This window comes from Sarcophilus harrisii, chromosome 5 (genome assembly GCF_902635505.1).
Source record: "Sarcophilus harrisii chromosome 5, mSarHar1.11, whole genome shotgun sequence".
NCBI classification, from domain to species: domain Eukaryota; kingdom Metazoa; phylum Chordata; class Mammalia; order Dasyuromorphia; family Dasyuridae; genus Sarcophilus; species Sarcophilus harrisii.
This window is the reverse complement of record NC_045430.1, coordinates 89,625,562-89,680,054: the sequence shown is the minus strand read 5'-3', so window position 1 is coordinate 89,680,054 and position 54,493 is coordinate 89,625,562. Positions and strand designations below refer to the sequence as shown.

Below are 54,493 nucleotides of genomic sequence, written 5' to 3'. Positions count from 1 at the left end.
TAATCCAGCTTAAAAACTGTTTCTTCTTACATTATTACCTATGATCTTCCTATCATCTATGGCTATGGAAGCATTATCTCCCACTTTTATATATCAATAACTGCATTTATTTAGTACTTAAAGATTTGCAAAGCACTAAATAAATATTATCTTATTTGGTTCTTACAACAACCCCTGAAGGTAGTTACTATTATTATCCCCATTTTGCAAATGAAGAAACTGAAAGGTCAAGTGACTTGCCCAGAATAAAAAGTGTTTACTTTCCTAGTTTTAGGCAGCTAAACGTCAAAGTGGAATCAGGGAGACCTAAATTCAAATCTGGCCTCTGACACACTTAACTGTGTGACCTTGGGGAAGTCACTTAACCCTCAGTTTACTCATTTGTAAAATGAGTAGGAGAAGGAAATGGCAAACTACTCAAATGCCAAGAAAATTCCAAATTGGGTCCTGAAGACTCAGACAAGATTCAGAAATAATTCAACAACAACAAATTTCCTAGCTTGCTTAGTAAATAAATTTGCCTGAAGCTTCCTGACTCTAGGTCCATTACTCTATACTCTATATCAAGTATAGGAAATCAAGGACCCACCAAGTTAAATAGTTTGTTCAAGGCCACATAGCTAGTGAAGAAACAACCAAAGCTGACCTGTGTCTCCTAACTGCTAATTCAGGGTTCCTCCTACTGTATTCCAGCAGGAGGTTTTCCAAAAGGAGGATTCAAAGCTGAGCCATTATTTACATTATAAATAATGACTCATTTCTGTTCAAGAGTTTTTTTTTTTTATTTAATAGCCTTTTATTTACAGGATATATACATGGGTAACTTTACAGCATTAACAATTGCCAAACCTCTTGTTCCAATTTTTCACCTCTTACCCCCCCCACCCCTAGATGGCAGGATGACCAGTAGATGTTAAATATATTAAAATATAAATTAGATACACAATAAGTATACATGACCAAAACATTATTTTGCTGTACAAAAAGAATCAGACTCTGAAATATTGTACAATTAGCTTGTGAAGGAAATCAAAGATGCAGGTGTGCATAAATATAGGGATTGGGAATTCAATGTAATGGTTTTTAGTCATCTCCCCAGAGTTCTTTTTCTGGGCATAGCTAGTTCAGTTCATTACTGCTCCATTAGAAATGATTTGGTTGATCTCGTTGCTGAGGATGGCCTGATCCATCAGAACTGGTCATCATCTAGTATTGTTGTTGAAGTATATAATGATCTCCTGGTCCTGCTCATTTCACTCAGCATCAGTTCGTGTAAGTCTCTCCAGGCCTTTCTGAAATCATCCTGTTGGTCATTTCTTACAGAACAGTAATATTCCATAATATTCATATACCACAATTTATTCAGCCATTCTCCAACTGATGGACATCCATTCAGTTTCCAGTTTTTAGCCACTACAAAAAGGGCTGCCACAAACATTCGTGCACATATAGGTCCCTTTCCCTTCTTTATAATCTCTTTGGGATATAATCCCAGTAGTAACACTGCTGGATCAAAGGGTATGCACAGTTTGATAACTTTTTGAGCATAGTTCCAAACTACTCTCCAAAATGGTTGGATTCGTTCACAACTCCACCAACAATGCATCAATGTCCCCATTTTCCCGCATCCCCTCCAACAATCATCATTATTTTTTCCTGTCATCTTAGCCAATCTGACAGGTGTGTAGTGGTATCTTAGAGTTGTCTTAATTTGCATTTCTCTGATTAATAATGACTTGGAGCATCTTTTCATATGACTAGAAATAGTTTCAATTTCTTCATCTGAGAATTGTCTGTTCATATCCTTTGACCATTTTTCAATTGGAGAATGGCTTGATTTTTTATAAATTAGAGTTAATTCTCTATATATTTTGGAAATGAGGCCTTTATCAGAACCTTTGACTGTAAAAATATTTTCCCAGTTTATTGCTTCCTTTCTATGTTCAAGAGTTAACAAGAACATTCATAGCCAAGAATCTATTGTAAGCTAAATTTATACCAAGGATGTAAGAAGAGTTCATCATGAGGAAAACAATTAACATAATCATTTTCAAAACAAAAACATTGAAAAACCACGTGATTATATCAAAAGATAAAGAAATAGCCTTTGGCAAAATATGATGCTCATTTATGCTTTAAAAAAAGGTATAAAACCTAGATGGTTAATAACCAAATAATATTTAGCATTATATGCAAACTAAGTAGTTCCATGCAGAAAGTGCCAGGTCAGAGGCAGGAAGACTTCAGTTCAAATGCCACTTCTGACACTTACTAGGGTCTGAATATTTTTTATCTTCAATATTCTGCTCTCAAAAAATGGAGATAATAATATTACTTCACAGGATTATTGAAAGGATCAAATAAGATAATACATGTAAAGCCCCTTGCAAACCTGAAAGTTTTATGTAAATATTATGATTACTATTCAGTGAAAACTTTTTTATTAAATGTAGAAATAAACACCAATGCCTTTTCCCCCTGCTATTATTTGACATAGTTATAGAAATGTGAGCAATAACAATAACAAGATAAGAAAAATAAGAAAAAATTGAGGCATAAAAAGAGTCATAAAAGACTATCCCTGTTCAAAGGAAAATGACATAGATATAATAAACATAGATGACTTTGATATAAATAATATGTATATAGATTTAGATATAAGTATAGTATGAGAGAGAGACAGAAAGGGAGAGACAGTGAGATAGAAAAAGGGAGAGATAAAGAAAGAGAGAAGGACAAAGAAAGCAAGAGAGAGATAAAGAGAGAGAGGCAGAGATATGTGAGAGACAGAGAGAGAAACAAAGATAGAGACAAACAGAGACAGAGAGATAGAGAGAGACAGACAAAGACTGAGATAGAGAGAGAAATGGAGAGACTCCATGGAGAAAGAGTCAGATTTAGAGGCAAAAGAACTTGAACTCAAATCAGAAATTTACTAGTTGCATAATACTAGGCAAGTTTCTCAATTATAAAACGTGAATAATTATAGCACCTACTTTGCAGAATTCTTATGAGGATCAAATGAGATAAAAATTGAAAAGCACTTACTTAAACAGTGCCTGGCACATAATAAGCAATATAAATGTGTTAGTTATTACAATGATATCAGTGAAAATTGGGAACAGGGAGGATTTTATAGAACTCCACTTCCAATACCAGAGGAATTCATGGAGAATTCATTGAAGTAAAACAGCCTCAGTTCCCCCTCCTTCACCAAACTTTCCTGAAAGATCCCAAATCCTGATATAAGGTTGCACATTTATTCCTTTCTTTGCTTCAATATAGCTTACTCCAGTCAACAACCACCCACACCAGCAAAGAGGGTAAGAATGTGACTGTTGCCAAGGAGTCCCCTCCTCTGCCAGGCAGAGATGAGAATCTCCTGTTTTCTTCAGCTTTCAATACTATCTCTGCATAGCCTTGATGTCTATGACCACGTGACCATCTCAGCCAAGGTGAGGACATGTGAGATTTTTTTATTATTAAATTTTATTTTTATTTATAGAATAAAACAAGTATTTATATAACAGTACAATAAAATAAATGATTGCATGAAACTGAAAATCTACTTTGCACAATTTGCTATTTTTTCAAATATATAATAAAATTATCATGCAAATTTTCTTTTTTTTCTTCCCTCCTCTCCTTCCTAGAGATGGCTACAATTAGACACAAATAGGCGGAGGAGAGAGAGGTGTGAGTATATGTATAATTATTCTATACATACTTCTATTTATCTGTCCTTTCTCTGGATGCAAATAGCGTCTTTCTTCATATGTCTTTTATAGTTAATTTGGGCATTAATAATAGTCACATGTGGTTTTGAGTCTTGGCTCCTGAGCAATTCTTAGCTTGTATAACTGAGTTTCTCATAGCCAAATAATCAGAAATATCGAAAGGTTGGAGGAAAAAAACTTGGGGAGAGAGAGAACAAGGAAAAAGAAAAGTCAGAGAATTGCTTGGCTGGAATGGACCTCAGAAGTGGATTTGGTGTATCCCTACCTAAATCACAACTCTTGACCACAACCTCGATCAGACCTTTTCTAGTCCAACCTCCCATTCCATGCAATACTCTCCTCTATAGCACCCCATGAGATGCACAACCTCCCTCTACTTGAATACCTTCAATGCAGGGAATAAAGAATAAATAAATTTTCTTGTTGAAGAATACAGGATTCTTTTTATAACTTTAGAGAACTTCATCTTCTAGAATTCGGACTATGGTTCTATGGTTGGACAAAATCTTGGAAAGTTTCCAAGACTCTTTTTAATAAAAGTTACAGCTCAACTATAATCATTAATTATCAAAGGCCAAGGACCCCTAATCTTTTGCTGTGAGGATAGACCTCTGACTTTCATCCTTTGTACCATTTCCCACCAAACATCTTGTGACCTTCCATGTTAGATCAACAATTTCTATAGTAGTTACTTTCCTACATGTAACTACTATGCCATAGTATATGGCATAATAGCTAAAGGGATGATGGACTTAGGGTTAGGAAAGCCTAAATTCCAATCTTATCTGAGATAAATTATGTTACCATGTTCAAGTTGTTTAACATCTCATTGCCCTAGCTAAGATATAAGTTGTAAGTTACTTTTTATACCCTAAAAATTTGAGATCTTCAGTGCTATGTATAAGCAGGGAAGGTTGAAGTGTACATAGGTGGGGAAAGTTAAGAGGGAGAGGAGAGGGAGTGTAATGGTAATGAAAGATATGTTTATGAGTCTAGGATATAGATATATCTTTTATATGGAAGACCTAGGATTGGTCTCCCAAGTTTATGAGAATCTACCAATTATCATAATTATCCATTTGGGAAACTCTGGAAAATCGTTTAAACCAATTTGGGGTTGTGATAAATTTGACATTACAAGTACGTTATCCTGATTTATCATGTCACATTGAGAAGAAAGGATGTTGGTCACAGCATATTCAGGAAGATGATAATTTTCCACTTAATCCAATACAGGTTATTGGACCTCTTCCCTATTTCCAATCCCTATGCATATTGATCTAGTTTTAAGGTATCTTTCTTCTGGTCAGAAAACTACTTAGGATCCCTATTTTCTACAATTTACACAAAACCAAGATGCAGTGTATTGTGCAGCAGTTTATTGAAGAATAGAAAGACAGAGAAGAGGAAAGGCATTTCATTTTCAAACACTAGGACTGTGCTGGAATTGAAAGTGGAGACAGAATCGTAATGGAAGAACCCAAACTCACATCAGAGAAACCTTAAATTTGAAGAGAACCTAAAAGATCATATTGTCCATCAAAACATGAAACAGAAATCTCTTCTGCAACATCACTGACGTGAATATACAAATCAAAATCTTCCCCTTCTGCTTTAGCATAACAAGATGCTGAGAAGATGGTGATTCCAAGCCCAAAGAAGACTCATTTCTCAGACTCTGCTCCTGACCCAGAGGGCAAGGAGGGCATCAGGGAGCCAGGGCAGTAGCTAAGCCTTAATACTTGATCGTGGAGTGTTGGCTGCTAGTGGTGGTCTGGACAATCCTGGCTGAAGATGAGCTGCCTCTTCCTCCAGAACTCTGGCCAGTGGGGACTCTTCTGCTTCCAGACTGAGAGTTCTGACCAGCCATCACGGACTGGCTGCCACGATTGCTGGAGCCAGAGCCAGAGATGCTGCTCCCTCCAGTGCTCTGCCCACTTCTGTTGCCTCCACCAGAATGGCCTCCAGAACCAGTACTGGTACTAGTGTGGCTGACCACAGCTGCAGAAAGATTAATGATGCCCTCAGGTGACAGCTGGCCAGGGAGGCAGCCCCATAGTCATGGCTTGGTAGCAATGAGACAGAGGGATAGGAAGCAAGCAACAGATTTTTAGGTCTGAGAAAGGATCTAGGGACACACATACACACACACACACACACACACACACACACACACACACACATCCCTTCAGGATAAAAACAGAAATGGAATCACCTAGACATGTATCTAGACATCCGGATAGGGAGAGGAGGGGAAAGAGGAGAGAAAGAGCAGTAAGAGGAACTACAATTACAAGGGACTAATCATCAAAAACTTCCTAAAAATGGGAAGTGAGAAAAGCACTTTGAAATCTCTCCACAACAAGGATGGAAAATTCCAGGTGAATCTTAAAAGTACAATCTTATCTTAGATTCAGGAAGATCCAGGCTTGACCCCAAATAACACCTTGCTCAGCATGACTTGAGAAGTCAAGCAGAAAGTTGTAATTCCTTTTGGACACCCCAAAGACCCATATTCTTCCCTCCAAGGATGAAAGCTAAAAAAAAATTTAAAATTGAGGGAAGGATATGTGGATGAACTAACTGAATATAATAAAGTTGTGTAGCCTTGAAGAGAATATTATTTCAATCAAATGAAAGGAAGGGAAAGATACTTACAAATACACACGGTGTTTTGGCACTCCCCAGACATTCTATTTAGAAAAAACAAAGCAAATATCAGAAGAACAGAAGACTTAAATGAGAAAAAATTAAATATCAGCTAGACTTGGCTACTAAAATTTAACAGAAAGAGAAAAAGTATATGCCATAAAAATAACACATTCTAATATTGCATAAAACATATTATTATACATAATAAATTGTTGTATTATATGTAATAATACATTATTATATAAAGAGAATGGAAATAGAAGACCTGGGCCCAAATCCCAGTTTTTATATTTACTAATTTCATTCACTTTGGCAACTTCTCTGAGACTCGGTTTTTTCTTTTATACAATGGGGGGTTATAAAACTCCTACTGCCTACTTCTTAGGATTTCTGGGAGGAAACACTTTGTAAAATACTATATAAACCTAAGCTGTTATAATTGTAATCACAATCCAGGTAGAAGATAATAGAAATTTGACCAATTGCTTTCTAGAGATGAGTTTTGACCCAACATCCTTTGTTCAATATTTCTCACCTGCATTCCTCACTTTCTAGGAGCTTCCTGTAGGTGGCAATTTCAATGTCCAGACCCAGTTTGATGTTCATCAGCTCCTGGTACTCCTGGAGCAGGTGGGCCAGATCCTCCTTGGCTTGCTGCAAGGCTTCCCTGAGCTCAGCCAGCTTAGCCTGGGCATCCTTGAGAGCAAGCTCCCCACGCTGCTCAGCATCTGCGATGGCCGTCTGCAAGTTGGCATTCTTTGGAGAGGAAGAAAGGACTGTAAGGTTTTTGCAGCAGCCCCCAAGTTCCCTTGCCCATTGGAAGAAGCTATCCCCTATATAGCAGAACAATCTCCTTCCCCATCTTGGGACCAGCCTTTGTAGCCCTCTAAGAGTAGCCCATTCAACCTGACAGGTGTATATTTCAGGGACTATGTGAACAGCTATTCTTGTACATCTTCTCAGGGAGAAAAAAAAAGATATTCAAGGGCTCAAACCATAGAAACTCTGTCCTATTTAGGTAAAGCCATAGGTGAAGGCAGAAGAGAAGGAACAATAGTGACAAGGGACTCGTGCTTCTCTTCAACCCTACATCATACCCTATCGCTCATTGGCTATCGCATAGAATACCCCCCAAGCATGAGACTCCTCTCTCTCCCTCTCTGAAAGTTCTTCCCAGGGGTCCGGCAACTGTGTCCAACTTGTTGAACCCAGTCTGTGACTCCATAGTTGTTATAAAGGAAATTCTGCTTAAGCACCTGAATCTCAGACTTAAAAGGAGCTGCCCCCACCTGCTTCTTAACACTTTCTATCTGAGCCTGCAGCCTCTGGATCATCCTGTTGAGCTCAGCAATCTCACTCTTGGTATTCCTCAGGTCATCCCCATGCTTGCCAGCTGTGATCTCCAGCTCCCCAATCTGAAGAGGGAGAGGGAAGAGAAAAAAAGTTAGCTTCAGGTAGTCAGACACAAGAGGGAAAAGGAGCAGATGAGCAAAACAAGCAGAACCAGGAAACACTGTACATAGCAACAGCAAGATTGTACTAAGATCAACTATGACAGACTTGGTTCTCAGCAGTGATCCAAGGCAATCCAATAAATTTTGTATGTAAAATGCTATTCCTATCCATAGCCAGAATTATGGAAACTGAATGTAAATAAACACATGCTATATTCATTTTTTTCTTTTTCTTCTTTTTTTTCTCTCATGGTTTTTGTTCTGATTTTTCTCTCTCATCATGATTCATAAGGAAATATATTAAAAAATGAATGTACATATATAACCAAAAAATGATATTTTTACCTATAACTGAAGAAAATACAAAAATTGTAAGCAGGGAAGGAACTGATTCAATTAAGTCCAGGAATGTCTACACTGGGAATTTAAAGCAGGAAGGTCACAAACACAGGTACATACTTGCCCCCTTAAGATCTGAAAACATGGTCTTGAGAGGCCTAATGGGAGGCACTACCCTTTTTCTGTGAAGCTTACTGGCTAATTCCCCACTGAAATTCACCATCGGCGGGGAATTAGGGATAGATGATTGAGAACTATTCTGTTCCCCCCAAGCTGTTGTTATGAAATCATAAGCTTCTTGAAGATGGTTCTGTTGATTTTCACTTTGTATACAAAGGACATGCAGATCCAAAACAAGGGAGATGCTGTACTTGGCCACATGGGAAGCATTATGTCCAGTCCTGGGTGCCCCATTTTAGGAAGGATGTTGACAAGTAGGAGCTCACCCAGCAGAGAGTAAAAAGGACAATGAGGGAAAAGTCATGCCAGACTCAGAGCTGTGGAAGGAACGGGGCGGGAGATGGGAGTGGAACAGGAAGGTTATCCTAGACACAAGATCTACAGAGGGCATGCTAGTTACTCTCAAGGATTTGCAAGGCTATGGCGTAGAAGAGCCTTCTTCCATTTGGCCCCATAGACCTAAGAGCCCCAGGTACTTAGGGCCTGAACTCAAATACCAGCTCCCTTCCTTGAATATCTATATAATCTTAATTTCTCTGAACCTCGGTTTCCTTATCTGTAATAAAATGAAAGACTTGGACTCAACGTCCTTCAAGGTCACAATATGTTATAGAGGTAAATCTAAGGTTCCCTATAAGGAGAAAACTCCTACAAAAAGAGCTGTGTTATAGAAGAATTTGTGGCTTTGGAAGAGAGTGGATTTCCCTTCACAATATGTCTTCCAACAGAGGATAGATAGTGTTTTATTAGGGATTTTGTCGTGGTGGGATTCTTTCTTAGGGAGAGGTAACCCTTCTAAAGGTAGAACTCTGGATTCTCTTTCCACTTTGAGAATGCATGCTACAATGAATTATGGAATTGAATTGAATTATGTGTGTTCTTGTAAAAGAGGGGCAGGAGGAGGAACCACATAAATGATTACTGAAAAGGAAATAGGCTCTAGAAAAGAGAGGAATTGATGGGGCTTGAGTAAATTTGGTAGGCTTTGCTCATGCTCACCTTGGACTGGTATAGGGTCTCAGCATCAGCCTTGCTTTTTTGGGCCATCTCCTCAAATACAGCTTTAGCCTCTGCAATGATGCTGTCTGGATCCAGGGTTCGGTTGTTGTCCATGGAGACAATCACAGAGGTGTCACTTGTTTCTGAGAGCACTTGGGTATACTCCTGCGCACCCAAAGGAAAGAGTTGCTTATCATCCTTACCTTTTCAGGATGCTCTAAACCACTCCCTGGCAAGAAGATGTGATCTTAAAGAAAACAAGCAGCCTACAGGGATACTGACAATCAAGTTAAGAATTTGGGGTGTGACCTATGTTACATCCACTTTTCTACAGCCTCTTAGGATTTACAAAGGAAAGCACTCTTGCCTCAATCAAGGGACCCAGTGAGCAGTTCAGGAAATAGAAAATGGAAAGGGGTAAGATTGACTTTAAGAAGCAAGACAAAGAATGGGCCACAGAGATAATTTTAGCTTTCTAAAGCACCTTTGAGCTTAAAAATTACTTTCTCCACAACAATGGGAGGAGGAAAGGAATTGTTCACAGTCTTACTCCACTACACCACTTTATAAAAGGGGAGTTGGGGAAAATGGGAGGAGCTTTAACAATTCTTTTCATCCAGGGATCTTTATGGGGAAAAGTATTCCTCAACTACTCTCCCACCCAAACACCCAATGCCAGAGTGGGCAGAAAGGGCATAGAGTCTCACAGCTTCATAGAGAGCCTTCAGGAAGTTGATCTCATCTGACAGACTCTCTGCTTTTGCCTCCAGGTCCACTTTTGTCATATAGGCAGAATCCACATCCTGGGGGGAAATTATGTCATCTTAAGAGGATGTCATACAGGTTATTTAACTGGATCTCATATCAAGTCCATGCTAGTAGTAACCGTAACCCTAACATATATACACTATAAATAAACAGATAGATTATACCATATATCAGATCAGAGCAATCAATTGACTCCAGAAGCTTCCATGTCATCATGGGAATTTGGTTTGCCTCTTGAGTAAAAGTATTGGATTATGTCCAGATGGGGCCAATCCAGAAATAAAAACTAGTCACATTCCCACCTTCTCTCAGTTCACCACCACCACCTGCTACTCATACCCACAACAAAGCTAGACTTGCTCAACTTCATTGCTCAGTTTACCTTTTTCAGTATCACAAAATCATTCTCAGCTGTGGTTCGCTTATTAATCTCTTCTTCATACCTGTAGGAGAGAGGAAAAGGAGTGGAGAAATGAAGAGTGGATAGGAAAGGATAAAGGAAGAGAGAAGGAGAGGACAAAAATGGAGAAGAAAGAAAAGAAGAGAGGAGAACACAAAGAAAAAGGAGAAAGATCAGAAGAAAGGTCAAGTCAGGAGAGATCAGTACAAAATAGGTCAAAAGAAGAAAGAGTACAAAAGATATAACAAGACAAGAGAAGAGAGGGAAAAGAGTCATACATCAGTGAAGTTTTGTATGAGTTTTATCTATACTAACTTTAAAAATTTACATCCTAGCAGTGTCCTGGGGCTGGGTTTTCGTGTGTCTTTCAACCCCCTGACACATCAAAAAATTATATAGGATTATTATTGGGGTGATTCAGGAAAAAACAGCTTAGAAGCAGATTCTTTGAATCATTGGGCCCTTAAAAATTCATTTTACACACCCTCCAGTGCCTCTACTGGCTCAAATCTCTCCAAACATGCCCATTCCCTCATACCATGATTTCCTTTTCTACATGAGCCTGTGTCCTTGTCCAGGCTGGCTTTCTTTCTCTCTCTTAAGTGTTCCCAACTGCCTCCTTCATGTGCTCATGAGCTCTGGGAGTGAAATTTTATTTTAATAATCTCCTGAGCAAAATAGAATTAGAGACGAAGTGTCAATTTTGCTCCTCTCCTACTAATTCCCATTGTACCTGACTCAACATTTTCCCTTCCCACTATCCTCCACTGCAAACACAGTTAAACTCCTGGTACCAAATCGTCTTGCTCAAGCTTACTCTGTTGAACTTATCCAGCTTAATCTTTTTTAGAACTTTGCCCAAGTGCTCCAAGGTCAACATTTTCTTATCTGTGTGTCTGTCTCTGTCTGAGATGAGCTTTTCTCCTCTATCAGACTGAGACTTCTGTGACTGCAGGATTTTTGTTATATTTCTCTAATCCTGTTTCTTCCTGATGTAGCTTTCTTATTTTCATGGATAGAGGATTTTGGGGGGTTTTGTTTGAAATTTTTCCCTTTTGGAGGGGAGGATAGAACAAAGACCTGTGATTTCAAAGATCTGTTAACTTTTCTCTAACTTATTCTTAGAGAATTATCTAGAGCCATTTAGCAGTTAATGACTTACAAATGGTCATCACGCTCTATACACACACACTCATATGTGTCAGAGGTACAGTTTAAGCCCAGATCTTCTTGACAAAAAGTATGACTTTCTACCCACTTACTGTACCTTGTTGACTCCCAAGAACATCAATGTACAATGTCTGAGAGAAATTTGAAACTATGGCATTCTGGAGTTGGAAGGATGCTCAGAAGTCACTGAGAACTACTCCCAGAGCCTTCAGCAACACCCCCAACAAGTTATAATCCAGGCTATTCCTTAAAAACATGCCATTTCACCAGGGGTGAAGCTTTGAAATTAAAACTTCCTTTGCTCGTTAGCCTGCATCCTGTGGGCATTTTGGAAATAAGGATAGAAATGTCCCTCATTTCAGGATCTCATCCACCACTTGATGAGATCCTTGAACCCAGTCCATGAATTAAAGAAGCAGGTGACTTCCTTTGGCTTCCTCCATCACTCACTTTTTCTTGTATTCCTCCGCCAGGTTCTGTACTGTATTCAGTTCTCCTTCTAAGTTGTTCCTCTCCCTGAGCAGCCCATCCAAGTGGGACTGGAGGCAATTGATGTAAGACTCAAAAAATGGCTGCAAGTTGCTGGAGCTGGAGCTGGAGCTCTCTGTCTGCTGCTGTAGAAGGCACCACTTGGTCTCTAGAACCTTGTTCTGTTGCTCCAAGAATCGAACCTATAACCCCGTAAGAAAAAAGGAGGTTGGATAATCCCAACTCAAGTAGCTTCCTTCACAGATCACCAAATCTACAGTGTTGATTTTCGAAAACAGTCTTGAGCCCAAATCTAAGAGAAGTCTTGGTGGGCTCCATCATCCTTTACCTCCAAACCAATAAACAGGTACAAATACTACTTACCTTGTCAATGAATGTGGCAAATTTGTTGTTGAGGGTTTTAATCTGCTCCTTTTCTTGGGTCTTTACCACCCCAATCTGGGGATCGAGCTTCACATCAAGGGGCTGCAGGAGACTTTGGTTGATGGTTACTTGTTGAATGCCAAGGGGAAAATTCCCAGAACAACCAAGACCACTGGTTCCACCTCTGATGCTGCTGAATCCTCCTCCAAAGTTACCAGTTTTACCTCCAAAGTTGTAGGATCCTCCTCCAAAACCACTGCCCATTCCTTTTCCACCAAAGCCACCACTCTGGCCACCACAGAAGCTGGGCCCAGCCACACTACAGGAGATCTTCTTGCTTCCTCCCAGGTTGTACATGCTTCTGCTGCCAAAGCCCCCACCTATCATGGCACAGGTAGTAGCCATGCTCATCCCTCCTGATTGGGAGGCTGATTTGGATCTCCTAGAGCTGTTGTGGCTCTGACCAGAGATTATAGCAGAGCATCCACTGAAGCCTTTACTGGTCTGGGATGACCGGGTGGACTGAAGACTCAGCATTTTCTTAGGATGGAAAGGAGAACAATACCGTTGAGAAGGCAAAGAAAGAACAAGAACTACTAAGACACTGGACTGGAAAGACTCTTTTTATAGGGCCAAGGAGAGTCAGTGAATTAATCTGGAGTCTTCCTGGGCTTTGTTCTCCCGACAAAATAGGTCAATGGCTTAGATACTAAGCGCACCACTGCCCTAATCATCAGCTCCCCAGCTGAGTGCCTTTTCCCCCCAATTAGATTTGGTTTGTCTCCACCAAACTTGAAATTTGTAGGTTCTTCTTTGATGGGTAAACTTATTCCTTGCCAGGATCAGGCCCAACCCTAGAGCCTCAAGGCACCAGCTCCTTAGGAGGCAGATTCAATTAGGTGACTTGTGCCTTACTCCCTTCCTCAAGAACCTGGTTGATCTATTCCCATCACTCAGTCCTTGACCTGATAGAGCAGGTTCACAAGAGAACTTGAGGTACTCTGCGAATTAGGAGGATGAAAAAAGTGGAACTCTCTTTAAAGCTACTTCCCCAGGAAACATCATAATGCTCACATTACTATAGCATCTCAATGCTTGACAAAGCACTTCTCTATATGCAACACTGTGAAATAAATGATACAAGCTTTGGGATGGTTGCAGCATCCCAAAGGAATTAAGAAGCTTGAGCAATGGCACACAACTAATAAGGAGCAGAGTCAAGATTTGAACCTAGGTCCTCTGGTGCGAAAGCCAATACTGTGAGAAAGCCACTTAGCTAGGGTCATACAATTGGTAAACATCAGACCTGAGATGCAAATCTGTATCTCCTGTCTCCAAGTTTAGCTTTTATTCCACTCAACTACACAGCTTCCATGCCATCCTGCAAAGAAAACTAAACAACATGTTCAAAAGTATACCAAATAACCCTTTTTTATTTTTTCAAATGAGAGAGAATGACTATGGCATGTTAGATTATAGTGCTCCAGGTCCTCCCCAAGTACTCATTTTAATGGATTCACCATTGGATTCTGTTTATCTAAAAGTCATCAGTACTCATCACAGTTCAGGGAAGGAAGGAAGGAAGGAAGGAAGGAAGGAAGGAAGGAAGGAAGGAAGGAAGGGAGGAAGGGAGGAAGGGAGGAAGGGAGGAAGGGAGGAAGGGAGGAAGGGAGGAAGGGAGGAAGGGAGGAAGGGAGGAAGGGAAGAAGGGAGGGAGGGAGGGAGGAAGGGAGAGGGAGGGAGGGAGGGAGAAAAGAATACATAATAGGTACTAACAGTTTCATACATAACCATCTTCTAAGGTCTCATTCAATTCTAAATCTACAGTTCTAATCTATTTTTGTCTCTGTTTTCATCTCCACCTCAATCTCTATATCTTATCTTCTCCAATGGTCTGAGTGTTCTGGAAGAAGGGAGAAAGGAGAATTCCTGTTCCTGAATCCCTATCTCCATTCAAGATCAGGAAGGAATGGAGACAACTAAGAAATTGAAATTGCCCCAAAATCTTCTAGTTCAGACTTTCTGTCATGTCTAATGTACCATCTCGGATGGATGAGCAACACAGTCAGCTCTTGCTTATTCATGTTAATTGGAGGGAGAATCAGCATGAGTGATACTAAACAACCAGTCATCCGAAAACTATTTTGATTTGGCTGTGGGCTCTCAGACCCTCATACGGACATGTTCTAATCACCTGCTGACTTGACTCTTCTGTCCACAGCTGAAACTCATCAGGGTCATACAGAAAAGACCATAGTAGATAATGGAGAGCTGATCTCATTATGAATGGAATTTACACAAGAGATAAGAGAGGACTTTGAAATTTCCTTCTTTGGAAATTTGGAGAAAAGAGATTGATACGAGAGGACAGCTACATGGTATATGATACATCAATTAAAAAGCATTTTAGTACTTAACTACATTCCAGGCACTGTGCTAAGCACTGGGGTACAACAAAAAAAGCAAAAACAATCCCTCAAAGAGTGTGTATTCTAATAGGGGAGAGAATATGTAACTAACCGACAGGTAAAAGATATATACTATGTAATTAATGCCAGAGGGAGGGCACTAGCAGCTATAAGAGGCAGAAAAGACTTTCTGCTTTTGAACTGTCTTAAAAGAAGCCAGAGAAATTGAGGCAGAGATGGGAAAGGGGAAGCAGAACATTCATAAAGTATAGCAAGGGAAGAAAAATATTAAAAGACTGGAAAAAGGAGATAGTACCAAGTTATGAAGAACTTTAATGTCAAACACAACAGATTATATTTTATTTTAAAGGCAATAGGGAGTCACTGGACCTCATTAGGCAAGGAAGTAACATGATCCATGCTACATATTAGGGAGAGGAAAAAAAAACACTGTGACAGCTTAATAGAGGGCAGATTATTGTGGGGAGATATTCAAGGCAGGAAGAACAGTTAGAAAAAGGTTGTTGCAATTGTCCTAATATGAGATAACAACATCCTGGACTGGGGTTTGGGTTGTGTGAGTAGAGAGAAGGAATATATATGAAAGATGTTATGAAGGCATAAACAAGATTTTGCAAAGCATTGGATGTGCAGGATAAGTGAGACTGGGGAGTCAAAAATAAAACAAAGATTGGGAACCTGGATTACTGAGATGAAGAGAGTGTCTTGAACAGGTAACTCTTTAGGGGGAAAGATAATCAGTTCTCTTTTAAACATATTGGGTTTGAGATGATTAAGGAACATTCATTTAAAATGATGAAAAGTCAGGTGAAAGTGAGAAAAAACACTTCAACTCAAACTAAGAACAACAACATCTCATCACCTGGAGGTCTCCTTTCAATACACAACCAAGGGTTTTTATCAATCAATGAAAAAACATACATTAAGTACCTGCTAAAAGCCAGATTAAGGGCTGGAGATACAAAAAGAGGTAAAATACACTCCCTACCCTCAAGGATTTAAAATCTAATAGGGGAGACATCAAAGAAATATATACAAAGCAAGTATATACTGGTTAAATAGGAAATAACAGAGAGAAAGCATTGAAATTAGGAGGGGTTAAGGAAGATTTCCTGTGAATACGTGTTACAAAAAGACAGAAATACAGATTTTGCTCTCAAGGAATTCATACTCTATGAGGGTGTGATGAGATGGAAGTAGGGGAGGGAATGGAGGGAGGAAGCAGAGTGTTGCCCATATAAATGCAATGAAGGGAGGAGATTGGTGTAGGCAGCTTGCTCAGCTTATGCAGTCTCTCTGCATACAGGACATGGGAGAGATGACTCCAGGAGAAGCAGGATGATATATCAGGAAAGTGATATGGAGAGATTGTGGAACATGAGTAGAGCTGGTTAGAGCTGGTTCTGGTTGGCACACCATGTGGAAAGTGCATTCAAAAAGCTTCTAGTGCTTCCTCTACATTTCATTTGAATCTGGGAGAGCTCACTGACTGCTCTTCTTCCAGAGACAAGGAGAAGACCATGTCATAAAAGAAAGGACCTCAGGGACTTGAGCCCCTCGGTGCCACATGGCTGGCAAGAAACTGCCAGCCCTGGGTTTCTTCACTTAGTATTTCTCATTCTAAGTGAAAGGAGTGGTATTTCTGACCTTGCCAGGAAGAACCAACCACAGGAATCTGGAATTGGAATCCAGGTTGGAATTTACATCAAGCCTAGCATTATCAGTGCCCTGACAAGGAGTGATCTTTGAGAGACATCTTCAGGACCCCTAGACCAGCAGAAGCCCTCACCCAACAGTCATGTTGTATATGAACTTGGTGGGACAAGTACTATATAGGAACTAAGCTGTTATGATCTCTCCCCAGAGACCAACAGATATGAAAGAAAATATAACCCAGAGGTTTGAGGGGACATAATTATTTATTCTTAGAATATCTTTGAAGTAAATATTGCTTTGTAAAAGTTAACTAATGTTAAGTGACTAAATGAAACTGAAATTTTAGCAATGGGCCTATAACAGTGGGGGAAGAAGCAGAGGAAATAGGGTATACATACCCATTAGGGGCTTGAATTGATGGTTATGGAAAAGAAATGTTTCGAAAGCCCTCAGGGTGCTCCAGAACCCTGAAAGGCTGATGGAGTAGCTTGGCTCTGGGAAATAGAGCCAAAATAAAACATTATGTAAATATCTATGTACATATGTGATATTAAGAATAAAAGGAAAGTAATCTCAGAAAAATTGCTAACAGGAAAATCCAGAGAAAGGAGACTAACAGTCCCTTTTTTCAGAGAGCTCCCAGGTTATTGCACCAAGTATCACTGGTGTTCTTTGAGGGCATGTTGGGTATTCTGCTGGGTTCATTACCATTGGTTTTCTCCCTTCCTCTCCAAGAGAAATAAACTTTAAGCAACTTAGTACATCTTCTGGGTGTGCTTATGGTCAGAATGAAATCCCAGAGTGGAATTAGGAACAACCAAATATTTAGTTAATATTTACTTGGACTAGAGGGAAAAATAGGACCAAACACAGCTATGGAAGAAGGTTAGCTTCTAAAGGCAGAGAGATTTAAACAGGGTTTGATTAGGAAAGATAAGAAAGAATATTTTAGGTGAAAAGCAAAGACCTGTATAAAGGAAATCACCTTTTTTGGCATCATGGACCCCTTTAGGAATCTGGTGAATCATCTATACTCTATCTTAGAATCAAGTTTTTAAATACATAAAATAAAATAAACGGGATGACAAAGAAACCAATTATCTCAAAATATGGTTATCAAAATATTTTAAAAGAAAGTTCACAAACTCCAGATTAATAATCCCTTACTTCTAGAAAGGGACTTTTTTTGCAGTAAGAGTTCCAAGCTACTTCTGAGTTTCATCATCAGAGGCTACTGAAACCAATTTATAGGTCCCTATTCTGCAAGGGAAAGAGGTGTGTGCTGGTCCAGGCATTATGGGAATGACAGCCCAGCCCACTGTGATACACTGGGAAGGAATGATGCTGATTAGTAGCCTGAAACCTTGGGACAGGTTGTGAAGTTCTATGCGGTTCACTTACTCTGAAAGACTTACCAAAAAACCTCTCATCTCTCCACTCTTATCCCATTTTATATATCTGAGAACAGACACTAACTTCAACATGTTATGGTCCAGCTTGAAATTTCAGTATTTCCATATTGTATTAAAATCAGACTCCTCAACTTTCCCTTTCTTCTCCATATTCCTCACCATCTCACCATTCAATCCCTGTATTTCCTTGGACTCAGGACCCCAAATCAACTCAAGGCCACATGGTGTAGTAATAAATAGAAGACTTAACATGAAGTCAGGAAGACTTTGACTAAAATCCTTAACACATAATAGCTATCTGGTCATGAGCAAGTCCTTAAACCTCTCAGTAACTTCATATACTCTCTAAGATTAAGTTGCACAGGTGAAAGAGTTTCCACACTCTGAGAAACAAATATTCTCAAAAATTGAAATAGGTTTGTATTCTCATGAGTATGGAAGTAACCTCCAACAATGCAGATCAGAACTTATCCATTACTGTCCATCTAGTACACATCTATTCCCACAGGGAATCCACCCATCATGCCAGAAGATTCTTTCTGCTTCCCCTGACATCGCAGAGGTAGTAGAGAGGCTCTCTCTGTCTGCCTACCTGCCATTCCTCATTGTTGCTGTGTAACCAAACAGCCTTCTCTGTCCATCACACATCTCTTTGAAGATTTCATTTATGCCTGTTGTACTTCAAGATTTCTTATCTGTTAAATGTGGTAACCTTCTCATGCCCACCTATCATTCACCTTTTCCATTTTCCTCTGTGATATTTATACATAATTATTTATATTCTATGTTTCATTCCCACAGGACAACATCAGTAGCCTCTTAGAGAAAGGAGATAGGCTGAAATTTCTCTGGACGAAATGTGTCTTCAGTCAAATGTAACAAGCTTCTTTCCAAAAATCTCATTTGGATATCTGAGTATTTTGCAAAAACATTCACTTTATCCTTTCTATCGAATGACCCTGAATATAGGCTATACCCTAAAATGAAATCTCTTTGAAAGAAGGGTAGATAGATAAATATTAATATATGCATACTTACATACATAGGTATGTCATTTTTAAATGGAGCCAAGATACCATCTAAAAATGTACTATTGAATGAATGAGTGAAAGAAATGATTATGCTCTTACGAAACATTATGATAAAAATACAAAAGTTAAGTTAGTCCCTTCCTTCAAGAAGTTTATATTGTAATAGGAATGACAACACAGGATGTCAGTAAACAGGTAAGAATATTTTAATCTGGAAATTCCTTTCCAAGACTAGTGACAAAGTGGGTTTGATTATAGCTCAGAACCTGTAAAGGGGGAGGAGGGAAAGGACAGGGATTAAAAGCAGGTAGTAAGACTTTGTCCAGATGGTGAAATGAAGTATAGAACTAGAGAAACTGAAGCAAGTATCAATCAAAAGAGCCCAAGGACAGGAGCTCCTGGTAGCAAAGGGTTAAATCTTGAAGGCTTTGCTTCTGGTGGCTTACAAAGAGATGGCACAGAGTCATGAATCTTAAAAGATTTTATTTGCTTTTAAGCATTCCCTGGTTTGAATCCTACCTCAAGCACTTAATATAACCTGTAGGCAAGTCATTTTGTGTCTCTAAGATGCAGTTTCCTTATCTGTGATATGAATATAATAATAATTATACTATACTTGGTGAGTTTAGTATGAAAGGAGTTTGATAAATCTTGCAGAATATAGATGTCATGATTAGCTCTTTATATAATGGTCAACACACTATCTCTCTTCACCCAACCCCTAAAGCTACCCCACAAGTGGGAGTGTATAGATATAATTCTGTGAGGATGAAAATGTGGCCATGTATACATTCTGTCAGTATTCTGTGATAGGGCATATGGTGTAGAGTTAGAGTCAGAGAAGGAGGAGACAAGTGTGATTAACCATATGGGAAATGGTCCAACTCTTCAACATAAGAATTAAGTCATCTCTTTAGCTAGTCTTATGTTGTATGAGTGAGCATATGTCCACACTAGGGAAGAACAATTACTAAATTCATGAATCAAGGGTTCTGATTTAATGTCCTTTAAAAAGGATTATTGCAGTTTAGTTTAAGCCCCTGTGCCTAAATTGTGAACAATTCATTAAAATGTTGATTCAGCCTGCACTTTTATTCCAAAATACAAGATGCGTAAAAGTCAAGCCAATTTGTCAGCATCAAATGTGCAATAGTCTTACTGGTGAGTTTTAATAGCTTCAGTAATACAGAATATTTGCTTTAAAAGATTCAACTTAGGGGCAGCTAGGTGGCGCAGTAAGTCATGAGGACTTGAGTTCAAAAATGACCTCAGATATTTACTAGTTGTGTAAGTCTGGGCAAGTCACTTAATCTGAATTGCCTCAAAAAAGAAAAAAGTCAACATCAGACCCTAATGGTAAAATGAAAAATAGCAATTATATCCATTATCTACCCATACCCCCTCAATAGGGTTAACTGTAGATAATTGTAGAGTTGGGATGACTCCTTTTTGGATAGATATGTTACATCTTGGGGTAGGGGTTATACTAGATGGCTACAGAGGTCCCTGCCAATTCTATAATTCTATAAAAATGTCCAAGGCAGACAACTCAACAACCAGGTTGTGAAATTGTGTAATTTATTGAAGTAAGAAAGTACAGAATACTCTTCACCATGCAAGGGAGAAACCAAGGACATTGTGAACACAGGGAGATGGCTAAGAAGACTGGAAAAGAAGTGGGAGTACCCATGACATCCACAGCAATTGGTATTTAAAAGATCTTATCCATTCAATACTCTAGCCCATGCCCCAGAGTGACTATGAGAATATTATGCTTCTAGAAATCAGGTCAAGTCACCTCCCACCACAAAAGATGCTAAAAACTTCCTGACTTGGACCATTAACTCCCAAATATAAGGAAAATCCAAAAGGAGGCAGGACAGACTGTGAGGGCCCAGTATCAGTTCTGGGGTATAGCACTAGCACAGGCTAGAAGTAAAAGACTATCACTGCCTACAGTCCTTTAGAGATATCTTTATTCTTGGTTTTGGGTTGGCCACATTTTCCAGCTTTCAAGATGAATCGAGTAGTCTGGCTAAAACTGATTATAGGTGGAGGTTCTGAGAGCTGGAGTTCAGTGCTGCCTAAGGGACTTGGGCAGAGGGAAAATCCATTCCTTGGGGATGTGGATAGGAAGGTCAAGGATATTTAGTTGAAGTTAAAGATGATACTGGGTAGAGAAGTAGCGAAATAAAGGTAGGCAATAGGATCAGGCCAGTCGTGGTGCAAGGTTGTTGTTCCCAGTTGTGAGATTACTTGAAGCGCTGGCTGGAACTCTGGGACACATGTATGCTGGAACTGCCTCTGCTTCCAGAGTTGTAGCCTCCACTCACAGAGGTCTGGATGCCGCCTACATTGCTACCAGCACTGCTTCGGCTCCCAGAGTTGTATCCTCCACTTCCACAGCTCTGGATGCCACCTAAGTTGCTCCCAGCACCGCCTCGGCTCACAGAAACACTCCCTTGACTCCCAGAAGCACTTCCTCCACCACTGACATAGCTGCCACTGCTGGTACCACCAAAACTTCCACTTCCTCCTCCAAAGCTGCTTCGGCTTCCACTGAGACCCCCACCGATGTTACTGCTGGTAACGTTGCTAACCATAGCTGGAGGAACAAAAGCACACCCAAGTAAACCAAAGGATAAAATAGTTTGAAGCTCTGTATTCAGATTCTAACTCTACCTTTACTGTCAATGTTACAGGAACAGAATCAGAATTCTGCTTTTCTTCTTTTCTTTCTCCCAAAAGAGTTGTAAAGATAAAGGGAGATGGCACATGGGAAGGGGTTGCGAAAGGTTAACTGACAGAGATGTCCTAGGAAGCCATCTCTGAAATTCTTCAAGAAAAGCCAGGATGATGTCCTTATCAGAAAGATCTTAAAAATACTTCTCCCCCAGATATAAAGAATCTTAGATATAGAGTTGAAAGGGAACTCAGAAGCCAATTAGTCCAATTTTCTCATTTACATTTACAGTTAAAAATACTAATTCTGTATTTCCTGCCATCTTATTTTTTTCCTTTTCCCCTTTTCCTCTTTCCTTTTCCCTTTTCCCTCCTCCCCAGTATTTTATTATGAGCAGTATTTGTGGTCAAGATCACAATAAATATCAGAAGGGATATTTGAACCCTGGTCTTCTGATTCAAAACAGTGCCCTTCCCACTAACTATATTATATGATCTCTGAAGTTCTTTCCTATTCTTGGGGAGTCTCTGATTATATGATAAGATTCATTTCTGATAGGCTTTCCTAAGTTTCCTCGAGTACATAACTTGTCTCCTGTTCAGCATTTGACAAAAGGCATTAGTTCTTAGAACGCCAGGACATCATTAAGAATTGAAGAAACTAGTCACCAGTGAGAAATAATTCTTAGAACAAAACTGCCTCCAAAACAGTACAGAAATTACCAATAATATAAGTTGGATCCTCAACAAAGAAACTGAAGTAAATACAATTTCAGTGGCCTGAAGGAAATGGACCAGGGTAGGGGGACTGGTAAGATAACCTTAATTAGTAGGAATCATTTTTCTCTTTAATCTCCCACTTCCAATCAGAGAAAAGACTATAAGAAGTACTTACAGATGCTCACAGCACTCTGGCACTCTCCTGACATTCTAGGAAGGAAACAGAAGAAAGAAAAGATTATTCCCACAAAACCCCCAATACCAAGCATGCTAAGGGGAACAGAGGATTGAAAAGACACCCAATATTATCTCCTCACAACAATCACCTCAGGGAGCTAATATTATCCCTATTTAAAGGATGAAGAGACAGAGGCTCAGAGGTTAAGTAACTTGTTCAGGATCTCACAGGTGGCAACTATCTGGGATAGAATAATGACCCTGTGAGGTCAGTCATGCAAGTAATAAGATTCAGAGACAAGATTCCAACCAGATTTCTCCTCAACTCCAAGAACTTTGCTCTTGTTGCTTAACAGAGACAGCTAGAAAAGAGTACTGGGCTTGGAGTCAAGAAGACCTATATTTAAATTCTTTTTTTCCAGTCTCAAATAATAATGGAAATGATTATGAAGTTGAAGTCAGACAAAGTTTGTCCTTCCAGGTCCACACCTGCACTCCTCGCCCTCCAACAACTTCCTGTAAGTGGCAATCTCAACATCCAAGGCCAATTTCACATTCATCAGTTCCTGGTATTCTCGCAGGAGGTGGGTCAGGTCATCCTTGGCTTTCTGTAGGGCATTCTGCAGTCCCTGGAGCTTGGCCTGGGCATCCTTGAGGGCCATCTCCCCACGCTGCTCAGCTTCAGCTATGGCTGTCTGCAGGTTGGCATTCTGAGGGAGGGAGAGCAGTGGGAGAATGGTTAATGAAGTGAACAGGACGAGTTTCAGCATCTCCTAGAAGTGTATTTGCTGTCCTTCCCATATCCCTCTCTCCCTTAAGGGAAAAAACCCAATGCCACAAACTGTGGAGATATATAGGAGCCTTCAAAATTCATGTGTAGTCAGGAAATCAAGTTTCTTCCACAGGCTAGAAAACTCCAGGCTGATAAATGTTTGGCTTTATTTGCTGGTCTTTTATAAGTCCCTTTACTGAATTACATATCTGTGAAGTGTCATCCCTCATGAGAGCTAAACAAAAAGTTATAGATTTGAACTGTGCCCAAAACAAGTTCTCCTAAAGAATTGAGTATAATATCTTATGGAATGTTCTAAATTGTGGAAGCTTTAAATCTTTTAAATGGTGAATTGTTCTCTTGGCTATTTGCCATAAAAGGGAGATTAATCCCAGGGATTTTTCAGGATTCCTTAGGTCATTCCAGTGTCCTTGTAGCAGAAATGAGTCTACCTTCTCATTACACCAGAAAGAACATCTAGGTCAAAAGCTTCCCATCAATTGGGAAATGGCTGAACAGGCAATTGTATATGAATGTAATGGAATGCTATTATGCCGTAAGAAATGTTGAATGGTAACATGTATTGGTCAACCTGCCATCTGGGGGAGGGGGGAGGGGGAAGGAGGGAAAAAATTGGAACAAAAGGTTTTGCAATTGTCAACACTGAAAAAATTACCCATGCATATATCTCGTAAATAAAAAGCTATAACAAAAAAATTGCAAAAAAAGAAAAACAAAAACAAAAGAAATGTTGAATAGGAGAATTTCAGAAAAAAAATCGGAGAGACTCTCATAAACTGATGCAGAGTGAAGTGAGCAGAACCAGAAGAACATTGTGCAAAGTAGTGGCAACAAAGTGCAATAATCAACTATAATTGACTTAGTTCTTCTTAGCAATACAATGATCCAAGACAGTCTGAAGACTCATGATGCAAAATGCTATCGTCATCCAGAGAAATAACTATAAAGTCTGAATGCAGATCAAAGCATACTGTTTTCATTTGTTATTTTTTGTTTGTTTTTCATGGTCTTCCCCTTTTTTTGTCCTATTTGTTTGATTTTTTTTCTTTTACAACATACTTAATGTGGAAATATACATGATTGTACATGCATAAGCTATATCATCTTGAGAAGGGGAAAAGGAAGGGAAAAAATTGAAACTCAAAATCTTATAAAAATGAATGTTGAAAACTATCTTTACATGTAATTGGAAAAAATAAAATACTATTTACAAAAAAATAATAAAAAACCTTTAAAAGTCTATAGTATCTCATAATATATTACAAGGAGAAAAAGTTAAAATTGAGGCAGAAATAGGCCAATTTGCTTCTCACTTTCTCTCAAAAAGCTTGAATATTTTTCCTGTTAATCTGATCCCTATGTCTTCAGAAAAATGGAGAAGTCTCAAGTCCAGTTCCTGCTGTGCAGAGCTTGTATGTATCCTACCTGTTTCTTGACATTCTCAATCTCAGCCCGCAATCTCTGGATTGTCCTGTTGATTTCCATAATCATACTCTTGGTGGTCTTCAGGTCATCACCATACCTGCCAGCTGTGGTCTGCAGTTCTCCCAACTGGCATGTAAAGCAAGATGATTGCGTTAAGGCTGTCATTATGGGTGAATGCTAGACATAATTCTCCATGGGGGAAAGGAAGGGGAGAGATGGACTAAAGGAAAACTTACCTTCATCTGGTATGCAGAATCAGCCTCTGCTTTGCTCTTCTGGGTGATCTCCTCATATTGAGCCTTGACCTCAGCAATGATGCCATCCAGGTCAAGGCAGCGATTATTATCCATGGAGAGAATTACAGAGGTGTCACTGACATGACTTTCCATCTGGGACAACTCCTGCAGAATGGAAATGGTCACTCACTCACCTCCAGACAACAGGAATTTAGCAAATAGAAAGATCCAGTAATGAAACAGGAAGAAATACCACAAAAACCATGACAAGAAAGAGGAAGGCAGTTCAATGGTCTTGCGATGGAGAAAGCCATCTGCACCCAGAGAGACCTTTCTCATTTTTTTCTCCTTTTTGAGCTGATTTTTCTTGTGCAGCATGATAATTGTAGAAATGTGTATAGAAGAATTGCACATTTAACGTGCATTATATTACTTGCTATCTAGGGTAGAGGGTAGTGGGAAGAGAAAAAGAAAAAAATTTGGAACACAAGGTTTTGCAAGGATGAATGTTGAAAACTATCTATGCATATGTTTTTTTAAAATAAAAAGCTTTTTTAAAAAATGAGGCAGACCGGGGAAAGTGGGGATTTGATTTTAGTCTAAAGGAAACTAGCCTATAAACTAAAGAAATCTGGAAAACTGTCAAGGATGTCTTTACTTCAAATAAAGAAATCACTCATTGAATCTCAAGTAAAGACAGGGAATCAGACTTAGGACCCAATGGAAATCAGGCAGCAGGACCAGAGAAATGAAACTTTTTTTTCCTTCATCCCCAGAGTCCTCTGTGTGTGGATAGTGGATAGAAGGTTGAGAACTTTGGTAGGGTAGGCTGGGGAAGAATTTGGAGAGTAAATGCAGCAGGGGCCAGAGTGAAGATGAAAAGGAAGGAAAAGAGCATTTGAGAAAAGGGACCAATCAAATTTGGAAGATTGGAGAGAGCAGCTAAGCAGTCTTTTTGTGAGACTGCTACTATTTAAACATCATTGGTACTATATGATGTCCATAAACTAGGATGGTCCGAGTATCATTGCCCTCTCCATGGTACTGATGGGTAACAGACTTTAGGTGTTTGAGGGGAGGTATACAGAACAGTTGGGACAGATTCAGGAAGGATATTTACCATCTCATAAAAAGCTCTCAGGAAGTTGAGCTCATCTGTCAAGCTGTCTGCATGGGCCTGCAATTCAACCTTGCTCATGTAACCAGCGTCCACATCCTGAGGAAAGAACAGCAGCACAAAGATTTACCCGCCCCCCCCCCAGACTCAGAGCTCCTCCTCTTAGTGAGTCCTTTTTTTGTTCTAATGAATGACCTTTATCAAAATTAATTTCATATGGAGCCATATCCATATGGCAGTTATTATTATTTGGTGTATAACTCCATTAAATTATTCTATTCATAACAAAACCTTTCTTTAGCATTTAAAAATTACCTTTGCTCATGACATTGTGAAGTAAATGGTATAAATACCAATCCCATTAAATGATAAGGCATCTGAAACTCAAAGAAGGATCATGAATTTTCCATAGTATCAGCTTGTTAATAACAGATCTGGGACTAGAATCCAAGTCTCCTGATTCCAAATCTGGCTTTCTTTCTGCTTCCCCAAAGCCTGAACATCACTAATTTTTTTTTCTTTAAATGCCTCTGATTGATATAATCTTACACTTGACATGGGCTCTAATAGACAAGCAAAGATAATCTTCCATTTCTAAGGAAAAATAGTCCAGGTTAATTGACAAAAGTTCATTCAATAGTCACATTTACTGAATTTAAACCAGTATGTTATGCTTAATATGGAGGCATGGGGTTAGGGGAAGGGTATATGTGATCCTCTAACCATTTCATAATACTACCTCTTCTCAATATTCATCTCAATTTCTTCTTCTGCAAAATGGAAATAATACTTATACAACATACTTCACAGAATTGTTGAAATGAAAGTGCTTTGAAAACCTTAAAAGCATTAATCAAAGTTTCTTAATCTTTTTTGTATCCTGGACCCCTTTGGCAGACTAAGAAAGTCTGTAGCCCCTTTTCAGGAACCTTAAATGTACTTAATACATTTATGAACTTGAATTCAAATCTATATATAGATTTATATAGCTTACTAGCTATATAACCTTGAGTACATCACTCAAGTCTGCCTCAGTTTGCTCAACTATAAAAAGAGATAAGAATAGCACCCTCCTGGCAGGATTATTGCATGAATTAAATGGGATATTTGTAAAGTGCTTAGCATAGTTCCTGGCACATAGTAGATGTTTATAAATGCTTGTTTCCTTCCATATATGCTTAATGTTTTAAATCCATTCAATGCATTGTGTATGCATTCCTAATGTTTTAGAGCATCTTAAATATTTATAATTTAAAAGAAAATCAATCATATTAAAACAAAGACATAATTTTTCCCATTCAAGTTCATAGACCCCTAGAAATCTATGCAAAAAATCCTTCTCAGAATAATGTTTTTAAATGCATAAAATATAATACACATAAGTTTACAAAGGAAAGACATTATATTAAATGCAGTTATCAAAATGTTTTTATAATGGTTAAGGACTCCCTCACTACAGAGAAATGAATTCTTATTATTACCAACCTCTTCAAAATTTCTAACATGTAAAAAAAAAGATTTCTAACGTGCAAATCTACACTATTACTATTAATATAACTTGCAATTACTAATCATATATATATATGTGATTGTATATATATATATACCCAATGTTCATTTGTTGTTATTTAGTTGCTTTAGTCATGTTCAACTCTTTATGAGTTCACTTAGGGTTTTCTTGGTAGAGATATTGTTGGAGCAGTTTCCCATTTCCTTCTCCACTTCATTTTACATAAGAGGAAACTGAGGCACATAGAATTAAATGACTTGCCCAGAATTGTATTAATAAGTGTCTAAGATCAGATTTAAACTCAGGAAGATAAGACTTCCTGACTTTAGGTCATTCTATTCACTGCCCAATATTGATGTTGCATATATTCATTGTCAATTAGTATTGATCTTGTTGGTAGCAATAGTAGTAATCCCATTTCTTAGAATGTCTCTTTCCCCTCATAAAGAACTCTTCCCCTCCAGGGTCCATTTATTAAAAAAATAGATAGACAAACCCGAAGGCATTGCTGATTGGCATGACAACCCTCAAAATGAGAATTTTGATTTTAACCAGTCCTATCTCACTCACCTTCTTGATTCCAACAAACTCATTCTCTGCAGCTGTGCGTTTGTTAATCTCATCTTCATATCTACAGAATAAAAAGATGCACAATTAGACAGTGACATCTCAGAAGTAAAAATAAAAAGAAGGGAGAAATTCCAAAGGTACAAGTGAAATCTCTCTCCTTCTCTCTCTTTCTCTTTCTGTGTGTGTATATATATGTGTTTGTGTGTGTGTGTGTGTGTGTGTGTGTTGGTCTCTGTCTGTCTGGCTCTGGCTCTCTGGCTCTGTCTCGCTCTGTCTCTCTATCTCTGTTTCTCTCTATCTATTTATCTTTCTCTCTGTCTCTGTCTCTATCTCTCTCTGTGTGTGTCTCTTTCTATATATTTCTCTGTGTGTGTCTCTCTCTGTGTGTTTCTGTGTCTCTCTGTGTGTCTCTCCTCTCTTTCTCTCTCTCTCTCTCTCTCTCTCTCTCTCTCTCTCTCTCTCTCTTAATCTCTGTCTCTCATTCTCTCTCCACAAAATGGATTCCTCCATTCTTGAATTTCATCCCTCTGTTCTTCATATATGTAAGCCAGATAAAGGTTAAAACTTTTTAGAGGTAGACACCATATGACTGAAAGCTGATAGGGATTTTAAAAATACTCTAGTTCAACCCTCTCATTTTATAGATCAGGAAACTGAGACCCAGAGAGGACAAATGAATTGCCCAAATCACAAGAGTAGTAAATATTTTAGTTAGTATTCAAATTCATACGCCCTGACTCTAAATCCCATATGCTCTACAACACTGTCTCTTAAAAACCATATGGAACTGGAGGTATTGCTATGGAAAGAAGAAAAGGTTGTGTCTCTTGAGAGCTATAATCCATTAGGAGTAATCTTATAAAAATAAACTCAGACATTCTTAAGGAACCAGGTGGCTAGGCTATTCCAAGAGTTCCAAATATAATTGTCTCCTCTTTTTTTCTCTCCCCAACCTAGAATAATCATTTGTCAGAAATCTCCCTTCACTTTGTGGTATCACTCTACCCTGGATCAAAGAATCAAGGATCCCCAAGGTCATCTAATCCTATTCATACCTGAGCAGGAATCCACTTTATAAGTTCTCCCAACAAGTATTATTCAGTATCATTTTGTAGACCTTCAGTGATGGGAAGCACTGCCTCCCAATTTGGCATGTATCTTTTTGGGGCAGTTCTAATAGGGAGCTTTTTTAATTTCATCAAGCCTATGTTTTTCCTCACTAAAGCTTCCATTTCTTGTTCCTAAGTCTGTACTCTAGAGCTAAGCAAAGGCTAATTAGAATCAAATCTCTGATTAGCTGTGCTTCATTATATCAATCAATCTAAGGATATTGGCTGATGATTCAATTAGGAGAAATGGAATGACCAGGTTAGGACCATGCCTTCCAAGAGGGATTTGGAGCACTCACTTTTTTCTGAAGTCTTCCACCAGTTCTTGCATGTTCCTCAGCTCCCCATCCAGTTTCCCACGCTCTCCCTGAAGCCCATCCAGCATCCTCCGAAGGTTGTTGATATAGCTCTCAAAAAGGGGCTCAAGATTGTTGGTACCTGTGACAGAGTTGGGACCTTGTTGCTGGAGCAGGCTCCACTTGGTCTCCAAGACCTTGTTCTGTTGCTCCAAGAATCGCACCTGCAGAGCACCAGGAGAGACAAGATGTAATATTGAATGTGCAGGGATTGGCCAAGATATCCCTGTTTAAATCCAGCCATGACCCTAACACCAATCCAAGACTCCCAATTGGACCATTTTCTTCCACCCTTACAATCACAGAGAAATCCAAGGTTATCATTGCAAGAAAAGACACAACCAAAGGAAAGGTCTTTGGATTCTGAAAATTTTAATCACTGTCAATTCTGCTAAGAAGTAAAAGTAAGAAAGATAACAAAATTATTCATAGTCATCCCCACATGTTTCTAATACTACATTATTATTTTCAATAATCCAATTTCTGGATTATCCAGGGATAATCTTAAAGCCAAAACTGTCTTCCTAAAGACATCCATCACAGTCATTCATGTCTATACATTTCTATGCCTTTGAAAAGTGTTTCTCAAATTGTACTGTGAGGAAACATGAAACACCCAAAGTTTATTGGGATTTTTTAAATGACCCTTAGTCTTTTTTGTTAATTGTACATTAAATATAATAATTTTATAAAATTTGATTCCAAGGGTTCTGTCAAACTTGTAGGATTTCTTAACTGAAAAGTTTTATCATCAGAGAAAAGTTTGAGAAACACTACCTTCATGTATACTTATTATGTATCTAAGTTATATTTTAATATATTTAACATCTACTGGTCATCCTGCCATTTAGGGGAGGGGGTGGGGGGGTAAGAGGTGAAAAATTGCAACAAGAGGTTTGGCAATTGTTAATGCTGTAAAGTTACCCATGTATATATCCTGTAAATAAAAGGCTATTAAATTAAAAAAAAAAAAAAAGAAACACTACCTTAAGATAAATTTTCACATTAGCCAACTTATAACATAAGAAACTTAAGTCTATATACAAAGAAAGATATGAAAATACACTCCAATAATAAACAAACACCAGTGAGATTTTGATTACTTGTAGATCTCAGTTTACCTACTGTTACAACAAATGTTAAAAAGTTAACTGTAAGAATATACTTGCCGATCCTTTTCTTCCTCCAGACCTCAATGTATTTTCACTTCTCTTGTTTATTCCCACACTATGTCATGCAATAAGACCACAACAAGAATTTTTCTACCAATGAACGGGGGGGGGGGGGGGGGGGGGGGGGAAGGCTGAGCTATTTCTTCCAAATCACATAGTATGCCACAGCAGAATTAAGAAAGGAATTCAAGTTCTTTGTTTTCATGACACTGCTACCATTCTTGGAATATCCTCTCATAACCAATTACCAAAAAGGATATCACTTCTTTTGGCTCCATGAAGGCTCCCTCACCTTGTCAATGAATGAAGCAAACTTATTGTTGAGGGTCTTGATCTGCTCCCGCTCCTGGGTCCTCACAGCACCAATCTGAGGATCGATCTCCACATTGAGGGGCTGCAGGAGGCTCTGGTTAACAGTTACTTCCTGGATCCCACCAGGGAAGCCACCAGGTCCAAAGCCACCAGGACCACCAAAGCCACCAGAACCACCAAAGCCACCAGAACCACCAAAGCCACCAGAGCCACCAAATCCTCCCAGGCTACCATAGCCACCAGCACCTCCAAAACCACCAGCTCCTCTAAAGCCAGCTCCTATTCCCCTGCTTCCTCCAAAGCCAACTCCACAGCTGCTGCGCCCACCACCAAAGCCAAGGGCTCCACCCCTGGAACTACCAGCCACATTGTAGGAGATGCTCTTGTTGCCACCTAGGTTGTAGAGACTTTGACTGCCAAAGCCACCTGCTCCACTACGGGCCCCACAAGCTCCTCCACCAGAGTGTCCTGTGCGAGCCACACAGCTTGTGCGACTGCTGCCAGAGATCACAGTAGAGCGGCCAGAGAAGCCACGGCTTCCACTGCCTGAGGTCTTGCAGACTTGTCTGTTCATGGTGAATAGGTAAAAAGCTGCTCACAGAAGAGTAGAGAAGACAATAAGAGATAGAGTGGTAGAAATGCCAGTGGGACCTGACATTTATATACCGATAAGAAGTGAGGCTTGGTAGAAGGAGAGGCAGGCAATTAGCTGAGAGTCATAAAAGTTTTGGTTTGACTCCAAGTTAATAAATTAGTTCTAGGTTACCAAACATGCTTCATAGATAATCCCCTGGCTCTAAATGGTTTTGCTTTCATAGCCTAATCACCTCAAACTTGCTCCAGTTGACAAAAGAGATGAGTCTTTCCTCTACCAATTGAAATGATTTCCTCGTGGGCCTTAGGCATGCAAGCAGTAACTTCCAGGGCAATGGCAAGGAAAGGACTGGGGTTCAACAGTAGCATAATATAATAGAAAGAATATTAAGTTTAAAGTCAGGAAACATGGGTTCAGATCCCAACTCTAGTATTTACATTGGGCAAATCATTTAACTTCATTTAAATGGCTCTTGGTTTCCTCATCTATAAAATGATAGATTTGTATTTAGTGCTCTCTAAGATCACTTCCTTTACAAGAACTGAAACAATAAAACTACAGAGGTGCAGAGTAGGATGACTTCTCTCAAGCATACTTGACAACGCCCTCAGATCTCAGAGTCAAAAGGCTGAGGCAATGGCCAGCGCAGAATAGACAATGCAGGATACCCCAATCAAATCAATTAGTGACCTTCTAGTAGAGTCCCATTCCCCCTTCCAGAATGAAATTTCTGAGAATGTGAGAGACCCCTCACCACTGGGGCCTGGAATGATTTAATTCTTACCCCCTCATAGAGACATAAATCTGAGTAAACCTGAAGTGGAGTTGGGCAGAGTGTAGTCTGGAAGATGGAGGCAAAAAGCCAAATGAGAATCATAAACTGAGTAGAAGAGATGGGGGAGAGAGGGAGTTATCATTAGAATATAAGGAATAAGAAGGGGAAAATGATAGAAGGGAAGAAAGAGTAAAGGAGGCAGAAACCAGATAGACATTTCAACTTTGCTCTCTCAGAACTAGATTGATATAATTATAAAATAAACAAGAAAGAATTTAAGAAGAGGAATAGAATTTTGGAAAAGTCACTTGATAGACCTATGGAGAAAATTGAGTGGAAATAGAAATACCTTTTTCTCACTGTACATGGCACCTCCACAAAAAAATTGATCATTATTAGGGGACTCACAAGTGAATTCTACCAAAAATAAAGAACAATACTATATAAACTATTTGGAAAAATAGGCAAAATAGTCCTACCAAATTTCTCTTATGGCACAGTTATAATGCTGATGCCTAAACCAAGAAGAGCAAAAAATAAAGAAAGGAAAACAATTTCCCTAATGAATATTGATGCAAAAATATCAAATACAATATTAGCAAGACGATTACAGTACAAAGGTTATATCACAAAGATTATACATTATAACTAGGTGGGACTTATACCAGAAATGCAAAACTAATTCAATGGTAGGAAAACTATCAGTATAATTGACCACATCAGTAACAAAATCATGTGTCTATCGCAATAAATGCAGAAAAGATTGTTTAATAGCTTTTTATTTACAAGTTATATGCATGGATAATTTTACAGCATTGACAATTACCAAACCTTTTGTTCCACTTTTTCCCCTTGTTTCCCCCATTCCCTCTCCCCAATGGCAGGTTGACCAATACATGTTAAATATGTTAAAGTATAAATTATATACAATATAAGTATACATATCTTAACAGTTATTTTGCTGTACAAAAAGAATCAGACTCTGAAATAGTGTACTATTAGCCTGTGAAGGAAATCAAAAATGCAGGCAAACAAAAACATAGGGATTGGGAATTAATTCTATGTAATGGTTCATAGTCATCTCCCAGAGTTCTTTTGCTGGGTGTAACTGGTTCACTTCATTACTTCTCTATTGGAACTTATTTGTTTCATCTCATTGTTGATGAAGGCCACGTCCATCAGAATTGATCATCATATAGTATTGTTGTTGAAGTATATAATGATCTCCTGGTCCTGCTCATTTCACTCAGCATCAGTTCATGTAAGTCTCTCCAGGCCTTTCTGAAATCATCCTGCTGGTCATTTCTTACCAAACAATAATATTCCATAATATTCATATACCACAATTTATTCAACCATTCTCCAAATGATGGGCATCCAGTCAGTTTCCAGTTGCAGAAAAGATTTTTAAGAAAATACAACAATTATTTCTATTTAAAAATTCTTTTTTCTCAATAATGATAAATATTGGGGAGGAGGTGAGAAAACTGAGGCACTAATGCATTGCTGGAGTTGTGAACATTCTGGAGGGCAATTTCCCCAAAAAGACTATCAAACTGGGCATATCCTTTGATCTAAGTGTTTCTATATATTCTATATACCAAAGAAATTATAAAGGAGGGGAAAGGACTCATATGTGCAAAAAATGTTTGTTAGCAACCCTTTTGTATTAGCATTTCCCTAAGTTGGCTGAATAAGTCATGGATATGAATGTAATGAAATATTATTGTTCTATAAAAAATGATGAGCAGGTTGATTTCAGAAAAGCCTGAAAAGACTTACATGAACTAATTCTAAAATAAAGCAAGCAGAACCAAGAGAACACTCTACACAGTACCAGTGAGATTATGTGATGATCAGTTGATGGACTTGGCTCTTTTCAACAATGTGATGATTCAAGGCAATTCTAATAGACTTGTGATGAAAATGCCAGCCCAAGGCAGAGAGGGCTATAGACACTGAATATGGATCAAAGCATATTATTTTCACCTTTTTCTTGATGTTTGTTTACTTATTGTTGTTTTTTTCTTTCTCATGTTTTTTTATCTTTTTGTGTATGTGCAGCATGACAAAGATGAAAAGATGTTTAGAAGAATTGTACAAGTTTAACCTATATCAGATTGCTTGCTGTCTTGGAAAGGGAGAAGAATGGGAGAAGAGGGAGAAAAATTTGGAACACAAGGTTTTGCAAAGGTGAATGTTGAAAACTATCTTTGCATGTATTTGGAAAAATAAAATACCATTAAAGTAGAAAAAAATAAAAATTTATTTTCCAATTAAAATTCACAAAGCAAAAGAACAAATTGATTTTTCCTTCAAGTAAATAGTATCTATTTAAAATCATTAGCAATCATTATCTGTATTGGAATAGGCTTGAAACCTTCCCAACAAGATCAGGGGTGAAATAAGGATAACCATTATCACAAATTTTATTCAGTATTGTACTGAAATGCTAGCTCCATTTAATAAACTCCATTTAAAATAACTGCAGGCAATATAAACTACTTGGGAGGCCATCTGCCAAAATAAACCCAGGAATTATATGAACACAATTACAAAACACTTTTCATACAAATAAAGTCAGATCTCACAACTGGAGAGATACTAATTGTCCATGGATAGGGTAAGCCAATATAAAAAAAAAATTACAATTCTACCTAAGTTAATTTGCTTATTCCGTGCCATGTTAATTAAGTTTAAATTTGATAGAGCTTAAAAAAATAACAAAATTCATTTGGAAAAACGAAAAGTGATGAATATAAAAGGATTCAATGAGAAAAATGTAAAAAAGAATCAGTATCAGACCTCTATTGCAAAGCAGTAATCATCTGGTACTAAGAAATAGAGTGCTAGATCAGTGGAATTAAGTACACAATATACAGTAGTAAATAATCATAGTAATCTAATATTTGATAAACCCAAGTTTTGGGGACAAGAACTTATTATTTGACAAAAATTTCTGAAAAATCCAGAAAGCAATTTGGCAGGACCCATATATCAGATTGTAAATACCAAGATAAGGTCAAAATGGGTACATTATTTAGACATAAAAGGTGATGTCATAAGTAAATTAAGGGAGCATGGGAAAATGTCCCTGTCAGATCTATGGATAAGGAAAGCGTTTAGACCAAACAAGAGATAAAGAACATTATGGGAAATAAAATAAATAATTTTGATTACAGTCAATTAAAACATTTTTGCATAAACAGAATGCAGCCATAATTTAAAGAAAAGCCAGAAACTGTGGTGGGGATAAGTGAAGAATACTATATATATATATTATAGATAGCTTTGATTTTTATTTTTTTAGGATATATATATATATATATATCCTAAATCACTATTTACTAGAGAAATGCAAATTATAAACAAGATGATACTATCTCACACCTATCAGATTGACAAATATGACAGAAAAAGAAAATTACAAATGTTGGAATGGATGTGGAAAAATTGGACACTAATACACTATTGGTGTCGTTATAAAGAGAGCAATTTTGAATTTTGCCCAAAGGGTGCACTCTTTGCACAGCAGTAGTTAGTCTATATCCCAAGGAGACAAAAAGGGGGAATTTATATATCCAAATATATAACAGCTCTTTTTTATGGTGGCACAGAACTGGAAATTATGGAGATGCCTATCAATTAGAGAATAGCTAAACAAGCTATACTTTTGATAAACTACTGCTTTACTGTGATAAAAGATGAGCAAGGTACTCTCAGAAAAACATGAAAAAACTTATATAAACTGATACAAAGTGCAGTAAATAGAAACAAGAGAACATTGTTCACAGTAACAGCAATTTTGTATCAAATGTGACTGAGCTATTCTGATAAATACAATGATCCAAGACAATTCCAGAGGGCTCATGGTAAAAAAAATACAATTCACCTCCAGAGAAATAATTGAGGGAGTCCAAATGCAGATCAAAGCATGCTTTTTTAAACTTTATTTTTCTTGGTGATTTTTGTTTAATTTTTGATCTGTGTTTTCATTTGCAATATGGCTAACATGGGCATATGTTTTGCATGATTTCATATAATAGTCTATATCAAATTGTTTACTTTCAAAATTTTTTGAGATTAATATTTTTTAAATTTACATATAACTAAGAAAGAAAAAAAAAGAAGGAAATGGAGAGAGCATTGATACTCATTTCTGTAGGAATCATCACCTCCAGATTCCAAACTAGAGCTCAGGAGCATCTTTTAGATTTGCTTTCTCTGGTACGCCATTTACTTTTTATTTCATTTTATCTCCTATCTCTCTCCATCTTTTCCATCCAGAGCAGAAGAGAATAAACTTTAATTACCTACAGAAAAAGGATTTAAGGTTAAAGATAAAGATAAAGGATTTACAAGGACAGAAGATAAAATAGATCTTCCAGAATTAATCCTAGTCAGAATAGCTACTCAACTATCTCCCATGAATAATTTTAGTATTCCTTGGGCAAGAGTGGATTAAATTGAAAGATGTCTACAGTGTCCTCCCAAATTTACTGGAACCCCTGGGTTGACATTTATTGTGTAATTAATTGTGAGCAGATGATTTGACCTCACTAAGTTTTAGTTTCTTCATTTGGAAATGAAGTAATAATGCTGGCCCTATCTGCCTTGTTTCACTTATTATAAGTAAAATGTTTTATAAACTTTTAAGTGTTATAGAAATATGAATTATTATTGTAGTTATAAAAATAGTTTTCTATCATTTATGCCAATTGCATTCAAGAAACTGGGTATAATGATGCAAATTATTAAAATTTCATTTAAAATGTTTCTTTAAAAGATTTAGAACTGGAAAGGATCAAACCCTTTATTTAGTGGATAAGGAAGCTGAGGTGCAGGAAAAGGAATCATAATTCCCTAGCTAGATGTTTCAGTGAATAGAGCACTATAGTAGGAGTCAGGATGCTCTGAATTCAAATTCCACTTCAGACACTTGTTAGATGTTCTTAAGCTATCTCTGCCTCCATTTTCTCATCTGTAAAATGGGGATAATAATAGCACCTGGTCTTCAGGAATGTCCTAAACATCAAATGGGATAACATGTGTAAAGGGCTTTGCAAACTTTAAGGCACTATTTAAACTCATTATTATATCTGAAGAAGTCCATTGTCAGAGCTATGATTTCAACTCAAGACTTGTGAGGTGTAAAGAAAAACATATTTAAGAAAGCAACCAGGCTCTTTCTTCTACACCATACTGTTCTTCCCATAATGAGAACTAACAAAAGTATCAAATCTAGGGGAATTCAGGGGAGTTAGAAAAGTCAGACAGGAGGAACAGTGTTTTCCTATTCATGACTTTTCAGGCTGGTATTAAAGTGACTCTGAGAGAGGACAGCTAAGTGGTATAGTGGATAGAACACCAGCCCTGAAGTCAGGAGGACCTAAATTCAAATCTGGCCTCAGATATTTAACACTTCCTAGCTGGGTGACCCCGAGCAAGTCATTTAACCCCAATTGCCTCAGCAAAAAAAAAGTCTCTGAGTTCCCTGAGCACATTCCAAAGGAGAATAAAGGGTAAAGGCCTTAAAAAATGTTGTGGGGACACAAAGAATCCTAGGTGGGATAGATGTAGATTCAAGAAAGAAGATATATTATGGAAGCCAAAAGACTCAGGTTCTTCCCCTCATATCCACCATCATTTAGCATGAAAGTAAGATCTCTCCAACTTGTAGGGCTAATTAAAGGCTTGGATGACACAAAAGTATTTTGAAAACATAAAGCATGTTTTCTGGTCTGGATTGATGATTTCAGCAGTAAGAAATCCCAAAATGGGAATTACCCCCATCTATAGAGAGTACCATTGTTCTTGTAACTTAAAATCTTAGAGAATTACTTGTTCTTTAACAGCCTATGCCAGGGAACTTCAAATTTCATGAAGGTAGGGATCTGTCGACAGACCCCTTATCTATCTAAACTTTGCAGTTTAGGTCTGCACCTGATAAGTGCTTTTAAAAAGTTAATTGCACTTCATTGTGTTCCTAACCCTCACTCATACCTTTTAGCAAAGATATTTCTCCTTGTACTTCAAGAAGCATTTTGTGTGTTACTCTATGATACCATGTAATCCTGGTCTATTTCTGTCCACTAAGCTCAGATGTCTCTAGAGGAGAGAGTGAGGCAGGTTGACCTTGCCAGTTCTGTCTCATTTAAATCCAATTCACTGGCATGGCATGGCATGGCATCACCTCCCTGATGTCATGGTTCTCTTTGAGAATGAAGGATAAATAACAATTATAATTATCTACAATATTTATAATATAATTATGAAATTATAACATATTATGTCATATCTTATCACATTATGCTACATTGTATTGTATTAGATATTGTTATTTTTGTATTATATATTATGATGTATATTATATATTGTTATATATCATATTATGTTATGTTAGATTAGATTAGATGCTATATAATTGTATGATATCATATCCTATTATATGTTATATTATATTATAATATATTACATCCCTACTAGACTATAAATTCCATGAGGGTAGGAATTGTATCTGACTAAATTTTATATCTTTCCCAGTACCTAGCAAAGTACTTGCATTAGTAAATATTTAAGGAATGTGTATTTAATGAATGTACAAATATGTCAATAATCAAAATTTGTTGTAGTGCAACTAGATGCTACAGTAGATAGAGTGCTGAGCCTAGAGTCAGGAAGACTTACCTTTCTGAGTTCAAAACTGAGCTCAGACACTTACTAATAGTGTGACACTGGGAAAGCTACTTAACTTTGCCTCCGTTTCTTCATCTATAAAAGAAGCTGAAGAAATAAATTGCAAGCCACTATAGTATTTTTGAAAAAAAATTCCTGAATGGAGTCACAAAGAAGACCTGGATATGAATGAAAATAACTGAACAAAAACAAACTTTGTTTCTCTCCCAATGCCTAGCAAAGTGTTTACACACAGTAAGTATTCAAGAAGTGTGTATCCAATGAATGTACAAATATGCCATTAATCAAGATTGGCACGTTCTGTCAAGAAACCAGATAATTGTGAAATGATTCCATTGACTTCCAGTCAGAGATAACTTCCCTGCAATCTCCTCCACCTCCATTCCATGCTATCAGTCCCTCCCTAAGGCATCCCCCTCCCAGTGAGCCAGTTCTTCATGTTTCTTCTTCTCTTTAGAGAAGTGAAATCAAGCAGTCCCCTGAAAGTGCTGAGCAGATAGCCTTGGACAGGAGAGCTGTCAGTCTCATTGAAGCTTTGAATGCCATTGCAAAGCAAATAAAGAAAGATAAACTATCCCCAACTCCTGCCATCACCTAGTGACCCACGCTAAGCTCCTGGGCAGGGAGCTGTTCAAAAACCACCCAAAATAATAATTATTTGTATCCTATTATTGTTCATTCCTCAGCATAATGACATAGCTAGAAGGGAGTGAGAAAGTAAAAGTGATGGATGGGCAGATCACAAAACTTGCCAAAGAACCTCCTTATTTAGCTGGCTTGTGTTGTTTTTTCACCATTCAGCTACTGGTATTGAAAAAGCCTAGGCTTGCACCTTGCCATATTTCCTTCATTACTTCTAAGCTCTTGGAGTCTAACTGATTGCACCTTTGAAGATTTGCGTTTTAATCCTGACTCTATTCCCTGTCAAACCATGTAAGAAAGCTGTTGTCAAGGCCATAATCTTAAATTCTCCACATCAATAAAATGGGGATGATCATTACTAAGCAGAACTTCAGAGAAATTTTCCCTCATGCCTTCTCTAAGGGAAAGAGTTGGGATCATAGAATTTAGTAATGGAATAAAACTTGAATATTCTCTACCCTGTATCCCTCATTTTATAGATGAGAAGAAAGAAATGAATTGACTTATTGCAACTCATGCTAGTAGTGAATGTATGAGCCAGCATTTGATTGCAAGCCTTCCGAATGAGAGTTCTATCCAGTTTCCAAAAGAGTTTTCATTGAAGAGAGACTCTCGAGCTTCTCCTTTGTGAAGTCAATAGTAAAACTAATAAGAGTTACTTTAAAATAGAAAATGTCAGTATCAATAAGAAATTTAAAAGTTTGACCATAGACAAACAATAATAGGAATGTTTAAGAGTTGGTTATATTTAAAAAAAAAACAGCAAAGTGTTTTAGTAATATTATCTCATCTTACCCTCATAGCAACCATGGGGTATAGATACAAATATCATTTCCATTTTATAGATGAAAAAAAAGAAACTGGGACAAGAGGGAATAATGAAGGTATGAATCATAAAGCATCTGTAATTAGAATTGAATGATTATTAGGCTGAAAACAGATATATAAAAAGAGTTAGAGAAGCTCCCTTTGTCTAGGAAATCTGTCTCAAAATTATGATTTCTGTGATCATTTTGTATGTTTGGTCATCAGTGTAGAGATGGTAATTAAATATATAAGATCTGATGTGATTATCTAAAATATAGATATTGAGAAATCTAAAGGACCTAAGACAGCACTTTAAATGAGACCTCTGCAAAGAGACAGGACATGGAAGATGTTAAGGGAAAATATGAATGGAAGCAGTCATAGAGGTAAAAGGACAATCAAGAAAGGGATAATAAAGTATGCAGAGTTAGGGAGCAATGTGAATATATTCCATTAAAAGAATTAAGAAAATGTACTGTATGGCATCATAACAATAACATTAACTTTATTATAATTTATGGGAAATTACTGGTTATCAATGTTGATGCAATTTCTCAATTATCTGTGTATAGCAAAACCATAAATTTGTTAGACCAGTAATGAATAAATAATAGATACCAACTTGGAAGTGGGAGGTAGGAAATAAATTTATAGACCTGAGCAAAGGATATGGCATGCAATTATTTAATATATAAAATTTTATATTTTTAACAATTTAATTAATTAATTAAATGTGACTCCAATCTGACCTATTCAAACAGGATAGTGACACCAAAAATAAGAAATGAATAAAAAAAGGCAGCAAACATTTAACCTGTGTGCCAGAATGAATGTATACAGAGAAGGGTTAGTTTTGAAAATATTAAAGTATAATTTCCTAACACATATGGAAGAGAGGAAGAGATTGATTCAGTATTATTTCAACAAAACAAACAAAAATTTTTTAAAGATTCACTTTTCAAGAGGGACTTATCATCCCTTAAAAGAATTGATCTTACAATTATGACAATTAATACCAGGTAGATAAGGTTGCTTTAGTTTGAACTGTCAATCTTAAACCATAAAATCATTAACTGAGAAAAAAAAAGTGAAATGAGCCATTTTTCCATTCTTTACACTTTTTATTAATAAATGTTTATTAAAGAAGTCAGAATTAAAGAAAATACAGTAATTTTATATTTATATATTTATAAAGCAAAGTTTTAAAGAAATCAATATGTGGATAAATTTCAGTAGCTTTCCCAAACCCAATTTAATCTAACCATAGTATTGAATCCAGACTTCTGCCTTTCAAGAACTCACTATTTGGCAAATACTACTGGAAAAACTGGGAAGTATTCTGGCAAAAATTAGATATAGACCAACATTTCACAATGTATATCAAGATAAACTCAAAATTGAGATGAGATTTAGATATAAAGGGTGAGATCATCAGCAAATCAGAGGAGCATGAAAAAAACTACCTGTCAGATCTATGGATAAGGGAAGTTTAAAACCAAACAAGAAATAAGCAGGATCATGGGAGGTACAATAAGTAAATCTGATTACATGATTTTTTTTAATTGCATAAACAAAACAAAAAAGTGAAAATTATAAAGAAAATAGAAAATTTGGGGGTGGAAATTTTACAGTATTTCTTTGATAAATGCCTCATTTTTCAAATATATCAAGACCTGATACAAATTTATTTTTTAAAAATTAAGACCCACTCTCCAATTGATAAATGGTCAAAAAATATGAACAGATAGTTTTCAGAAGAAAGAATCAAGCTCTCAGTACTTATATGGAAAAAATGCTCTGATCACTAATAATTAGAGAAATACAAACTAAAACAATTCTGAGACACCACTCATGAGACTGGCTAAAATGACAAAAAGAAAAATGACAAATACTGGAGAGAATATGGGAAATTTGAGACACAAATGCACTGTGGGTGGAATTGTGAATAGGTATAACCATTTTTCACAACAATTTAGAACTATGCCCAAAGGACTATAAGACTGCACATATCCCTTAACTCAAAAATACCATTAGTAGGCCTACATTCCAGTATAAAGATTCCTATATACAAAAATGTTTATAATAGTTCTTTTTATGGTGGCCAAAAAAAAGAATAGAAAATTGAGGGGCTGCCCATTAATTAAGAAATGACTGAACAAGTTATTATATATAATTGTGAAGGAATACTATTGTGCTACAAGAAAAATTAAAAAGAAGTGGATTCAAAAAAATCTGAAAAACTTTTAAACTGATGCAAAGTAAAGTGAGAAGAACAGAAGAATATTGTATACAATAATAACAGTAATATAATAATAATCAACTTTGAAAGACTTAGCTATTCTGATTAATACAATGATCCATGATAATTCTAAAGAATTCATCATGAAAACTACTATCCACCTCCAGAAAGAGAATTGTTGAGAAATGCTATTCATTCTCAGAAAGAAAATATGCAGAGTACAGACTTTAAAAATATCTTTTCACTTTTTTTACTTATTTTCCTTTATTTTTGGCCACATAGCTAACATAGAAATATGTTTTGCATTACTTCACATGTATAATGGATATCATTGCTTGCCTTCTATGTGTGGAGTGGGGGAAGAGGGGTTGGAGTAAGGAAGAAAATTCAGGATGCAAAGTTCTTAAATGAATGTTAAAAGAAACATTTTTTAAAAAGATGTCTGCCTTCAGTGAGGACTATCTATGGATCTAGATCTTCAAGCTAGTCTGGCAACAAAAGCCCTGCTTGCTTCTCACAGATGTTACTTTTCTTCACTTTACGTATGGCTGGAGAAGTTTGGCACATTGGCAATGGCCATTCAAGCTTACTAAAATAGATAGCCCTAATCTGCCCTTACAACCTCCTTTACCAGTCTGCTATGCTCTCTTGCTCTGAATTCTCCTATTTGCCAAAGTAGAAAGAACCAACAATTATGTAACTGCATCTCCTTGCTAACAGTAGGAACTACAAAGAACTTCCCAATCATTTGGGAAATATTTTCTGCTATAATAGAGGAGAGTAAAAACTTCACCCTCTCAATTTGCTATCAGCTCTAATGAATGTGAAATTGCATAAAATAGTTACTTACACCCTCATAGAATATTAGGCTTGGGGGAGAGTTTAGAAGTCATGACATCTAGTCCCTTATTTTAAAGTATTTTATGGAGAATTCACACAAGGCAGGCATTCACAAGGTGGTCAGAAAAAGCAATACAAGCACACTCTCAAGGACATTCTTAAGAACTTTAGAATTGATTATATGATATATGGAGACCTGGAACAGAATCACCTAGCACAGTGTACCCATATCAGAGAAGGTGCTGTTCTCTATGAGCAAAGCAGGATTGAATTAGCTCAGAAGAAACATGAGATACCATTTTTGAACACAAAATAGATAATTTTGATTATATGAAGTTAAAAAGTTTTTGTACAAACCAAACTAATGCAGACAAGATTAGAGGGGAAGCAATAAATTGAGAAAACACTTTCATCTTCAAAGGTTCTGATAGAGAATTGACTCAAATTTAATAAGAACTCAAACCATTCTCCAGTTGATAAATGATCAAAGGATATGAACAGACAATTTTCAGATGAAAAAATTAAAACCATTTCTAGTCATATGAAAAGATGCTCTAAATCACTATTAATCAAAGAAATGCAAATTAAGACAACTCTGAGGTACTACTAAACACCTCTCAGATTGGCTAAGATGACAGGAAAAGATAATGACGAATGTTGGAGGGAATATGGAAAGACTGGGACACTGATACATTGTTGGTGGAATTATGAGCCGATTCAACTATTCTGGAGAGCAGTCTGGAACTACGCCCAAAGGGCTATCAAACTGTCCATATCCTTTGATACAGCAGTGCTTCCACTGGGCTTATATCCCAAAGAAATCTTAAAAAATGGAAAGGGATCTACATGTGTAAAAATGTCTGTGGCAGCCCTTTTTGCAGTGGCAAGAAACTGGAAACTGGGTGGATTCCCATCATTTGGAGAATGGCTGAATAAGTTATGGAATATGAATATTATGGAATATTATTGTTCTATAAGATACGATCAGCAGGCTGATTTCAGAGACGCCTGGAGAGACTTACATGAACTGATGCTAAGTGAAATGAGCAGAACCAGGAGATCATTGTGCATGGGAACAACAAGATTATGCAATGATCAATTCTGATGGACATGACTGTTTCCAACAATGAAATGATTAAGTCCAGTTCCAATGATCTTGTGATGAAGAGAACCATCTACACTCAGAGAGAGGACTGTGGGAACTGAGTCTGGATCATAACATAGCATTTTTATTCTTTTTATTGTTGTTTGCTTGTATTTTATTTCCTTTCTCATTTTTCCTTTTTGATTTGATTTTTCTTGTGCAACAAGATAATTGTATAAATATGTATCCATATATTAGATTTAACATATATTTTTACCATGTTTAATATATATTGCATTACTCGCCTTCTAGAGGAAGGAGTGGGGGGGAAGGGAAAATTGGAATACAAGGGTTAATGTTGAAAAATTATCCATGCATAGGTTTTGAAAATAAAAAACTTTTAATAATAAATTAAATTCAAAAAATAAAGAAACATAAGATGCAAAGTGAGAGAAGCTGCTCCAAATGTTCATAAGGACTATTTGTGCCCAATCTGTGGCAGAGCATTCAGAGCTCATATTCCTCTGATCAGCCAAGTGATGTCATTTTGGTCCTCTTTGAGAACAAAGGACAACAATTAACCAACCAACCATTTTAAAGTTGAGGAAGCATATCTAGAGATGAAAGTATCTGAGTTGTACCATTACTAATGCTTATTAAGCAGGACCTTAACACAAAAGGAGTCTAAGATACAGTCTCTGACATTGAGGGATTTACAGTCAAGTTGGAGAATCAGGAGAGATAGCAACAACAACAATATTGTAGTAATATTTTTATAGTAATGATTACTATTGCTCCTCTTCTCCACCTCCTGGCTTCCCTGCTTCCCTTTATGACTCAGCTCAAATAACATCCACAAGAAGCCTTTCCCAGTTTTCTCCCTCCACTGATGGCTTCTTCCTTCTGAAACTAATATCATTGTGCATATATAATCAAAGATAGCAGGTAGTGCAGTGAATAGAGAGCCAGGACTGGAGTTAGAAGGATCTGAGTTCAAATCCAGCCTTAGACAATTGTTCTCTATGTGGCCCTGGACAAGTCATTTAATACTGTTTGCTCAGTTCCTCATATGTAAAAACGAGCTGAAGAAGGAAATGAAACTCCACATCAGCATCTTTACCAAGAAAATCCCAAATGGATCATGGAGAATTGGACATGACTGAAACAACTCAACAACACATACATAACCATGTTTGTAGCTATCTTTCTTGTTACAATGTGAATTCCTTAAAGAGGGACTATTTTTGCCTTTCTTTGTATCTTTAGCACTTAGCACAGTGCTTGGCATTTAATAAATGCTTGTGGATGATGATGGAGGAGATGATAGCAATAATGATAATGGTGGTGGTGGTGATGGTGATGGTGGTGGTGGTGGTGGTGATAGTGATCAAGCGGTTGTAATGGTGGTCAAATAGTGTTGATAAAAATGATGATGATGGTAGTGGTAGTAAAATAATGATAATAAGGTATTGGGTAAACAGTGATGTTGGTAGTGGTCAGGTGGTAGTGATGATGATTATTATGATAGTAATTATGATGGTGATGATGATAGTGGTGATGATGGTGAAGACTGTGGTGGTGATCATGATAATGATGATAGCAATGACTAAGTTATGGTGATGGTGGTGGTTGTGAAGATGATGATTATAATGGAAGTGATGATGGTGGTGGTGATCAGATGTTATTGTGGCCAGGTAGTAGTGGATAATGATGATGATGATGCTGGTGGTGGTGATGATGGTGATGATGAAGAAGAAACCAAAGGATTAGTTCCTATGTACATGGAACATTGTACTCAGCATTTCAAGAATTAAAATGTTCCTTCTTATACTAAGCCAAAGTATGTCTCTCTCTTTCTTCCAGTTCATTATCCTTATTTTCCCTTGTAGAGATATACAGATTAAGTCTGCTCCTTCCTCTATATGACAGCACTACTAATCATATCAACAAAACAAATATAGACTTCAATCTAAAAGGCACTTTAGAGTTTACCAAAACATACTGTCCAAAAGGAGAAAGTGAGTCCCAGCAAAGTGATTTGACCAAGGTCCTACAAGAGGCGTAGCCAGGAATTGAACCCATGTCCTCTGACTGTGAATCCAGTGCTCTTTACACTATATCAGGTTGTCATTTTTTAAAATAAGCATGAGTTAGAAGAGTACATCCAATCTGTCATCATATTAATTGTTCCAAATTTGTTATTAAAGGGGGAAAAGCAAATATGATGGTGCTAATTGTGCTCTTTCCATAAGATCCAAACTAGGGACTGGTATCAATCCTGGACTCAAGAGAAAACAGAAGCTAACAATGAAGAAGAGTAATCTCAATCCCTTCAAAAAAAATGAGACTAAAATAAATGATTCAGTACAAAGAGTATCGGGCAGCTAGGTGGTATAGCAGATAGACTGAAGAGAGGAATGAGGAAGACTCCTCTGAGTTCAAATTTGGCCTCAAACACTTCACTAACTGTACGACTCTGGGAAGATCATTTAACTCCATTTGCCTTAGTTTTCTCATCTGTGTGAGTTGGAGAAAGAAATAGCAAACCACTTCAGTATCTTAGCCAAAAAAAACAAAGGGGGTCACAAAGAATCAGAAACAACTGAACAAGCAGAGCACTGGTTTTAAGTCATAGAACCTGGGTTCAAACATTGAAGTTTTTATTTACTACCAATATGAAATGAGCTAGTTTCTAAATTGAAAGCCCTGTGATCCTAGGAATTACTTTCAGATTATTAGTAATAACAGTGAGAAAATGTACCAAAAAGTATGCAATTCAACTAAAACATCTCAGAAGTCTATATGAATAAAATAGAAGAGAATCAGTGAATTGTGTGTATAATTATAAAAATTAGAAAACAAGTAAAGCCTTTTAAGTTATTCTTTGGAATGGAATTATCTCCTCTTTATTGGGGATAGGGACTCAGTCTGTGATTTCATTGGCACAGAAAACTCCCAAACAAGCAAACTCCCTCTATCCATGCTGTTTGGCACTTTTACAACTTAACATTCAGAGAGTTGCCCAGAGTGATGATAGATGAAGGAACTTACCAAGGGTCCTACAAACAGTGTTTATATCAGGCATGTCTTAAGTCTATGTCTTCTATGTCAGCTCTCCCTTACCACACTACTCTCTTCTCCATCTTATGTTAGTAACATTTCAAGAAATATTTGATAGACTAATAAGGATACTACTTTGGCCTTCAATCACTTTAAAATCTTAGATCCTTAAAAAAATGCTTTTGCTTCTAAAAAGTTAAATAGTGCTGTCCATTAAGGAGGTAAAATTCATGATGACATTTAAATAAAGCAAACCTTTAATATATTAGTTATACCCACCTTGAATGAATGAACTCTATAAACTACAACCTAATTTTTTAGTATCATATTTTTCCCACTGAATCTTGGGAAACTTTATATGGGAGGTGATAATGTCACAGTACTCAAAGTTCATCAAACAACTCTGGATGCCATATCTTTAAAGGATGATATATTACAAGGATGTCAATAAACTTAAGCCTGTACAGAGGAAGATGAGCAGGATATTAAAGGTCATGGTATGATGTCTGTGAAAAAGAAAGTTGAAAAAGGGAAGATGTTCGGTGTAAGGATTTTTTTTTGGATGGGACATGATTCCATTTTGTAACAGAAGGATTCTGTATGGTTTCAAATAGTAGGATTAGGACCAAAGAATAGAATTCATGGAGAGAAGCTTGTTATAATGGAGGATTTTGAATCAATGAAAACAGCCCAAAAATAAAATAGACTACCTTGGGGAGTTTTTTTAACTTTTTATTCTTAATTTAACAAAATTAACACTTCTGAATACAGAATAGAACAGGAATGGGTTGAATATGAAGCTGCCCATCTCAAAGACATACTGCTTGCTTTTCCTTTTAAATATATAACAATTCAACATGTGATTTTCTGAGAAATCCTCCTGGTCTTTATTTCCTACTGGCACTAGCCATCTTTCTGTCCTCTTCTATATATTTTTAAATGTCTCAATAGCTTTTTCACTTTGGAAACTATTTATTCTCCTTGATTAAGTCCTCTATTGATATGATCACCCTCCCTGTTATCTCCTACTTGACCTGTAGCCTTCATCTCAGAAGAAAACAGAAGAAAAATTGTGTGAAATGAACCATCAAATACTTCTGAGAAGCCACTGATTATTTGTTACTGTTAATTATTAATTAATCAGGGAAAGGGTGAAGCAAAGAGAAGACAATCTTGGAGAAACTACAAAAGCATCAGCTGGTAAATCTAGGAAAATACTTTTTTCCAGCATAGAAAAAAAGAAAAGAGAGGTCTTAAGAAAGGAATATAGAGGGAAAGATGAAAAAAAGTAAATTGGACCCCATGCCATGCCCTTACCAAAAAAGGAAAGACACAGAACAAGCTGAAAGAGGAAATATGAGATTTAGGAAGGGGAAGGCAAGCCTTGGAGAAGAGTTAAGTAGGCAGGATTCAGTGTGTGTATATATATATATGATCTTTCCCTGGTCATTCCTGGAGCTCAGGATTTCTTGGGGAGGTATAACTCTCTACCCTCATTCCTCTTAGACCAGCTTGTCCTCAACCCTAAACTACAGTTGTTCCTCTTTATGTCAGACCACAAATAGGGTTAAGTAATTTGCCCAGGGTCATATAGCTTATAAATGTCTGAGGCCAAATATGAATTCAGACCTTCCAGAATCCAGAGTGTACTCTATTTTTGGCACCATCTAGCTGCCCTACCTATAGCAATAGTTTTTACAAAAGCTTCCTAATTAATAACCAAATAATATGTAGAGACCTGGACCTGGAATCAGGAAGACTTAATCACTTACTACCTACATAGTTCTCAGAAAACTGCTTAATCTCTGTTGGTTTTCTCATCTGTAATGTAGGATGATGATAATACTTACCTCATAGGATTGTTAAAAACTAAATGGAATAATACATATGAAGTGCTTCAAAATGAACTAAAAATGTTTGCAGCAGCTCTTTTTGTGATGTCAAAAAATGGAAAATGAGTAATTACCCATCAATTGGGAATGACTTCACAAGCTATGGTATATGAAAGTAATGGAATATTATTTTTCCATTAAAAAATGATGAACAAGCTGATTTTAGAAAAGGTTGGAAAGATTTACATGAACTGATGCTGAGTGAAGCAAGCAGAACCAGAGAAACATTGTACATGACAGATTTGGTTCTTCTTAGCAATTCAATGATCCAAGACAATTCCAATAAACTTTGGATGAAAATGCCATCCACATTCAGAGAGAGACCCAGGAGACTGAATATGGATCAATACACACTATTTTCACCTTTCTTCTTCTTTTCCCCCTTTCTCATGGTTTTTCTCTATTGTTCTAATTTTCTCTCCCAACATGACTCACAAAAAAATGTGTAAAAAAATAAATGTGCATGTATAACCTAAAAAAATTAAAATAAGAAAAAAACCTAACATACCAATCATGTTTAATGATGCATTTAATAAGAGCTATTTGATGCTTAATAAGAGCAAATGATGAGAGCAGGCAGAACTATGAGGTACTTCAAAGCATAACTGGAAGGAAGCGGGGTGCGAATCACCTATACTATACCATCTAAGTAAAAATGTTTAAATAATTTCTCTCCTTGACCCCAGACAAGGTGACTAGGTCTCCAGGGACTAAAGTGGCCATTCAAACACCATTCTGACATCAACACTTCCAGAAAAATAAATGCTTTCAGGCAGCTCCAGAATAAAAAGATCCTTTATTGCCTCAGTGGTGCTCCCATTCTCCTTTGCCTTCTCTCTACTCTTGTCTTCAGCTATCCCATAATCAAATTTTGAACTACTTCATGGCCTACATAGCTTGGATGAGAAGGGAGTCACCAATTGTATTACTTCTAATGAGATGGAAGACCAACAGACCTTATTATCTTTTCCTACCAGATCAATATTGAAAATTATCTTTGCATATATTTGTAAAAAATGAAATACTATTTAAGAAAAAAGGAGGGTAATAAAGAAGGAGAAAAAAAAATCTTTCCCGCCACTGCCTCTTAAGGTCCTCCCGGCTTTATCTGTCTCTAAGCCCTGCAGACACTACCATTATCTCCACCCCCACTTCCAGGGCTGATCTACTAACTGACCTTACAGACAATCTAATGGACCTTGACCTCTATTCTCTCACTATACTGTTAGAGCTTATAGAGATTTCTATCTTCTCTATAGCTGAACTATTGGTGTTACAGATAATAGAGCATAAGCCTGGAGTCAGAGAGGCCTGAGTTCAAATCCAAACTCAGACACTTACTAGGTGTGTGACTCCAGGCAAGCCACTTAGCCTCTGTCTACATTAGGAGTTAGGAGGTTTGGAATTTAGTCATGACTCTGACATCAGCTAACTCAGAATTTAGCAGAGTTATTTTGTCTTTCCAGACCTGTTTTATGGTCTGTAAAATGAGGGGGGTTGGACTAAATGAAATCCAGCTGTAATATTCTGTGATAAGTGAGGTGTTCATGATTTTCCTCAATGAATGAATGAATAGGGAAGAATTTATTGTCTTAATTTATTTAGTTTTGGGGACATTAATACATTGTTGGTGGAATTGTGAATACATCCAGCCATTCTGGAGAGCAATTTGGAACTATGCTCAAAAAGCTATCAAACTGTGCATACTCTTTGACCAAGCAGTGTTACTACTGGGCTTATATCCCAAAGAGATTTTAAAGAAAGGAAAGGGACTGTATGTGCAAGAATGTTTGTGGCAGCCCTCTTTGTAATAGCCAGAAACTGGAAATTGAGTGGATGCCCATCAATTGGAGAATGACTGAATAAATTGCGGTATATGAATATTATGGAATATTATTGTTCTGTAAGAAACAACCAGCAGGATGATTTCAGAAAGACCTGGAGAGACTTACATGAACTGATGCTGAATGAAATGAGCAGGACCAGAAGATCATTATATACTTCAACAACAATACTATATGATGATCAATTCTGATGGACGTGGCCATCCTCAGCAATGAGATGAACCAAATCAGTTCCAATAGAGCAGTAATGAACTGAACCAGCTACACCCAGGGAAAGAACTCTGGGAGATGACTATGAACCACTACATAGAATTCCCAGTCCCTCTATTTTTATCCGCCTGCATTTTTGATTTCCTTCACAGGCTAATTGTACACTATTTCAAAGTCTTTTTATACAGCAAAATAACTGTTTGGACATGTATACATATATTGTATTTAACTTATACCTTAACATAGTTAGCATGTATTGGTCAACCTACCATCTGGGGAAAGGGGTGGAGGGAAGGAGGGAAAAAGTTGAAACAAAAGGTTTTGCAATTGTCAATGCTGAAAAATTACTCATGCATATAACTTGTAAATAAAAAGCTATAATAGTAAAATAAAATTTTTAGTTTTATTAAATGTTCATGTCACACCTGCCTGATACCAGGCCCACCAGAGTCCACAAGTGCTCTAAGCCCACAGATGTTTTTCCCCCCTAAAGTTTCCTCAGAGAGGGAAACTGGAAAAGTAGACAGCTGACTCTTCAGTCATGAGTTCATAGAAGTAAGGGCTGGTGGCAACCATGGAGACCAACTAGTTCAATGCCTTCAGTTTTAAAATGAAGAAACTGAGACCCAGAGACTTGTTTGCTCAAGGTCACATCAATGTTAAATAGTAGATCCATGGTTCAAATGCAGATGTTTGAGCCATACTATGTTGCTCCAATTATCCCAGAGTATCAGGGTTAGCCTAAGGGTATTAGAAATACATGTTGACAGAAATGCATACATAACCTAGGCAGAAAAGAGCAAGGTCCCTACAATGGTGCTAGAAGAATAATATTGTCAATGATATAAGGAAAGGGATTTAAAGATAGAAGACGTCCAAGAAATGAAGACTGTTAATAGAGTAGCCCCAGGTGGGAAATGTTGGAAGGAGCTCTAGAAGGAGAGAATAAATAAGAAGCAAACTCAGAAAGCTGATGTGAAACACAATGCAGTTTATTGGAGACAGAATAGGTGGGCCAAAGGGGGAGTTTGTATTTTATATACAGAAGAGCAACAGTGCCCTCTCGACTTCGGGGTGGGGTGGGAGGCGTAATCAAGATGAGCCACAACCAAGGAGCACGCGGATGGACTGGAAGGGAATTGCTGGAGGCAGAGCGCCCAGGTTAAAGGGGCGGCGGAGCTGGCCAGGGTGCTTATCTGGAGGAGCGCTGGCCGGATGACTGAGAGTACTTGACCGAGCTGCTGCTGCTGCTGCTGCTGCCCCCGAGGGTGCTGCCGGAGCTGATCCCACCCCGGCTGACTCCGGAGCGCCCTCCAGAGCCGAGGCCTTTGCCGCTGCCGCTGCCGCCGCCAAAGCCGCTGCCGCTGCCGCCGCCGAAGCTGCTGCCGCCGCCGAAGCTACTGCCGCCGCCGAAACCGCTGCCGCTGCCGCCGCCGAAGCCACTACCGCCGCCGAAGCCGCTGCCGCCCGCTCGGCCACCACCGTAGCCACCTCCGTAGCCACCGCCGGACACCGAGGTAGAGGTGCTACTGCTGACCACAGCTGCAGAGGGAGAGAGGAAGACAATTGAAGGTCAAGGTCATTGCAGGTAGGGCTCACCCAAAGATCCCATGCAGCCTTGACAAGCCAGGGGACATAACCTTTCTCATCACCACTATCACCACCACCATTATCATCTTTATCTTTATTATTATTGTTATTATTGCTGCTGCTGCTCTTACTACTCCTACACTACTTAGTTTTATTTTTAGCTAATAGTACTGTGATATAAATGAGAGTACTGAATCGGAAAGTCTAGAGTCAAATCCCAGTTATCTCTTACTGCTATGTGCCATTAGACAAATAATTTAACTTCCCTTGGCTTCAGTTTTGCCATTTGCAAGATAAGAAGGTTAAGTTGTACTTTCTAAGGTCCCATCCAGGATTAAATCTTATGATGCTACTTAATGATATAATGGCCATTTACAATTAGTACTTGATGCCTTCATATGGGGGAATAATTTTATAATTAATTCATTTCCATATTGTTAAACTACAATGAATTATCTAATAATTAAATTCCAGAACCATCTAGTTCTTCATCTTTGGTATGTGACTTTACCCAACAAAAAGCTTTAACCCCAGGCTGGAATCTCTCTAACTCCAGTTCAGCCTGCCCCTGAGACAAGCAGCAGACTATGTGCTAGGGATCAGAGAAAGCCAGGGAAAGGACCTCAAAGATCATCTAACCCAACTCTTTCATTTTGCAGGTGAGGATAACATAGTGCTTTAAATTTTGCCAATTGTTTTTAATATATTATCTCATTTGAGAGGTAGGAACAAATACATTTAATACTTCATGAAACTCCTTTCCCTGGCTTTAGAAAATCAATTTTATGTCTCCAGAATGGCATGCATTCTTCTAGAAATGAATTTTGGGTTTCCATTGCTCCCCTTCATTAATAGATAATAAAGAATTTAGAATTACTGTCCATTTTATCCTAATTTTGGCTACTTACAGATGCTCACAGGGTTCTGGAACTCTCCAGACATCCTATAAGGAGAAGCAGAA

General features: G+C 37.6%; 3 protein-coding genes across 3 annotated transcripts in view; all 3 read right to left on the bottom strand.

Annotated features, from left to right (window-relative positions):
• Window positions 1-5,472: 5,472 nt before the first annotated feature.
• On the bottom strand, window positions 5,473-13,088 carry LOC100931340 (keratin, type II cytoskeletal 2 oral-like). Its single transcript, XM_003772634.1, has 9 exons — window positions 12,552-13,088; window positions 12,150-12,370; window positions 10,512-10,572; window positions 10,069-10,164; window positions 9,362-9,526; window positions 7,679-7,804; window positions 6,925-7,145; window positions 6,396-6,430; window positions 5,473-5,738 (listed from the first exon to the last, which is right to left on the bottom strand). The coding sequence occupies exons 1-9, from the start codon at window positions 13,086-13,088 to the stop codon at window positions 5,473-5,475; spliced, it is 1,728 nt and encodes a 575-aa protein (XP_003772682.1).
• A 7,819-nt stretch (window positions 13,089-20,907) lies between these two features.
• On the bottom strand, window positions 20,908-31,832 carry LOC100931604 (keratin, type II cytoskeletal 2 oral-like). The gene is made up of 9 exons (XM_031939633.1): window positions 31,239-31,832; window positions 29,718-29,938; window positions 28,310-28,370; window positions 26,233-26,328; window positions 25,113-25,277; window positions 24,877-25,002; window positions 23,148-23,368; window positions 22,657-22,691; window positions 20,908-21,684 (listed from the first exon to the last, which is right to left on the bottom strand). The coding sequence occupies exons 1-9, from the start codon at window positions 31,830-31,832 to the stop codon at window positions 21,332-21,334; spliced, it is 1,872 nt and encodes a 623-aa protein (XP_031795493.1). The 3' UTR covers window positions 20,908-21,331.
• Window positions 31,833-53,134: 21,302 nt separating this feature from the next.
• Window positions 53,135-54,493, bottom strand: part of KRT3 (keratin 3) — an 8,069-nt gene continuing 6,710 nt past the window's right edge. Inside the window, exons 8-9 of the mRNA XM_012551748.2 lie at window positions 54,441-54,475; window positions 53,135-53,484 (exon numbers count right to left, since the gene is read on the bottom strand). Coding sequence (XP_012407202.2) covers window positions 53,135-53,484; window positions 54,441-54,475 — 385 coding nt within the window. The remainder of the gene's footprint in view (window positions 53,485-54,440; window positions 54,476-54,493) is intronic.

Bases quoted from the DNA above. Each gene is read 5' to 3' on its own strand.
- LOC100931340 (XM_003772634.1), bottom strand. From the start codon at position 13,088: ATGCTGAGTCTTCAGTCCACCCGGTCATCCCAGACCAGTAAAGGCTTC. The intron at 10,573-12,149 runs GTGAGTGATGGA...TCTCTCCTACAG, and splicing joins GCGGAGGAATACAAGAAAAA to GTATGAAGAAGAGATTAATA. The intron at 10,165-10,511 runs GTAAACTGAGCA...ATTTCCCCCCAG, and splicing joins ATTTTGTGATACTGAAAAAG to GATGTGGATTCTGCCTATAT.
- LOC100931604 (XM_031939633.1), bottom strand. From the start codon at position 31,832: ATGAACAGACAAGTCTGCAAGACCTCAGGCAGTGGAAGCCGTGGCTTC. The intron at 28,371-29,717 runs GTGAGTGCTCCA...TTTATTCTGTAG, and splicing joins GTGGAAGACTTCAGAAAAAA to ATATGAAGATGAGATTAACA. The intron at 23,369-24,876 runs GTAGGATACATA...TCCCTCCCTCAG, and splicing joins TTGAGAATGTCAAGAAACAG to AATGCCAACCTGCAGACAGC.